Below are 70,334 nucleotides of genomic sequence, written 5' to 3' on the forward strand. Positions count from 1 at the left end.
AAATCCGATTCGAATCGTCCATCTCTCGCGGATATTGAGACTACTTGATCCCTTTGCCACACAAAGTAATAAGAGTAATGTTACTATGATCAATCTTGATGTTTGATTAAAGTTCTACTATGGTTGATTAGAATTAGATGCTTACATAGAATGGTTAATCAACTAGAATATTGAAAGCTAAAATGTGAAATTAAGGACCTACTCTTTGTTGCTTTTCAGCAAAAAGGAAACCCAGAGCCTTACAGAACCCTGCATAGTCTAGTTAAGTGGACTAAGTATATCCGTTGACGGTTAAGTCTTGCTGAGTATTAGTATACTCAGCCTTGATGTTGAATCCTGTTTCAGGTTTGAGTTTTAAGGAACAGATCGCCAGTTTGACTTGGCCCTGCTCTTTGCCCTCTGGCTGGTCCGTAGAGTGGGATTCGTCTCCGGCCGGCAATGACCCCGACGAGTGATACCTTGCTTGGGCTAGCTTGGTATCCTTTTGCGACGTGTTGTAGCCGTCGTGTTTTCTTTCCGCTGCTTTAACTCTAAACTTTAAACTTATGTCTTTCATAACATTTTACTAAGTTTGGACCTGTAATAATACTTTGAACTTGTTGTAATAACTACTATGCCTGAGTTGTAAAATATATGGTTGTAATATCTCTAGACTCGCCTTCGTGTGGGGTATGCTTGTTCAATCCGAGATCCGATGGTTGTATCGGGACGTTACCCGACAGACCAAGAATTGTTCCGTTTGAAGTGCGTTTGAGTCGGTGTTGCCTTTATGGTGATGGTCAGCGCACTTAAGCCGGGATAATTCAGGTGGTTCTGCCACAATGCCGTACTATCAAGAGGGATGCAACATTAATTATTTGACTCGGTCAAAAGTGCTCATAGACAACCCATGAGAGGATCCTGAGAGAAAATCTCTGAGAACTAACATAGAAATACTTGAATGATCAAGTTTTGACTTGATGGATCAAGTAGGGTCTTCTAAACAGGGATTTGGGGTTCTCTAGCCTTGACCGGTCTGACCGGTCTAAGGGATCGGTCTGACTGGTCCAGGGTGTAACGGCTAGTTTTTTAACAGACCGGTCTGACCGGTCTGTACTGACAGAGCAACGGCTAGTTTTTGGAAGTGGGGTATTTATACCCCTCAGCCCTTTCCTTTGAGGGCTGCTGGTTCCTTGCGTTCTTCTGAGCTTATTGAAGCATTTTCTTGACCAGCTACCTCTCCCCAACACTCTTTGTGAGTTGTGCAAACTAGATTACATCCTTTGTTTGGGTTGAGAGATTGAGTGTGCGTGAGCAAAGTGACCATTGTGAGAGCTGCATTTCGAGCAGCTGAGAGCATCCATAGCTTAAGCACTCTTGATTCCGTCAAAGATTCATCTTTGCATTTGTTACTCTTGGAGGTGAGCCTCCTAGACGGCTAGGTGTCGCCGACTAGCTCTCGACGGTGTGGTGAGCAGCGGCAAGTTTGTGCAGGCGTGATCTTGCCCCCTTGGTGGAAAGGATCGAGATAGTGGAAAGGAAGAGTGGTTGAAAAAGACCCATCTCAAGGGATCGAGTTGCAAGAGACTCAAGCCCAACGAGTTCCTCAATGGAGACGTAGGTTTCACATTGGTGAATCTGAACTTTGGGAAACAAATCCTTGTATCTCCTTTGTGGTTTGCCTCACCACTCATTTTTCTAGCTAGTACTTTGTGCTTCCGCTTCGATCTACTTGGTTGTGTTGTTTTTGTGTGTGTGCAGGGACTAGAAATATATTTGATATCAGCTGCAGAAACACTACACCAAGTTACATTTGTGCTAGTGTGAAAGAGGGGAGAAACTCTGATTTTAGGGCAGGTTCTGCATAGGACCGATCTGACCAGTCTACCCAACCGGTCTGACCGGTTGCCTGTTTTCGTTCTGCAACTAAGTCTTTGACCGGTCTGACCGGTCTTCCTGACCGGTCTGTGTACTAATCTCTGTTTTAAGTGCTGAAATTTGCAGAAATTTTATGAACGCCTATTCACCCCCCCCCCCCTCTAGGCGACATCCAAAGATCCTTTCACTCTCGCAGTCGATGATGACATGACAACGTCGCTCCTTCGCAACAAAGTAAGTCTGGAATAAATTGTTGCACTCATTTTTCTCTACCTTCTCCATTTGTAAACTGAACACTTGATGAGCTACATTACTCATGTTGTCATGCATAAGGTTAGTAATATGAGAAATGACAACAAAGGATTATCCCTATCAACTACTATGAAAGTGGTTAGTGGAAACTCTCAAATAAGCAAATAACAAATTATTCACAAGCTCTTACAAGGTTCTTACTAGCAAAGCAAAGGATGGATAACTAGTGGCTGGTTCTTACTTTGAGAGAGTGGTACAACAATTGCAAAGCTTGAATTCTTGCATAAATCAGAGGCATATCTGGAGCTTGAGAACACGCTGCGACTTTCATTTTTGTTGGTTTTGCTCACTGGCTGTCGCACGCGTTGCCGTCGCTCGTACACATGTGCGACGAGCACATGCAACTCAGGCGCGAAGACCTCCGGCTCCTGCGACTCCGGCGGCAAAGAGTCTGGCACAAAGTCCGGCAACGAGTCCGGCGCGAGCTCCGACTCTGGTGTGAGATCCGACTCCGGCGCGACGGACTCCGGCGTGAGTTCCGACTCCGGCGCGTGCTGCAACTCCTCCTCCGCCTCCATGTAGTCCGGTGTGAGCTCCATCGGTGAGTCCATGACGGCGAGGCAGCAAAGGGCGACCGACGCCGGTTGGCGAGGTGCGGGCTGTGTGGCAAGCGAGGGGAGGTGTGCGGCGCGGGGGGATGAATAAGCAGGCGAGGTGAGAGCGGAGAGCGAAGCGGTGATTTACTTCACGCTATTATGGTGACGCACGCGAGACAAACCACACAGGGGCACGGTCGTCCGAAATCGGCCCACCCGCGTTGGACCAGAACCAATGACCCAACCCACACTAAGCAGAAGCGGCAGCGGCCGGCGGGGGCGCAGGGCGACACCCCCCCCGGGAGATGGGAATTCCTAGGAGCGGCGCGGCCGGCCACCGCGGCAGCGACTCTTCGATTCTCTCGACTGTGAGAGAGAGAGTCTCTGACGCCCGCGACCGCCGGTCGGTTGCCTTGGCCGACGGACCGGGGCAAGGGCGCAGTGAATGTGATCGGCTAGCCGGCTGGCACCGGGTGTTGTCGCCAGCTTCTCCGTCCTATGTGTCCTGTGGATCGTCCGGTCAACACACGGCGACTGCCCCGGCGGCACGTTGCCTTTAAGTGGCGTTAAAGTTCGCCGAAGGAGGGATACAGAGCACGATGCACTGCGTCTGCCTCTAGATTCCCACTTCTCCTCTACCCTTCGTGCGAATATATGGAGTGCGGCTCCTGCGAGTCCGGCGCGACGAGCAACTCCGAGTCCGACGACGAGTCCATGGCGCGAGCAGGCGAGCGACGCGCGAGGCGATGCGAGCGGCGTGCGGCAAGCGGTGCACGCGGTGAGATGCGAGCGTGTGGTATTACTACTCGCCTCGCGGTATTACTGACTCTGTGTACGGCGCGAGGCAATTACTACTTCGCAGCATGCAAGCGAGCGTCCGTGTCCATGCGAGCGTGCAGCAATAAAATTACTCACGCACGGGAGTCGAAGCACACACAGGGGCAACGTCGTCCAAAATCACCCGCCCTCAGCTGAAACGACTTCCTTTGCGCTCTGGCCGTCGGCAGCCAGAACGACTTCCTTTGACATTACGGAGGGAGTATGTATGTATGTATGTATGTATGTATGTATGTATGTATGTATGTATGTATGTATGTATGTATGTATGTATGTATGTATGTATGTATGTATGTATGTATGTATGTATGTATGTATGTATGTATGTATGTATGTATGTATGTATGTATGTATGTATGTATGTATGTATGTATGTATGTATGTATGTCTTATGTATGTATGTATGTCTGTATGTATGTATGTATGTATGTATGTATGTATGTATGTATGTAGTATGTATGTATGTAGTATGTATGTATGATGTATGTATGTATGTATGTATGTATGTATGTATGTATGTATGTATGTATGTATGTATGTGGCACACAATTCAGAAACACATAGCAATGCTGAATAAATGTCCGAAGCACTTGCCTAGTTGCTGGCCTAACCTTATTACTTAGATGAACTCAGCTCATTGCAAAGGAAGTGAACAAAAGAAGGCAACATAGACAATGGCCACAGAATAGAACAATTCAACTTGCTATGTGTCCTCTTTTATGTGCTCCTGCTCTTTCTTTCTTTTTTCTTCACACTTTTTTCTTTTTTAATTTCACTTCAATATTTTTGTTTCAACAGGAGCATAAGAGAATGGACCAAAAAAAAGTTTCACAGCAATTAGATGTAAGCTATGGTCTATAGAAAACCAAGAAGACGATTTGAAAAAACAAATTGGAACTTGTTTGCTCAAAAACTGAATCTTTCTGGCCGAAATTCAAAGTTCAAATTTTCTATGAATAGAAAAAGAAAGTCACAAATGGATGGAAAATTTTCTGTAGATGTATGTGAATAAAAGTTATCCTAATTTCGAGTCCAGATGCAAAAGTTATGTCTGTTTTATGCAAGGACCTCAAAATCAGGATTTCGAGAGAGGTTATGGTTAGGGTTTGATGGATTGGATAGCAGCGGATGTATGGATAAACAAATCTTAACTAGCAACCAAACTCGACTCAGGACACAAATTCAACATAACGTATTGTCAAACTAAATTATGCAAAAGGCTAAAGACAATGGTTATAGGATAGGGGAAAACAAACGACGACAAAACTAGAGCTGATTGTGGACTATGGGATGAAGGCAAAAATAAGGATGGTGGAAGTGCAAACCTGACGATACACCTGAGTCTCTAATTACCACCTGATGGGGACGTGAGGGTGCCTGATCTTCCATCAGGAGGATAACTATTGATTTGTCAACAACCCGACACAAGCAATCCAGCTTCCAATTAAAAAGACCCGAGCCCGCAATCAAAGCACCACGTCGTCTCTTGGTTATCAACCCTACACTACCCGGTTGACCTCGCCACGAAGACTAATCCTTGCCTGTGAATCGAAGAACACAAGCAAGAACGAGAAAGAACGCAACCAAATTGCAGAAGTATGATTAAACTCACTTAGTTGGGGTCTCACAAACTGATAACGACGAAACTGTTCTTGACAGAATAATCTAAGCAAACTCAAACCACAACTAGGGCAATGGCTACTGAATATAAACGGTTAGGGTCTTGCAAGTCCCCTAGGCGCAACCATAATGGGCTCCAAAATGATACAAGTCCCAACGGCCCCAAATATGGCACCACAACACGATGATTCCTGATGACTCTGATGAGATAATAAGGTCAGACCGGTGCCATTGGAATGCTTATCTCCTTAGCTTTCCATACATATGTATAAATTTGAACTCTGTTGTGCAACCTGGGCATCGTTTTTGGTGCGTGCTGCTCCTGAACTCCGAGGTGGACTCGAACTTGACATGAATTGCGCCTCCAACTTGACTTGGACACCCTTGATGGCCTCCTAAGGAGTTGACCAAGAGGGAGGATGTCCAAGGGATTTCTTGGTGTGTTCTCCATCTCCTTGGGGCATGCTCCAACTTGGGCTAGGATCCCAAGGATGAACAACAATCCCATGATGATGACGTAGCTCTGAATCGCACTCTGGATGGATGGCTCATGACCTTCCCAATGAAGCAATGTTGGCCTACCAACGAATTGATAGTTCAAATTTGATGGACTTGCATTTTGCGGCACATTTATACCTGCAAGCAAATAATGACATGTACATGTATACCTACAAGTGAATTGTTCCAAAAGTCACTATACAAAAGTGGGAATGGGCTCACCTTATAATTAATGATCGGATCCGAAGGTGTCATGTCTACATCACCCATTGATTTGCTCCTAGATAATCAATAGTTTTTGTCAATGGTATCAGTTTGCCTCTCTAGCGAGCAGATCAAGTTTGGGGTAGAAAAGAAGAAGAAGAAACATGAAATTTTGATTCAAACCGGAAAAAGCAAACCCAAACCCTAACCATAGCAAACAAAAATGAGAAAAGAGCAAAGAGGCGATGGGAGCTCACCTGAACATCACCGCTAGCACCACCGCATCCATCGCAACGGATAGTTTCGCGAGGCGTTGGTGAGCCGGCACCTCACTGCCGCCACACGGGCAAATCCAAGCTGCCGCGCACGAGAGGGATCTTCGTCTCCCGTGCTCGCGCAGTCTCAGGGCACCGCTGGCTGGCCGCTCGACGATGGTGCGCTCCCACAACAGTTAGGGGCCCGGCGTCGGACCGCCACCTCCTCCAGCAGTTATGGCCGGTCTCGGCAGCTAGAGAGAAGAAGGGGGCGGGAAAAATGAACGAGTGTTTGGGAGGCCGGCTGCCAGTGGTGGGATTTGATCCACGAATAACGATGCATGGCTGCTGGCGGTCGGACCGTTGTTGACGGCTCTTAAGTACCAAATTTAGACCGTCAAATCCTGCATAAATACATAAAAAATCAACAGCATCCTAGTGGTAGGGGTTTATTACTAACCATTTCCACAAGTGTTGGTAAGCAATTGTATGCAGGTGAAATAAGGTAGAAAACACACCTCATGAGCAAGGAAACACACTTCTCAATCCAAGCCAAAGGGTGTCGACCAATCAGAGCGCGACACGTGGCATACATCGATCAAAGGGCCCACCAAAGCAAGTAAATCGACATACCAAAAGCTTAGGCATGCGGAAATGGGATTAGGCCCCACCTAGTAGTCTCCCAGCCGGTCTTCAGCGCTCTTCTCCAAATTGTACCTCTACGAGAGTAAGAGAGTAGTTCGGGAGATGTGCTGGGGTGTCGGCATTCTTCTCCCAATTGTACCTCTACGGATGCTGGTACATTCTTCTGGTTTTAGTAAGTATTCGTGGTTCCTATCTCCAGTATTTTACTTGGTACAGTAGATGCTAGTAGTACTTGTAGTCGAGTGAGATCAGTTCTCTTACTCATAGATTCGTCGTTCTGTATGCTTACAGAGTGTTGTAGTTTGCTACTAGGATTCATATACGTAGTCAGACTATAGTAGTAATCAATAGCGTAGACGTGGTGTCTAGTCTAGGGGTTATCCTTCGTTTGCCTTATATCCCACAGTTTGTTAGAGGTAGGTCATAGGTGGTGATAGCCCTATTGGTCCTTCGTAATCCTCCACGTTCGGATATAGCGTAGAGCTGTTGACCGGAGTCACCTGCAGACCAAGCGTAAGCTGGTGCCCAAAACGAGTATTGTGCCCGAAAGATCGACCTTTAACTCAGCTATAGTGATATCTTAGGATTTCTCTCTACCCTTACCACCTATGTTGGTGTGTCCTCGGACCGACTAGAATAGTTAGTACACACACATTCCCTATAGATTCGATAACCCTTGGAATACTTTAAGGTGAAAGCTACATCGGTATTCATGTGCTTGCGGATTTATTCGTGATGCTAAAATACCCAACAACTGTCTCTCGGCCCAGGAGGGGTCCAAGTGGGCGCTAGTTTCGCGGCCCTGGCCCAGGTTGCGGCCTGGGCACGGGTGCGCGTTGTGCAGTCCTGAGCCTTGGGCCACTTCCTTGATCAGGCATACTGCATAGTGAAAGAAAAAATGTTGTAGTTACATCATTTCACAAGCCTTTTTGTTAAATTTTGACAAGTTTTGATGTTTCATTCTCTATTCAATTTTGAACCAACGAGACGAATTAATTAGAGAGAAAGATAAATGATAGAGATGCTTCTGAATAATGCTACTTTTAGTGTTTTTACATGTTTTCGCTGCAAATGATTAATTTGTTGCTCTTTAAGTTAATTCGAAATAACAGGACAATTAAATTTTAAGAGCATGATTAAAGAGATCATCTGAATGTATTATGAATATATTATGGTATTGTTATTTTCTGACCAACGTTGTTAATAACAATATCATATTTTATATGGTTATTTGCATTTATTTATATTTAATCCCAATAGTGATGTAGATTTAATTGTATAAACAGTTGTATGTTTTAATTTTGACCAACATTGGAACTAAGGCATGCGATTGTTGTTATTGTGTTCTCACTTTTTCGTTGTGATTTCAGGAGGGATGTACTTGATGAGCTGCATCAAAGATATCCCGGTCCTCAAAGGTGACAACTACGGTGAATGGAGGAAAAAGGTTGACCTAGCCTTCATTTGTGCTGAGGTGGATTGGTTACACAACGAACCGTGTACCATAGAGCCACTTGCGCCAGTGAGAGCGACCGATGATACTGATGCTGCATGGCAGAAAAAGGAGAGGGATTATGCTCCCTTAAATATGTCTTTTGACATACAGCATAAAAAGTGGACCAATGTCAATAAGAAGTGTATGACATTCATAAAGAACACGATTGATCTTACAACAGTGGGACCAAATGCCACGGCTATATACTGCTACCCGTTAAGAAACAACAAAGGATAATGACAGTAGGCAAAGTTCATCAGAATCTCAAAGAATCACTGGATCGAAAATGTAAAGATGTTTTCTACTTAAATTGATCATGTAGGTTACAAAATGTAATCATTCCACTGCAACAAACTGCTACTAAGTAGTGAATAGGAACTTGTGACTTTTCATTTTTCCCTTAGCTATGGTCTGGACTCTGGATCCAAAATTTCCACCTGCAAAAGAGAATGCATAATGCGATTAATGAATCACATTTGTAGGTATAACTCACTCTCTTCTGTACATGAATTTGAGGAAGGTGCTTGTACATACAGTCTAATACAAAACAGATTTGGTATTACAGTTAACAGGAAAAAGCATTATATTTCATAACCACATTCTGTTGAAAACTGTAACACATTTGGAAAGAAATAGAGAAACGGAATAATGTGCAGCAGCATGAGTAGTCTTGCATATGCCAAAAGGTTAGGCAGACACTTTGCGGGGAAAAAAATAAGGCAGCCACCTTGATAACAAGGCTATCGCCACACATTTTTTTAACATCATCTGCACATAATGCGTATAGCAATTGTATCTAAACACTATAAAGCATCACACAGGTTCCTTACGACCTCAACTACATCGTCAATGATTCAATCCAGTAAACTACTTATAGCAAGCAAATGAAAACAAAGGTTTGTAGGCTTGCATATGCAAACTATTCCGTCCATCCTTGGCCCTTTTCATACCTTCCATCAAAATTCTTTGTATTTTGGTGTTCTAATCCAAATGAAATATAATACTTATTAACTACTCTAGATAGCATATCACACACCCTTACTACTCCTAAGAGGGCTATATAAAATAGTTGAATATGGAGTAAGCATTTCAGAAGCCTCAAACTGAAGATGCCAAATGCACTTGAAATTCACAGCCATCATGTATCAGCAACACATTGGATGGTATTTCCAAAATACACATAACCAAGGTAGTAAGCTATCTTTCATAAAATCAGAGAAGCCATTTTGTAATTAACTTCTACTAACTGAGTATAACGTCAGAGGTTTATGAAAAATCAATCAAATATAGGACTCCAGTCCTTGAGACTAAATAGCAGACTAATTTCTAGCTGGTTGGTGAGTCAAAAGCATCTATAGATGATATTATTCTTTAATTTGCCAAAAAGTCAACAGATTAATAATTGGTATTGATAGGCAGCCCATACAACTGATGCTCCATCTTTCAGGCGATAGAGTAGCACCACATTAGTAGAAGACTGAACCAAGCAAAGTAGGAAAGGTAAACCGACCCTTGCAATGTGTTGTATTTGCACACAAGAGAAGGCAGTGTTGGTGTATATGTGAGCCCATGTATAGAGGCCCATGTATAGGAAATATATATCCCACCCTTCTAGAGTTTGGAAGAATAGAGACAATTATTCTCTCCATCATGGTATCATTAGCCTAGGGTTTCCTCCTCCTCTCTCTCTCTCTCCCCCTCCCATCGAGCCCGCAGCTGCCGGCGCCGCCGGCCTCCTCCCCTCTCCTCCTTCCCTTCCCTCCCTTCCTCTTCCTCTGCTCCGAGCACCCCTTCCTCTGCTTTGGGTGCCGCCACCCCCTTCTCTGCTTCGGGGGCCGCTGCCGCCTGGGGCCACCGGGGGCCCCTGCCCGCTGCCGCCGCAGCAGCAGCCGTTGGCGCGAGCGCGGGGGGCGCAGCGCCAGGCGTGCTGGGCGGCGCCGCCGCCTGGCCCCAGATCCAGCCCGCCGCCGCCCTTGTCCTGCTGGAGCCCGCACCGACGGCGCCGCCGCGGGAGCAGGGGCTGCAGACGCGAAGGGCGCGGGGGGCGCGCCGCCGCCTGGGCCCCGCCTCAGGCGCCACCCGGGCCGCTGCCACAGCTGCCTGTGCTGTCCGCGCCACCCCAGCCGCCGCCTGGGCCGCTGCCGCCCGCCGCCGCCAGCGGCATGAGGGCCGCGGGCGCAGGGGACGCTGCCGCCGCCGCTGCCACCGCTGCATCCGCCGCAGCCGCCCATCGCGCCGCTGTCGCGGCGTTAAGCAGCCCGCCGCCAACGCCGCTCTTCCTGAAGCTTCTCCCGCGTGGCCTGGGCCCGGGATGCCGCCCGAGGATGCGCCGCTCGCCGCTGCCGCACTCCGTGGGCAGCAGGCCGATGCCGCTCTGGCCGCGGCCCTCCTCGTCGCCAAGTCAGAGGCCGCGGCCCTCCTTGTCGCCAAGTCGGAGGCCACGGCAGCCAAGGAGCGGGTCCGCGTGGCTGCCCTCGCTTGGGAGTTCGAGCGCGCCACGGCTGACGCTCTCACTCGCCGGGTCGCTAAGGCGAAGCACTACATCCTCCTCCCCAGCCCGCGGCCCGTCGTCCCCTTCGTCAAGCATGCCGCCTCGTCCCACCAGGCCCCGCCCCCTCCAGGCCGCCGGCGTCCAGAACATCCGGGCCCTGGTCACCGTCCTCCTCGACCCCACGTCCTCCTACTACGGATGCTGGCGGGACCAGGTCCTCCTCGCCCTCCGCCGCTACGCCCTCGACGACCATGTTCTCCTCAACACGCCGATCGAGGTGCGGGACGTGGTGTGGCTGCGCCTCGACAATGTCGACATGTCCTGGATCTTTGGGACCATCTCCCTAGATCTTCAGGACCTCGTCAGGACCCAAGGCGGCACCGCGCGACAGGCCTGGGTGGCGCTCGAGGGGCAGTTCCTCGACAACACCGAGTTCCGCGCTCTCCAGCTCGACGCCAGCTTCCACACCTTCGAGCAGGGGGACCTCTCCGTCGGTGAGTTCTGCCGGCGGATGAAGGGCATGGCTGATGCTCTTTACGACCTCGGGTGCCCGGTGTCTGATCGGGTTTTGGTGCTCAATGTCGTGCGCGGCCTGAGCAGCACCTATGACCACCTGAAGACGTGCATCACCCGCCAGCGGCCCTTCTCCTCCTTCCTGCAGGTCCAGGACGACCTCGCCCTCGAGGAGATCACCAGGGGTCTCGCGCCCGGATCATCCTCGTCCACCCCCACCGCGCTCGTGGCCGCTCCACTGGCTTCCTCCGGCGCTCTTGCCACCTCCCTCCTTGGTGCTGCTCCCGCCGGGCAGACCCGGAGGTGGAGGGGGCCGTGGACGTCGTCGGCGGGGGGGACGGGGTGGTGGTGGTACTGGTGGTCCTGCTTCTGGGGATACCGGTACCGGTGGAGGCCGTCGGGGTGCGCCGACTCCAGCTCCCGTTCCTGCCCCTGGAGGTATGCCCTGGCCATCCTTCAGCAACTCGTGGTCAGGGCGCATCTCGATGTGGCCGTTCCAGGGTCCGGGGGGGCCTCGTCCTCAGGTCTAGCCGGCGGCCATGTTCACCGGTGCTGCTCCCCTCTTCGCGCCACCCTGGACCCCGCCCGCTCAGCCCAGCCAGCAGCCGACCTGGCCTGGGGGGTAGGACCAGGCCGCTCTGGCGCAGTCCTTCAGCACCATGGGACTGACGCCGCTGGTCAGCACCGAGTGGATCGCCGACTCGGGTGCCTCCTTCCACACCACCCCAGATGTCGGTATCCTCTCCTCTGTCCGACCCCCACACCCCTCTTATCCTTCTTCCATCATGGTTGGTGATAGGTCTTGTCTTCCTGTCACCGCCATGGGTTCTGCTCCTGGCTCTTTTCGTCTTCCCAATGTCCTTGTTGCTCCTCAGATGGTTCACAACCTTCTTTCCATTTGCCAGTTTACTGCTGACAATTCTTATTCCATTGAATTTGACTCTTCTGGTCTTACTGTGAAGGATTCGGCTTCCCGGCGTCCGCTCCTCCGATGTGACAGCTCGGGGCCCTTTACACTCTTCGTCTTCCTGCTTCCGCTGCTTCCGCTGCTCCGTCTTCGACTACTTCTTCGTCTGCTGCTTTTGCCGTGACGCCGTCTTCCACCACCTGGCACCGCCGGCTTGGTCACCCCGGCCGCGACATTTTGGCTCAGCTAGGTCGTAGTACCGATGTTCCATGTACTAGGACTCCTGCTGAGCACCTTTGTCATGCGTGCCAGTTAGGTCGTCATGTCAGACATCCTTTTTCTTCGTCTTCTGCGCATGCTGCGCATGCCTTCGATCTTGTTCACTGTGATCTGTGGACATCTCCTGTACTCAGCATGTCGGGTTATAAATATTATCTGGTGGTTGTTGATGATTTTTCTCATTACTCTTGGACTTTTTCTTTGCGCGCCAAGTCTGAGACCTTCCCCACCCTCCTCCACTTCTTTGGCTAGGTGTCCACTCAGTTCGGCATCACCATTAAGGCCGTCCAGTGTGACAACGGGCGTGAGTTCGATAACTCCACCTCCCGTTCCTTCTTCCTCTCTCAGAGTGTTCAGCTGCGTATGTCTTATCCGCATACCTCTCCTCAGAACGGCAAGGCTGAGCGGATGATTCGCACGACGAACGATGTCGTGCGCACTCTTCTGATCCAGACCTCTCTGCCCCCGCGCTTCTGGGCTGAGAGTCTCCACACCGCCACCTACTTGCTTAACCGCCTTCCGTCCACTGCTTCTCCTGCTCCCACTCCACACCATGCTCTTTTCGGTACCCCTCCTCGCTACGACCACCTTCGGGTCTTCGGGTGTGCGTGTTACCCTAACACCTCCGCCACTGCTTCTCACAAGCTGGTGCCCCGCTTGACTCATGTGTTCCTTGGGTACTCCCCTGATCAAAAGGGGTACCGATGCTTTGACCTCACCTCTCGCCGTGTCCTGATCTCCCGACACGTCGTGTTTGACGAGTCGGATTTCCCCTACTCCACCTCCTCCACACCTTCTCCTGAGCCCGAGCTGGAGTCACTGTTTTCGACTGACCCGGTGGTTCATTCACCGTTACATGTCTGTCCTTTTCCTGCAGGTTCTCCCGGTGCACCGGCACCGCTTTCAGTGATCCCTGCTGCGCCGAGCGCGGCCCCGGTGCCCGCGGTCGCGCCACGAGCGGCCCCGAACCTCCGATCGTGCCGCGCGCGGACCCGGTGTCTCTTGCTGCGCCACGCGCGGCCCCAGTGCCTCCCCCTGCACCTGCGCGGTACGCTCAGCTGGTGCAGGTGTACCAGCGTCGTTCGGCGCCGGCACCGTTGCCGCCGCGGTACGCTCAGCCGGTGCAGGTGTACTGGTGTCGTTCGACACCGACACCGGCGCCGCCTCCGGCTCCGGAGGCTTCTGCGATGCCTACACCGGAGCCTTTGCCGCCGCCTCCGCCGCCTTACTCTCGAGTCGAGCCGGCGGTGTACCACCCGCCGGTCGTCCATCGGGATCCTCGACATATCCATCCCATGGTGACTCGGGGGATGGTATCTCAGGCTGCGACTCTCTTCGCCACCGAGGGAGAGCCGCAGGTCTCTCCGGTACCCTCCTCTGTCCGCGATGCCTTGGCGGATCCTCACTAGCGTCGCGCGATGGAAGAGGAGTACGCGGCTCTTCTTGCTAACCAGACGTAGGACCTCGTGCCGCGTCCGTCTGGTGGCAATATGGTCACAAGCAAGTGCATCTGAACGCATAAGCGTTGGGCTGACGGCTCACTGGAGCGCTACAAGGCTCGCTGGGTTCTCCGAAGTTTCACCCAACGGCCTGGTGTGGACTATGATGAGACCTTCAGTCTAGTGGTGAAGCCTGCTACTGTACGCACGGTCCTCTCGCTTGCGCTCTCTCGCTCTTGGCCTGTGCACCAGCTCGATGTGAAGAATGTGTTTCTTCATGGCACTCTGTCAGAGACAGTCTACTGCTCTCAGCCAGTGGCATTTGTGGACTCCAATCGTCCGGACATGGTTTGTCGGCTCAACAAGTCTCTCTATGGTCTGAAGCAGGCTCCTCGGGCTTGGTATTCTCGGTTCGCCACGTTCTTGCTCACTTTGGGATTCACCGAGGCCAAGGATGACACTTCTCTGTTCATCTACCGCCGTGGGGATGAGACTGCCTACCTGCTGCTCTATGTTGATGATATTGTGCTCACAGCCTCCAGTCAGCAATTGCTTGAGCGCGTCATCTACTCTCTGCAGCAGGAATTTGCTATGAAGGATCTTGGTTAGCTCCACCACTTCTTGGGCGTCACTGTTGAGCCTCGCCCGTCTGGCCTTCTCCTTCACCAGCGGCAGTACGCGCTCGATATTCTGGAGCGGGCTACGATGACTGATTGCAAGCCCTGCTCTACTCCTGTTGACACTCAGGCGAAGCTGTCTGCTGATCTGGGTGCTCCTGTGGCTGATCCTACTGCCTACCGGAGTCTGGCCGGTGCTTTGCAGTACCTTACCTTCACCAGGCCAGACCTCACCTACGCTGTTCAACAGGTCTGTCTCCATATGCATGATCCCCGGGAGTCACACCTTGCTGCCCTGAAGCGTCTCCTCCGCTACGTCCGTGGCACTGTGGACCTCGGCCAGGTGCTTCACCGCTCGTCCTCTGCTGAGCTGGTGGTCTACACCAACGCTAACTGGGCTGGCTGCCCGGACACTCACCGCTCCACTTCCGGTTACGCCGTCTTCCTGAGCGGCAACCTGGTCTCCTAGTCGTCCAAGCGACAGCCGGTTGTCTCCCGCTCCAGTGCCGAGGCGGAGTACCGGGCTGTCGCTAACGGCGTGGCGGAGGCGTCCTGGCTCCGACAGCTCTTGGCGAAGCTCCACAGCCCGCTCACCAAGAGCACGGTCATCTACTGCGACAACGTCAGCGCCGTGTATCTCTCCACCAACCCCGTTCAGCATCAGCGGACGAAGCATGTGGAGATCGACTTGCACTTCGTGCGCGACAGAGTCGCCATCGGCGATGTTCGGGTACTCCATGTCCCGACCACCTTCCAGTTTGCCGACATTTTCACCAAGGGACTACCCTCCTCGACCTTCTCGGAGTTTCGCTCCAGCCTCAACGTAGCAGGTGGCTAGTTATGGCTGCGGGGGGGGGTGTTTGCCCTTTGTACTTTCTTCTTGTCTAGTCTTGAACACCGCTACGATGGTAGTTCAGACTGCGGGGGGTGTTGGCTTTCTTGTTGTCCAGTCTTGAACACTGCTGCGCCGGTAGTTCAGACTGCGGGGAGTGTTGGTGTATATGTGAGCATATGTATAGAGGCCCATCTAGAGGATCATGTATAGGAAATATATATTCCACCCTTCTAGGGTTTGGAGGAATAGAGACAATTATTCTCTCCATCAGGCAGCAACAGCTCCAAGCTCTAATCAGCAGCACCAAACAATTTGAAACCTCAGTTCTTCCTATAGGAGAAACAATACCCGTAACTCCGTAAGCCAGAAACAACTATAGACAACACTATTGTTCAATTTGCAAAGAAACTAACATGTATTTTCTACTGTCTATTTATCAGGAAAACAACATGTAACTTTAGTTCTCCCTATGTCAGTAAGTAATATCACATAGGTAAATAGCAAAGCCCATTTCTTCCTAAAAGATTAGCTACAGCCATTGAAACCATTTGTTTGCTAATAGGAAATGTGAACTTGGTGGTCATACGGAAGAACTTTGTCCTGCAGGGGAAAATTCTCTGAATCCTGAAATAATAAATTTCAACAAAGCACAATTACATGAAGTTCTAGCATGTACCTGAGATACCTTAGCGCAGACACAGGTAGCCTCCTACCCAAGCCCTCAAACATTGACTCAGTTCTTAAATCTGCAAGATATCCACCTGATCACCAACCTGCATCAAACATTAATCCGATCTAGAATTAACGATATAAAGGGCATGACGAATTAGAAACCTAGTAGGCGATCTTGGAAAAGGTAATATTGGCAATAAGGGAAAGAAATATCTAATAAAATATTAAGGTTGTAGGTTTGGGATTAAACTACACATTAGCTAAAGAAGTTTGAGATCTGTAGGTGCTTCTGAAATGGCAAAGTAGACCATGATACACATCAATCTTATTGTCGTGGGGATTTTGATAGCAGTTGAATAAATATGCATTAACGATCCTAAGCATTGAGCTCTCTACCTGCGTATTTGAAAGCTTGAGCTAGGCAAAAAGGGAAACCTAAATATAAGGTCAGGTATAACAGAAATTTATTAATCCAAATGATACTTCACTATGTTGGTATTTCTAAGAATTAACTGAAATCATAGAACCAAAGAGGTTAGGCAAATAAACATTCCTGAAATATTCAGGAAATATTATTGACCCACCTAATGTCCTAAAGTTTGGACTATTAGTAGAATGGTATTATATTGCAATGATAACTAATGTCCTATTATAGTGTGGGATACTAATGTGATAAATTAGATTTAGTAGCTAGGAGAACATGACTAAGAGGAGCATTTTCATGTACCATGATGCCTCTTGTAAAATAAATCCATATAGCAATGGACCAAAGAAAAAATGGAAATCAGTTTACTTGGCAGGGCTGGCTACCCCTTGCCTGCATCTGAGTACTGCTGCCTGCCTACCTCTGATGCATGCGGCAGAAGCAAGGTACAAAATAGCCCGCTAATAGCTCGCTATTGTCCGCTATTAGTTTTTTAAGAGATCTCCCGCTACGCTATACATTATTTGTCCGCTATGTCCGCTATAGGGGTTTTTATAGGATTTAGTGATAATAAATGTCCGCTACTTCCGCTAAAGATGTAGCCAAAAGAAATAAAAAATCAATATAACTAGGGTGGACCATAGACAAAGCATTACGGGCACAGTTAGGCAGTCAAGAGATGTGTTGAGTCTATTTTAGAATGTTAGACCAATGAAAAATTTGCTGAAATTGGTTGCATTACTGATGTTATTGGCCACATTATGCATTTTTTTTACAAACCGCTAAATGGATAGCTCCGCTATAGCTTTCGCTATAGCTCTTTTAGCTTTTTGGAAGGACTTCCGCTAAACGTCTTAGCCCGCGAGTTTATACCTTGGGCAGAAGACATTGCTCGACCAGCCAATTAAGGAGCAGACGAGAAAGAGCGCCCCCAGTTCACTGCTGCTCTCGCTTGTGCTTGTCATGCTGGACGACGATGTTGACAGTAAGGTGGGAGCCCCACTGGTTGCTCATAGGAGTTCCCTTTCACAGAAAAATAAACTAACTGCAATGCAAGTTCACAAATAAGTGACGACAGTTGGAACAAATAGTACACAGAAAAGGGGAAATTGTCTATATCACATTACCATCATCCACAGCTAATCCAATCTTTAGGAACACTGTTTCGGTTTTATTCTCCCCCTGTTAGGAACAACCCCAACAGAGAGCATACTGACGAATGCGGACACCACTGAATCAGGTCCTAAGAGATGAACACGACAAGCTGAACGATGGAATAAAGCTAGCTCCACACCACATCGAAATCGAAATGATTAGACGAAGACCCTATCCCATCCTTGGTAGGAAACAACCACAGGCTGGAGCAAGGAGCCGCTGGCGGAGGAGGGATGGGGAGGTAGAAGGAGCGGACGGAGGGAGGCGGCTGCTCCTCGACGCTGAGGCTGCCATGGATGGTGGATCTGAGGCGGTACATAGCCTAGCCCGTGCCGCGGATCCAGTTGCCGACCGTGAAAATCAAGCGCTCGAGGGTCCCCATGGCTGCCCCTGGTGCTGCAGCACGCCCGCTCGCTCCTCCGCGTGCCTGGTTGGGTGGGGCTTGCCGCCGGCCGCCGCGCTCCGGGCTGCCATGCCGCCGCCGCATTCCTTGATGGATCCAAGCGCGTGCGAGAGAGGAGAGGGAGTAGTGCCAGGGCCGCTCGATGCTCGACGGGAGATGAGATGGAGGGGTGAAGAACGACATGAGATGGGGGCGGATCTACAGGGGGTTAAGGGCCCCATACCTCCCTAAGACCCATGGGCCATGGATACCATCCTAAGCCCCCCTTATTTTTAGTATGTAACAATGAAGAAGAAGGGGAGGAAGAAGAAGAGAAGGAGAGGAAAAAAAAAGAGAGTGGATATGAGCCCCCTCTACATTTTTGAGCTAGATTCGCCACTGGATGGAAGGGTGAAGAACGACGGCGGCGCTAGCTCCGGAGAGGAGGAGCGCACAGCGAGCATGTAGGGCGGCGGCGGCGGTAGGGAGAGGAAAGAGAAGGTCAGTGCGGAGGGAAAGGTAGGGTTTGGTCTAGCTAGGGGGGTTTTCCGAACAAATGGATTGCGGGGAGGAGCGCCCGCAGGAGTGCAGCGCGCAACGTGGCAAGCCGGGAATTCACTGCCGTACACGTGCCCTAGCGTGAATTGCTCTCATGTGTTCGGGAGCCACCTCTCTTTAAGAAACCCTAGTATTATAATCCAGTCAGCTGGCTAAATGGTTGTCCACGTCATAAAAAATTTATGTGGAAAAGAGAGAAGGGAGGAGAGAGAATGAAGCGGGCGTGTGATGAGTCGTCCGGCTGAAGCAGCATAACCGAGACAGCGCCCGCTCCTCGAGATGGCAATTTTCCCCGTGGGGGCGGATCCCCGCGGGGACCCGACCCGAACAGGACGGGAATGGGGGCTAAATCTTCTCCGTTGGGGAAGCGGGGCAGGCCCCGAATAGGAACAGGGCGGGAACGGGGCGGAGTTTTCCCCCGCGTACCACGGGGACCCGAAATGCAAGCGGCCCATAGAAAAATTCACGGCCCAATAGCCCACAATAGAGTATATAAGCATCATATTTCAAACCCTAATGTCCTGTTTCCATTTCCCATCCCGCAGCCACAGGGGGCCCGGCGTGCGGTGGCCACCCACACAAGCGCGAGGCGCATCGAGCGCGGCGCGACCAGAGTTGATGGCCGGACGCCGGAGGTGCCGCACTGCCGCTCATCCGCTGCCCAGTGAAGAAAGCAAGCCACCGACGCCACTTGCTGCTCAGTCCAAGCCGTTCAGGAGTAGATCTGCTAGCTTGTAGTCTTGTGTTGAATCTGCTAGCTTGTGGCTTGCTTTGCTTGTAACTGTTTGCTCGATGTGTGACTATGTACGTTGCTCGTGCTTGGATTTGTGTTCCTTTAATTGTTATACGAGCATCTGATTTCATTTTGCGATTTATTTGCTTGGTGGTTCTCTGATCGCACGGGGACCCGACGAGGACGGGGACGGGGACGGGGCATTTCTCCTCCGATTGGTGTTTCGGGGCCGGGGCGGGGATTAGAATTTGGGGATAGGGGCGGGGACGGTGTGCGCTCCCCCGGTTTTTATGGATGGGAATGGGTCGGGTCGACTTATTGGGTAGTTGACCCGACCCATAAAAATAGGGCCAATGGGTTCTAGGGGCTGACTCTAAATTTCAAAATGGATCAATAGGTTCTGGGTTCTAGGGGCTGACTCTAAATTTCAAAATGGATCAATAGGGCCGGAACCTATTGATCCAATAGATATTATGGGTCGACCCACTTGTCATATTAATGATTTCTTATTTAATTTATTGGTTTTCTTCATTCTTTTGAATAAATACAATGGGTCATAAGTTGTTATATTTTATATACTTCAAAATATATTGAGGAATATCATACGTTAGAAGTGAAAATAGATAAAATTAAAATCATGGATCGCTAGTAAATATATTTAATTTGATGCATTGCTAACAATTTTAATATATTATTATGATATGTTTTAATCTTGAATCTTATCTTTTCTAAAAGTGTTGATAGTATTCATAGTTTAGGATTATAAAAAAATATTTGGGTTGACCCATAATACCCAATGGGCCATTAAGACCGTAACATCTAGAAAAAATAGGTCGACCCATTACCTCTAGAATTAGCCTCAAGGCCATGGGGCCGGGTCCAAGCCAGGGCCGGGTCGCCCCATTCCCATCTTGACCGGTTATCCCCGCTCCATTGCCATCCTGACCCGCTCCGAGCCTGCTGCGGGCGAAAGCAATGGGCGTCGTCTTCCTCGGCGGATGTAATGCTCCGTCCCGCCTCCATCGTGCCCATCCCTTTTCTCCTTCTGCCGAATCGCTCTGGTGCACACCAAATCAATCTTCCGCTCGTCAAATCAAAGGATAATGCCAACTCCTTGCCTGATTCCATCCCCAATCCTCAATCTCCATTCACTTGCTCGATTCCCTGGTCAATCAATTGCAAAGCATGTGTTGTGGAGTGAGATCTGACAGCCGGATGACGCTGCGGTAGGTGTCGTGTCGGAAGGGCCGCCCTGTCCCCGTGAACCCGTCGATGAGGTGCGCAGGTACGCCTCCAGGTCGTGCCAGCAGGTGGGTCTTGCGTCCGGGCGGAGGCACGGCGAGTTCTTGCTGTTGATCCGGAGCTCCGCGCCGATGTGCTGGTACTGCTCCTTCTTGTGCGGCTGCCGCGGCGCCACTCTGGGCACCTTGGTGACCGCATAGCCCGCGTTCACGATGCGCAGGAGGTTGACCTTGCCGCATCTGTTGAGCCTGTCCATGAACGCGGAGTTGCCCACCTTGGGCCCGCCGAGGGAGAGCATGGCGACGGGCGGCACAGAGGCCGATGACCGTGGTACTGAGCTCCTTGCCCTTGTACTGAGCCCGTCGCAATTTTTCAGATTTTTTATTCTTGATTTGAATGATCTTATTGAAGCATGTGAGATGGATTGTATTTTTGTGTTGGTTGAGATACAAAATTTGTACTCGGCATCGTTGCAAAGGCTAGGCAAGAGTAGTGATGAGGGAGTTTGGAGGAGCATAACTGGTTGTGTTGTTACCACAGAGATATACCTCACAACAAATCATGTGCACATGGAAGCATTAAATACATTGTCCCACCATATAGTCAATCATATAGCCAGCTCATTATACTAGTGTTTGTTTGTGAAGGCTTTATGTGACATGGCACTACCATACTATATAACCCCGATACTTCAACATGACCCCGTATCACATATCCGATACGTATCCGCGTATCCGTATCCGATACTCCGATACACCTTTGTGCCTTTAACTTTTGTAGAAATTTGACGTATCCATGTATCCGTATCCTTCCGATATCGATACGTGTATCCGTATCCGTGCTGCATAGCTACCATACAGCCAGCAGTTGGCTGGGTTATTACTCTTGCTCTAAGTTGTAGCTATCTGTTGGCTAAACCACTTTTAAGTAGATCAAGGAATTTGTTTGGTTAACATTTCAAGATATCAGGTTAGTTTGGTCTGATCCTTGATATAGAATCATGTATATTTGTCACTCCAAACTACATTTAATAATAACAATGCCATCCATGTATGCCAGTTTTACATTTTATATACAAATTTCAAGGGCTAATAAAACATCATCAAGGTCAACTGAAGAATTATTTCATGCATCTGGCATGTTATTATTTTTGTTAAAATACCATGAACCTGCTACTGTAAGGAGCCCACTGACCTGTACATCAACTACAATATATATATATATATATATATATATATATATATATATATATATATATATATATATATATATATATATATATATATAAAACAATTTTGCACCATTGCTCCATATTCAAAAATAAATTAGGTCAATTTATTTTCTACTTACCTTGTCACAAGAACTGCATTGATGATTTATGAGCTGAATAATTTTCTGACCACCTGAACCTTGTAACTAGAATTTTCTTGTAGTAGCTTCTTGGTTGTAGATGATTGGATACTATGGGATGGAAGTAGGAGGAGTACCGTAAACTTGATATATTCCATTGTTCCTCAGCAGGGAAGCAGAATTCGGAAAGATTGAACCCATACTTATTCCATTGTTCAAAATACAGTATGGTTCAATTGGATGGTTCAATACATTGATGATGCAAAGCTTCCAGGTAACTTCATTGCCTGATTAAATATCTTTTGCGCTTTGTACAGTTTGATGGATGATGGCTTGATTATGATGTGATCCTGGTAATTGATGCATGATGGCTTGATTCTAATGTGACACCTGATTAGATTCTAATAATCGGTGAAAACTCTATAATGGTTATACAGATATGATGATTTGTGGTTTGATGCTTTCCCACATCTTTCAGGTTTTAGTACAGTAGCCCAGGAGGACTGGTGGAGCTGTATAGTGTTTCTTGTCATGTTGGATGACTAAGAAGTTGAGAAATTTCATTTGTAATTTTTGGGCACCATTAATCTATTGTGGCCATGGTTTTTTTTCAGCAAGCAAATAACAGAGGATCAAATTTTTTGGGGCTAGATATATTAAGAAATAAATTTAACTAGGATTTCTTTTAGGGTTTTTCTTGAGTAGATAAAATTAAGGACTTGTGATTTTTTATATAGAAACATGGATCATGTGACTAACATATATGGCGTGTTCAAAAAAGCAAATATACACTTAGGTGCTTTGTGTTCGAGCTCATTTTGTCTGTTAAATTATCACCATATCGCTCATGTTCTATGTATTGCGTTGAATTTTTTCTGCCCATAGCAACGCACGGGTATGAACCTAGTACCAAGAAAAGTTCGGTTCCTCTGATCATGGAACCAAACAAGAACCGAACTTCTTCGGTTCCGGTTCTTTTGGTTCCTGTTCTCGGTAAATTCGGTTCGGTCCTCAGTTCTTGGTTTATTTTGCCCAACCCGAAGCCCGGTCACCGGTGGTGGATAGGTGCGCCGCGGTGGCTGATCCATCATTCTCCGGCCGCGCGCACGGTGCTGCGCTGGCTCCTCATCACCACATCATATTGTATCGCCTTTGTCGTGCACTCGTGTTAGGTGTCTCAGCCTGACTCGCGAAAGGGTTGTTGTCACATGATCGGCAGTGTAATACTCTTTGTATATGCAAGTCGTGCGCAACGTGGATTGCCTTTTTGTTACGCGCACTGTGATTTTCTTTATCCGTCTTTGGAGGTTTGTAAAAAAATTTTTTTGTCATTTCTCTCTTCTCTGTCTCTATCTCTACTATAAAAAAAATAGACTAAGGATGATGTTTTTTCGTCTACATCGTTGCTCCCTTCCCTTGGTTAACTTAAGCCTGCGACGGTTGTGATTGCCCCATCCTCTTCCCGTGCGATCTGAGCCCTCCAAACCCTCCCCCGACCCGCCTCCCACTCCCACAGTCCCACCCCGCATGCCTCCCTCTCCCTCGCTGTTGGCCGCCACCTTCCCCTTGGTCCGCCCCGACGCCCTCGCCCTTTCCACGCCCCCGCCGTCGTCGGGAAATCCAATACGACGCGCGAGCGTCAGCAAGCCTGCTGGCGCTCGATTACCAACCGTCCAACTCGTTTCACATGCTTCTCGTGCACACATATAGGAGATATAAGAGCCTAGTGGTCTAGTCTAATTTAGAGTCTATATTTCTACGTAATAGGCCCGAGCCACGCATACTTTAACATACGTTATGTATTCGAACTACCTAGTGTTCTCTTTCTCTTTTCTATTTTCAATCTTTTTTTGTTTACTTTCCTTATATTCAATTTTGAAGATGTTCTTTTTAACAAATTTTTTGTACAAAGTATGCTAAAGTTATCTCGATAAGTTGTATTTTTCCAAATTGTATCACAAACTTATGCATCAAAGTTGTTTGAGAAGTTTCGGTGGAAGTTATATTCAAAGTTATCATCTAGTAAGGAGGTAGGAAAAAGTTTATGCGCAAAATTTGTATGTGTCATGTTAAAAAATTGTCCTACAAAAAATTGGTTGGAAAATGTTATACGTAAAAGTTACAAGTATCATAAAAGTTGTGCTAAAAAATTATCATCTAATAGTTATGCTGAAAAATTATCATCCAATAGTTGTCTAAAAAAGTTATACATACACATATTAGAAGTAACTTTCTAAAAGTAGAAAATCATGGAGAAGAAACACTTTCCTAGAAAGCAAAACCCGTCGCTGTCCGAGATCGAGCGCTATCACGGCTCCTAGCACGCACGCGCTAGTTAGCATGCGCCGCCGACGTCGCGGCGCCCAGCGCCTTCACCCCCGCTCTCCACCGCCGTCGCCCCTCTCCCCCGATCGCTGCCGCCATCGCCCCTGTCTCTCCCTCCGTGCTCGCCGCCGCCGTGACCTTCGCTCGCACCCCCTCCAACTCGCACTCGCCGCCGCCGTGACCCTCGCTCGCACCCCACTCCAACTCGCGGTGCCGTCGCCACCCCCCTGCCTGTCCTCATCGCCGCCGGTCTCTCCCCCGCGAGTCGCGGGCATCCGGCTGGATCTGGCATGGGCGGCGACCCCCGGCGCGCGGCGCTGACTCCAGCCAGCGATGCGCGGGTCTGCGGCCACCCGGCAGTGCGTGGGGTCCGGCACGACCGGGCACGTCCAGGCGTCCTCCTCCGCGGCTGGCGGCGGCGGGACCCCTGACCCGCAGCACACCGTTTCCAGCCTCGATGGGACGCTGAAGCTGGACAAGGACATTCTGGAGCACGATTGGAAGCCGCAGGTGGAGCTGTGGCTGCTCATGCTGAGGGACGTGCTCGAGGAGCAGGGGTATTCAGAGGCTGAGATCGATGTGCGCGTCAAGGAAGAGCCCAAGGCCGCCGAGACCGAGGCGGCGGCGGATGAAGGCCGGCCTCGTGCCCAGGGCGAAGGGTATGATGCTCGTTGTAATGCTTTTCAAGCTGCCAGGACAAGAAGAAGGCCGCATGATGATTATCTTTGTGTTTATTATCGTATTATTCCATATTGAAGGAAAAAATTGCAATATTAGGACTGCAAACATTGACCACTCATGAATCTGCCACTCCCAGTGAATGACACTGTGGGACCATTTGTGCCTATGAATTGTGGGTCCAATGGCAAAACTGCAAAGGTCAATGTTTCAAGTATTGCCTTTTGTTGTTTTGTTGTTCATTCTCCAACTGCGTTATGTTGCTTCGTCCTAACATTTGCCAAATTCTTTTTTAGGCATCAGAGGCAATTAGGCGTGCGGCCAGCTCAAGCTCTTGCTCACAACAGCGTTGGGCGGACCGAGCAGAATGCTAACACTTGCATCTCGCTATTCCTGAGATTCCTCCGCAAGCAGCCAAGCACCTTCTCTGTGACTTTGCCGGCACATAGGTAACCACGACGACAATCTGCCTTGCATGCTTCAGTTGCCTGTTGGTGGGTGGTACAATGTGTTCGAAAGGAAAAGGGATGGGCACAATTTGATGTTCAATGCACCTGAATTTGCTGAAAGATTATATTTTTTTAATAAATATGCAACAATTAGAAATATTACCTAAACTGCTTATTTATTACAGAATGAAGAAATATTATGTTAACAAAGAGGTTTTGTCACACTCCTTGCATTCACAGCATAATTACTACATTGACTTCAATTCAACAATCATTATCACAAATGAAATCTTCAGTTCGATGCAATGCTCTCACCATTGAAATTGTTACTTGTTCAAAACAGTGATACACAGCTGCTCTTATTTATCATATTGGTTTGGTCTCTCAGGAGCAAGAACATTTTCAATGCTCTCTTGAATTAAGTATGCAAATCTGCAGAAGGAAGCCACAACATTACATTATGATGTTCAAGCAGGCGCCCTACAAACCGTGAAGTTACTGATCAAGTACAGGGTTGATGTCAATGTTTCTGATAATGCAGATCGGTACCATTTCAGATCATCCCAATACTTTCCAGGGACATATTAATTTCTCTTAAAAATATTTTCTCTCATGCAGGATGGATGGACATCATAGTATTTTGCCATACCGAATAGAAATAGAGATAAAGCAAAGGTATTGCTTGTCAACGGTGTGGATAGAACAAGAACAAAGGTTTTCCCCTATGGTTTCATATATCTTTGCTGATGAGCAATATATACCAATAAATTATGTTGTCTATGAGGCATCATGCAGGCATTTTAGATACACTCTCTGTGGTTTCACAAAATAAATTGAGTGGCTTCAGAAGTGATGATGTAAATGATTTAGTTCTTCATCTACATGGTTGCTCAGGTAGGTACTGCACATCACAACAAAAATAACCTTTTTACTTGCATTATTAATTTATCATGGTTCATTGTTAGGCCTTTTGATTTTACAGCAAATAGCCTTGTACAAGTCTGCCTGTACTCCCAAATAAATTGGGAAATGTACATGTAGATGAAGTATTCCTCTTGGTCCAGTAATCTGTTAGCGTGAACCTTTTTTTTTTTGTGGTGGTGAGGGCCATATGAGGTGCGACCAGTGATATCATTAGCGTTTTTTATCTAAAATTCTGAATAATGGTCATTTAATTTCTGTTTGCAGGTTTATGTTTTCCATAAATGTGATTCACAATGACCTAAAATTAACAACCTGTATATTGCTCGTGAGGGCCATATGAGCCGTGACAAGTGATCGTTCGTGAATTTTTCAGATTGCCCTGCTAGCTGCCTAGCTCTGATGATATTTGAAGTTTTGGACTTTGAAGCAGATGACCAGTTTCTTCTGATCTCTGTTGGGTTTGGATGTGAGCAGTGTCCTAGGACTCAGACCAGCGTGCTCTGAAGTTAATGTTATGTACTCGTCGTTTTCTTTTCACTACACCTTTGTTCTCGACTGCAACTTGTGTTGAAGTAACAAAATTCACAGAACGCAGATAGCATTTTGAAACCATGGCCATGTGATCAACAATAAATAACTTGAAAGAGTTAAATTATTATTCTGATGTCTGTTGTTATATTTTGATATGAATATCAGCTTGTTTGTTTGATTTGCCTCACGATTTGTCCCTATATATCCTTTCATTTGGGTTGAAATATTTTCTCCCCGTAGCAACGCACGGGTATAGATCTAGTCTTTTAAAAAAGAATAAAAAGAAATATAGCTTCAGCCCTAAAAGAAGAAACATAGCTTCACGTCAAAGTCACTTTACCAGCACTGTTTCTGAAGATTAATTATAAAGATGATTTTTTTATAACAAAAAAGATGATTGACAGGGGGAACATCTCGCGCGGGATGCCTTTACATGGCACATGGTGCCAACACCTGCCAACTCTTTACCCGCTGATGCTTAGGGTAACAGGCCCGCGCCACCAAGCCCGGCGACGTTGGGGCTAAGGCCCTGTTATTTTAGCAGGCTTAGGACACTAAAATATTTCCGTGTGGGACAGAAATTCGCGGTTTTTTCTTTTTTATATTTAAAAAAATTAAAATTTCAAAAATATATGTCCGTTTTGAAATATTTCAAAAATATACCCCGATCGCCCTCTCATAGGGCGACAGGCCCAAAGTGTAATTTTTTTTCTTCAAATTTGCAACGAAGTCCCTGGAGAAAAAAAATGGGGGGACCTGTCGCCCCCCCCCCCCAACGGGCGACAGGGGCGTTGGGGGGGGCGACAGGCCCCTGGGCCTTTATTTTTTTTCCAGGGACCTATTTTGAGCTATTCGAGCGTGTATTCGTTATCATCGTCGGCAGGATCTCGGCCGCTGACTCCTACCGCACCTAACTTGTCCTTCATTAAATCACGGAAAAAAATCGCAAGAACTTCTCTTATTTCACGAGTATTATGGAACCCACAAACATAATAAGTTCACATCAATAGTATCTATAGAAACAAATGACAAGTAACCTACCACAATCATAAACATCGGATACAAATAAGCGGTCCACAGCTATCTCATTACAAATAAACATCAGAGATACAAACATCAGATACATCTAACCACCCCTAGGGCGTCGGACCCTCTTAGCCCTCTGTTGGGCATGGACATGGCCCTCGAAGTAGGTGAGAACATCCGGAGACCTCACCTGTCGCTCAGGACGCGCAAGGGGCTGCGGTGTCTGCTGCTGAGAGATCCCAAGTAGTGCTCCTCCTAGCTGTGAATACCCCAAGACATCGGGGTCACCTTGCGCGGCAGGCTCTTCTGGACTCAAGCTGTCGAAGTCGTCTAAGGTGAAGGTCTCGTTATCTGGTCGAAAGGAGGAAGAAGAAGGTCCGGCGCTCGCATGGGGGTAGAATCCTACGCAAAAAATGTGGATGTTAGCGTACGCTCGTATATTTTGTCATGCCATGTAGAAACCGAAATACGAAACATAAACTAACCTGTGTAGGCCGGTATCTGTGGCCCCGGTACCATCCCTGGATACGGTCCGCCAACTGGTGCTGTCCCTCTAAACATTCCAGTATGGCCGAACGCAGTAGCTGGATCGTATCATGTATGTGATATTAGTAAATATGTAGGAACACTTGATGTAATTTTAAAGAGATATGTACGTTACCTGCACTTGGGAAGAACTGCGACGTCGGCCCGTGCATGGTCGACGGACACGGGAACGACGACGAGGCCTGAGACGACCCGTGGCTGTCTTCGTACTGCACACGGCTTCCGAAGTTGTGCACTACCTGACGCAACTGATCACGCTGCCTCGACCATGCCTCTGTCTGCTCAAACTGGGTCATTGGGGATCCGGCATGTACCCTCGTCAAGTAAGTCGAGCAGTCCGTCTCCATCATGTTGCAAAGGCGAAGCTGCATCAATTCAGTAAAGGTACAGTTACAAACACATGAATTATCTTATGAATATGATTATATATATATATATATACAAATATGATTAAGAGACTCACCGCGCCAGCTAGTGCCTCCACGTGGTGCCGGCCATAGCCATCCTGAGGCCTCGCCTGGTGTGGCTGCGGGTGAGTATCAACAAAAACCAGACGAGCCCGAGTCCGGGGTAAGTACCAAGTGAGGTAAGCCCTAAAGGAGCTGTCAGTGTGTGGTCCTGTTGGATGGACCAAGAGCTCATCTGCCTGTTCCCATTGGTCCACCCACGGCTGGATCTTGGTGAGCCAATCATCAGAGCACGGCAAGCCACTCCTTGACAACCTACAAAGTGGACCACGAAGAATCGTTAGATTCGACACGAATGTATGAGCCAAGTTCATTCATAATTACCTGTGGTCCTGGCGACTGACACGCTCCAACGCGGTGGGCACCGGAAACTCATGGCGCTGCCCAAACTGTCTCTTGACTCTCCAGGGGCAATATGCCTCAACCGCGATGTCATAAACCAGGACGGCGGAAGTAAGCCACAGGCTCGCATTCGCGGAGCAGTGCGAAGACAGGCCTGCTAGTGCACGGGTAGCCACAGCCTCTGGGCTGTAAGGCTCCCAGACAACGTCCTCGGGCGTCAGCATGTCGAGCTCCGAAACAAACTCAGGATATGCGCGTCTAACCCGCGCATGTGCCCAGGACCTCTGCATTCCGAATAAGTAAAATTAAAAGTGCGCTAATACATCATGTAACAATGAATAACAAAATTAGATTTGTTGCGAACGTACCTGACGCCAGATCCAGATAGTTCCCATAGTGGGCCTCTCGTCCTCCTCGTCGCCGTACATGCCCCCGTGGTAAGGCTCGTGGCTGACAAAGGGCCGACCAACGGCTAGCCTCTCGTACGACCAAAGCAGTAGCAGTAGTGGGCACCCTGACAGAATAGCGTTCCCTTGTGTCTTCATGCAGCCGTCACAGAGTCCACGGTAAGTGGCTGCAAGTACCGCCTCACCCCAGCTGTAGGTGGAACATGTGTGTCTCCGGCCTCCATCTGTCAACGAGCGCCGTCAGGAGGGATCGGTCGAGCTGAATAGGCCCAACCTCGACAAGACGGCTCAGAGTCAGTAGGCCGGCCTCACGTAACCTGCAAAAAATCAAAAAATGTCGAAACAAAGGAATACCGGCGAATACATAAGTGATAAACAATAATATTTCATTTCATACCGGTCACAACAATCGTGGTGTATAGAGATCGCCTCGCCGGGTGGACGAGGACGTAGCACCTCTAGGGCTCGGTGCTCAACAGCTGCAAAGTAAGACCTGTGGCTCGAGTCGATCACTGGGTCTAGCAAGGAGTCCATCTCCATACCTGCATTCAAAAATATATGAGAACACATAGGTAAATATATATTTCATACAAACTGGACACATAAATACAATAATACTTCATTACATATCTGCCATATTTCATTACTACATATTACAAATAATGAAATACAATTGTGGATCATGACACCGAATGCCTTCCACGAGCAATTCTCGCCGATGCTCGTCTGAACGTAGGAGGTGCTCCATCTCTGGGATTTCCGGAAGGACCGACGTCAGCAGCATCGTGAAGTGCATTCTGAGGACACTTCTTGTAGTTGTGACTCAATGCTCCACATTGGCTGCAACGCTTTTGTGCCTTGCTTGCTTCCGACTCGTCCATACCATTCCGAATACGACGTGTCTGACGGCGGCCTTTGCCTTTCTTAGTGGCTGGATCAGGAATAAACATCTTATTCTCATTATCCTGAGTGAAAGGCCCCACAATTCCAATCCCGTATACCTCATGTCCCCATGTGGATACAACTGCTTCCTTGCTGAAGTACGGTGAAACAAATAGTCCTGGCTGTAACGCAGACTCTGCACATGCCGCAATGAGATGGGAGCAAGGCATATGCAATAACTTAGGCTTCATGCAGGAACAGAAGGCTTTTCCATCAACTGTAATCAAACTCTCCTGTACCACCCTATCTCTATGGATACCACGACCACTTCTATCCTTGCATAGAACCTCAAATCTATGCTCCATTGTACCTGTGGATATGACGCGGTGCAGTTTGGCCTTTTCAATCCTCTATTGCATATATTGTGTCACTCTTTTGCAAAACTGAATTTGGGGGTTGCTGATGTTTATGCTTGCAGCCGTGTAACGCTCTCTGAAATACTTCATGCACCCATACATGATGAACTCAACAATCCCCACAAGTGGAAAGGCACGACAAGAACGCATAACCATATTGAAACACTCTGCATGGTTCGTTGTCTGAATACCATACCGTATTCCGTTGGTATCATAAAGGAATGACCATTTCTCCTTAGGTGCACCTCGAATCCAGTGTGAAAATGGCTTCTCAATTGAATCCCTAGCCTCTGCAGCCTGACTCGTGCCTGCTCCTGATGCCCTTACCTTCACTAGCTCTGCAGTCAACTGATCAAGCATCTGCCATAATGCATTGAATTTTCTCTATTGATTTTGGGTGCACAACCTCTTAAACAGGTTCTTAAGATCCTTGTTCTTGAAGTGTTCATAGAAGTTTGCACCTATATGCCTAATGCACCACCTGTTTTGGACATCAGGCCATAATGGAGGCGTTGTCGCAGTTCCACGTTGCAATTTCAGTATTGATTGCAGGATACCTGCATGCCTATCACTAATAAGGCACACATCTGGACGTGCAGCAACAACATGAATCTTCACTCGTTCAAGGAACCAATACCAACTGTCTATGTTCTCATTCTCAACAAATGCAAATGCGAGCGGAACAATTTGGTTGTTACAATCTACACCGATTGCGGTGAGTATCTGACCTTTATACCTTCCAGTCAGAAATGTGCCATCAATGCAGATCACCGGAAGACAAAACTGAAATGCTCTAACACAAGCACCTATGCAAAAGATGGCTCGTTGCATAATTCTTTGTCCCCTAGTCACGGCTGGTACAAGGTATGTGTCATAAAAGCTTCCAGGATTTCTATCAGTAACCTGGGATAACATACGAGGTAGGTTATCATATGATGCCTCGTATGTGCCGAACCGCATCTCGAACACCCTTTGTTTAGCCCGCCATGCCTTCAAATAACTGATGGTGTACTGGTAAGTCTGCTCAATGTGTCGAACAATCATTTTTGGCTCATAATTTAGGTTGTCCATAATAAACCCATACATTTGCTTTGCAACAAAGTCGCATGATATATTGCGATGCGAGGGAAGAACTTCTGACAGCAAACAAGTGTGCTCTGTGACAATGGAACATTTCCAGTTTGACTTCCATTTTCCCTTGAATGCATGTACTCGCCATGGACATCCAGCATTCACACACTTCATCTCATATTCTTTACTGCCAGACTTTACGACTCTGAATTCTCGTTTCAATGAGATTGCCCATAGTCTCACAGCATCTTTTACGGCTTCAATGTTTGGATATGTTGCACCTTGCACTACCTCATTCCCTCTGTACTCCCACTCCTGATTTCGTACATCTTCTGCGACATGACTGCCAAAACCATGTTCTTTCCACTCTTTTGGTAATGAGTACTGCTCGTCATCAGATGAGTCCTCATATTCTTCCATCTCTATTGCGGTTTGGTCTTCTGCCTCCATCTCGTCCACAATGCTATGTATCCTTTCTCCCTCATCAGCAAGGCCCTGTGGTCCCATGTTTTGGTTCTCTGTCTCTTCTGACTCATCTTGCTCAACATAATTGGTCTCTCTTCGAATACTAGGAGTTATTTGATCAACACAATGTTGGATTTAATTTTGTGTCTTCTCCTGAATTTGAACAAGAATGGCCAGAGGCCACCCACGCTCTAGAGCTGCTTGCATGTACTTCTGCCAGTCATCAGTGCTATGTATCATCATTAATTCCCATAATTCACTTTCTACCTCCCAATTAACAAGAGACTGGACAGTGATCACATGTGTCAACGGATCAACATGGAACCCACGCTGCAGTCACTTACATATGGAACCAAAACTTCTTTCCAGAGGTTTATCTATGCCGCTAGATGTGCGCTTAAAGGCAGAAAGATCTACTCCATTTGGCCCATACATAACATTGTATTCACCATAAAATACTTGAAACTGCATCTTACTCGACATATCTGTATATCACATAATACTTATCGAGTTATACTCTTTACTTCACTACCTTATTCAATTATCCGTAAAAACTAAGTATGAAATTCAACTACAACGTATAAGTATTCATAACTACGTGATGACACTCAAATTCTATACTGCATATGCCAAATTCTATTCTAAATCATAATTAATTTATAAACACGTCTCTAATAGTACTGCAATTGTAATAATAAATGCGTAGCACTAATTTTTTAAACTAATTTACTACTACGTAACTACAAACTAAAGTATCATTGAACTCCTACTTAAATGGTTCTACTATAGCACTAATTAAATTAAATTACTTACCCGTACTTAAATTACTCATATTTAAATACGTAGTACTTAAATCTAACAATATATAAACTAAATGTACTAACCTGCAGATCACAAGTGCGGAATCCGGTAGGGCTTCGCCGCTTTCCTTCTCCTCACTCCTCTCTTTTTTTCTGGATTTTTGGTGGAATTTTCGGGCTCAAATGAGGAGGGAAGGGGAGGGCTGGAGCTTTTATAGGAGGGGATACCCCGGTCGCCCTCCGGGGGGCCACAGGCCCCCCCTCCCTATCGCCCGCGGAGGGGGGGGGGGGGCGACAGGCCCCCCTGCCGCACAGCCGCGCCCGTGGGCTGGGCCCAGCGGCGGTCGCCCGTGGGCTGGGCGACAGGCCCCTGTCGCCCGGGGGGGCGACAGGGCTTTTTTTTTCTTTTTTTTCCAGGGACCTCATTGTGAATTTGAAAAAAAAAATTTACACTTAAGGCCTGTCGCCCTATGGGGGCGACCGGGGGTATTTTTAAAATATTTCAAAACAAACATATATTTTTGAAATTTTAATTTTTTTTAAATATAAAAAAAAACCGCCGGAAATTCCGCGAGCCGCGTGACGTGCGTCCGCGATCAGGGGCTGCGATAGGTCAGCCCATTACGTTTGCAAAGCTTCGATAGTGCACGAGCTTGGCCCAATAGCGAACGTCGTATTGTCCATCTCGGCAGCCAGCTGGAGCCTGGGGACCGCCGCCATGGGCCCACGGAGTCGGCCGGCGACCTCGCCCATGCCGGCGCCTCCACTCCCCGCGCCGCGCCGCTCCCCTCCCATCCTCGCCGGCATCACGGTTCTCGATCTCTGCGGTCCGCCGAGCCGAGCGGTGGTGCCGCGGGCCGCGACACCACCGGGGATGACCCGAGCAAGCTCCATCTTGACCTCTTCACCGACCGCACTGCCGCTGAGTAGGCTCGGTCAGCGCCGCCGCTTGCGGTTGCAGAGTCTGGCACTTGATGGCTGCGTTCGTGGCGGCCGGCTTCTCTGTCTGGCACACCGTGACCCTGTGCCGTCACCTTGAAGGCTGGAAGTGTTTCAGTTTCACTATTGAAACAAAATGAAAAAATAGATATTTTGATCCCTCAATTTTATCCTGAGGTTCAAATTTGTCTCTCAATTTTCAAGTTGCCCAATATAGTCTCATAAATTTTGGTTTAAAGTCAAACTCATTCTTATTCTGATATTATGCTTCTAAAATTATTATGGAGTATAATATTTTAGGAGCATAATATGAGCATAAGGATGAGTTTGACCTAAAAAATGAAAATTGAGGGATTATATTGGACTATTTGAAAGTTGAGGGATAAACTTGATCCTCCAATCAAAGCTGAGGGACTAAAATGTCTATTTTGCCAAAACAAATCCTACCAAGCTCTTCGAACTAAGTGTGAGGCTGTTGCAACTCTTCTACTTCCCTGGGGCAAAATGTGGAGGAAAAAAAACAGGTTTGCTAGCGTCCGACGTCCAATAGAAATTTTCTCCTTGCAACATCAAAACAAGACATTAAGTCATTTGACTCTTGGATACAAAATTCTCGCCGCAACATGAACACTATATTTCATGCAACATTCATCATGAAATATGCGGAAATAATAGTTGCAACATCGAAAATCAACTATTGAAATATGTCACAACATCCGATTTTTCTTCCTGTTCGAACGTGTGTGTCTTAGCATTTCTGAAAAAAAAAGACACAGAGAGGTCCTTCCAAGCAGGAGCATAAACTGAATTTAGACTTCTGACTTCTGGCTAAGTAGTACAGCTACCCGACAATACACCTCAAGCGATTTATAAAGCCTGGGACACCATCATGGGAAGATAAAGACACAAACATCCATTTTATTACCATATAAAAAACAGATTTACTAGACGTCAGTCTATTGAAATTTTGCTGTTGCGTCAATCGACATTCTAATCGAGTCCGTTTCCGTGAGTTTGCATGCATGTTTACCTGTTACCACACGCTGTTGTGTCATTGAGGGAGCCTGCTGCGCTGCGGCGGGTGTGTCCTTGCAACGGTGGTCGTCTACGAGGAGCGGTTGGAACCCGCTCGAGCAGCGACCAGGGTTAAACTAACCGACCGCTAACCGGTAACCGCCGGCCTCCGGTTCTGGTATACTGGTCCGGTTTGATCGGTTACCGGTCGGAACCGGTGGAATTCAAATTTGAATTCAAACTTCGCCGTTCAACCGGTTCCGACCGGTATACCGGCCGGTTTGTCCGGTATACCGGCCGGTTTGGTTGGTAACCGGTCGGTTTGACTGGTAACCGGTCAAATTCAATTTTTTTTCTTTTTTGGTTTAAATTCAAATGCCCGCAAAGTATACTAAATAAATATTTGTATAACATATTTTAGTCTAAATGAACCCTCCAACCCTCCTTTGTACTACTTTTACATTGTATTTGTATACTTTTGTATACACGCTTTTTTGTTTAACTTCAAATCCCCGCAAACTATATTAAATGAACGAATTTTTGAGAAAATTTGACACCATTAGATTCGTCGCACCTTGAAGTATTTTTAGGATTTTTTTGAAATTTTTTTATTTTTTTGAATTTAAATTTTGAATTTGGACCGGTTTCATACCGGACCAAACCGGAACCGGTCCGATTACCGACGGTTTGGTGAACCCTAGCAGCGACACCATCGCAACTTCGGCCTTGTTTGGATGCGCGCTAGAATCCTAGCGCTAGAAGAGAATCTTTTCCGCATGAAGGATTGAATGAAGTCTATTTGTAAAACCTTTTCAGAGATGGGTGTAACTTTTCGCGACGAATTTAATGATGGTAATTAATCGATGATTTGCTACAGTGATGCTACAGTACCATCCTCTAATCGCACGGTCAAAGGCCTCATTAGATTCTTCAGGGTTACTAGCGCGGGGTTCTGGAGTTGGTTTTGTAAACTGGCTTTATTTGACACCGTAATTAACGGTCAAAGTGTCACTATTCACTAGCGCGCTACAAAACCAAAAGAGGCGTTCATGTCGGTGCTGGCGGCGTGTCACTTAGCGGGTGATGAGCGCGGCATCCTGAAGCCGTTGGCTCCCTTCCTGATGGAGCGCGGCCGCTCCTCCTGGCCGTGATCCATTTCTTAGCTTCTCTGCACCTGCAGTCATGAAGAAGGGAGAACTGTGCTCCCAATTTTAGCAATTCCAACGAAGACGAAAGCAGTTTATAGGTTTTGTTTTCTTCTTTGCATTCCTATAATTTCTGATTTGAGTCTGAATATAAATGTTGTATTTAGAATTACACCCTGTATAGCAGTTTATTCTTTTTGTTTTACTGTACTTTTTTTTGGGGCAGCAGTTTTTCTGTTGTTGGCAAAAAAAAACTTGTCAATTTTTTGTTTGTCCAAAAATTTTACCTTCTGTAGTTGGAAAAAAAAGACTTATCAATTTTTTTTCTTCAAAAATTTTACTTGAACTGTAGTTAGCAAAGAGGACTTGTCAATTTTTTGTTTGTCCAAAAATTTTACCAGTAAATTTTTTATTTGTTGATGTTTTTTTTGTACTACAGTTGGTAAAAGAATTTGTTGTTTTTTTGTTTGTCCAAAAATTTATATGTAACTTACTTGTTCGTTGTTATTTTTGTTCGTACTGTAGTTGAAGAAAAAACTGTTTGTAAAATATGTTGTATTTGTAAACTGGTGCGTGTAAAAATTGGATAATAAGCAGGGGTTGTTATTTTTAAAAATTTAAAAATATGTACTAGTTAACACACATTTAGGATTGTTGAGCCCATTATTGGCCAGAAAAGAAAAGATAGCAATTAACTGCTCCGCAACACCCTATACTCTTAATGGGTCTTTGAATATACAGTAGATCCGTTATTGCTGCTGTTCAACTACTCGATATGTAACAGGTGAAAAGTGGGCCCATTATGGGTGGGAAACTCAACAACAAGCCGAGCTGATAACATGTTACAAGCAGCAAACTCAATAGACTGCGGATCCGTCATTGGACGGTGATCCAATGGTTGAAATAGATGATTGATGGATAATAAAATTTCAATCGATTGATGAGGAGACAAATCTATAAACAAACACAATGAATAGATATAACTTACCCTCTCTACCTTAAAATCAGGTTTGCATCTTGACTGCAAACCTATTATGTGGGAGTCACCTCAAACAAAAAAAAAACCTATTGGGAGTTAAATATGACTTACCTCTCCTGTGCACTACTGTAGGGGGACTTGTGCCACTGATATATGTGGTCCGGTGTAGTGGAGCCCGCTGGTCTGTGGCAGTGAGTCCCTCTGCAATATTGCAGATGAACCAATTCTGTTAAAATAGAGGAAGCCCCCTTAACAGTTTCTGAAATCATGATCACTTGACAGCACAAACTTAGAAAACTATAATCCCTATCATTCAACCCCACTGTTGTTATCGCTTCAGATCAGTCTGCAATAGATCAATCAATCAACGACTAATACGGTGCTCTCAAAAGATACTGTACCAGTCGGTATCTAGAGTTGCTCAATCCTGAGAGTTCAAAACTCATCCAATTCCATTTGGCAAACGAAACAAAAGAGTGAGCCACCACATTTCTCAAACCAAATACATAGCTATGTCAATTGCAATTAATCCTGACACAAAGAAAATAATAAAGATACATGTCTCATATTTCTAGATGGGATTATCTGGGTATTTTGCTCATCTCAATATAAATTTTATTCTTTCTCAATTAATTTTTCCTCCAATAAAAGTTTTGAAAGTGAAGAAGAGAGAAACACAAGTATGTTGCTATGTGTGAGCTCGTTTTCAAATTGTGGAATATATGAGATCAAGAAGTAGTGGGTTGCCGTTTAAATATGATCTGGTGTAGATTACACTATGAGAGAGCAATGGACGGATTATGATTGGTAAATAAGTGAAACATCTTGTTCAACTTTGAAACATATACGAACATAATGAGATATATCTAAATTTGCCCCACCGGTCACCAATTTGTCATACTAAATATCGATTCTATCTCTTCTTAGACCGGTGACTACAATCTACATAATTATCGGGAGATAGCACATGCGACTAAAGTTTTCCATAAAAAAGTAGTTTCCTAGTCACCAATAATTTCACAATCACAAAAGCATATGTAAATTTAAATACGAAAATTATAAAAAAAACTGGTACTGTGAAATTTATCCTAGTTTTTCGGAGTCCAGCTCAGCCGTCCAACGGTCCAACCCAAGAGGCGTCCCACCGTCCCCGCACATCCTCCTCCAGCTCAAAAAAATAAAAAACAAAAAACCCTCCCGCATCTGACCCATCCCATTCCCCGTTCCAAACCCTAGCGGCGAGCCATGGCTCCCCGCAAGCGCCGCGCGCCGTCGCCTCCGCCGCCGCCGGATGAGGAGGAGTCCTCCGAGGAATCAGGCTCCGAGGAGTTGGAGCCTCCGAGCCCTCCCGCGCGGCGGATTCCCTCTCCCGCTGGCCCGGCCGCGGACTTGTCCGAGGGCTCCGATTCCGACTCCGACACCGACGCGCAGGCCTTCCAGCTGCTCCAGGTGCACCGCTCCCCCACCAAGCTGCCGCCGCACCGGGTTCCCAAGCCCGAATCCGACGCTGACGGCGACGACGAGGAGGTCGAGGCGTCGGAGTCGGAGCCTGAGAATCCGGAGCCAGTGGTTCAGAAGGCGGCGGTGGCGGCGGCCGGGAAGTCCAAGGCGGAGCAGGAGAGGAAGAGGCCCGAGGCGGATCCTGCTCCGTCCGGCAAGGCGAAGAAGGCCAAGGCCGGGACTGAGAAGGCTGCTGCTGCTGCAGCAGCTGAGGCCACCGCGCCTGGCAAGGCGAAGAAGAAGGCCAAGGCCCAGCCGGATAAGGCCGCGCCTGAGGCCACTCCAGCCGGCAAGGCGAAGAAGGGCAAGGCCGAGCCGGAGAAGGCCGCGCCTGAGGCCATTCCAGCGGGCAAGGGGAAGAAAGGCAAGGCTGAGCCAGAGAAGGCGGCACCAGAGGCCACTCCAGCCGGCAAGGGGAAGAAGGGCGGAGTGAAGCCGGAGAAGCCAGTGGCTCTCGATACCTCACCGTCCAGCAGCAAGTCTGAGAAGCCTGCACGCAACCAGCGGCATTGGGGGAGAAATGATGAGATGAAGATCTTGGAGTTCGTTGCAGCGCATGTCAAGAGTGAGGGCACACTGCCAAAGACTGATTTCATCATTACTACTGTTGGTGACCGCCTGGATAGGAAGAACTGCACCTACACAGATATGTATGAGAAGGTACGACAGCTCAAGGGTCGGTATGAGAAAGCAGTGAGCACAGGCATTGTGCCAAGTAAAGAAGATGAGCTCCAGATGTATAAACTCTCGGAAGCAGTCTGGGGAGAGAAGGCGAAGGAGGCAATTGCTGCTGCTACGTCTCAAAATGATGGCGCTGTGACAAAGAGTAAGAAGGGTCAGGCTAAGAAACAGAAAATGGATGGAAATTCAATGGGTGGCGCTCCAAAGGAGGCTGCCACTGGTACTGCCAGTCAAGATGGTGATTCTCAGAAAGGAAGTAAGAAGGGGCAGGACAACAAAGTGAAAGCAGAAAGAGATTTAAAGAGCAGGTTGTCAAAGGAGGCCAGCACCACTGGTCAGCCAAGTAAGAGTAAGAAACAGGAAAATAATAATGAGGAATTGGACAAAGAAGCGAAGAGTGGCGCGTTGAAGGATGCTACAACTAATGGCACTCAAAATGGCATTGATTTGGCCAAGGGCAAGAGGGAGAAGACTGACAAAGGGAAGATGGACACTGATAGGGATAGTCTTATGCCAAAGGAAGCCACAGCTCCAAATCAGAATGGTGGCACTCCGACTAAGAATAAGGAAAAGAAAACTCATGATGAAGAAATAGAAAGAGATGCTAATGTGCAACTTATGCGCAGGGGTTTTGATGAGTTGCAGACATTGTATTCCAGCCTATCTGCCTATGTGTTGGAGATTGAGGCCCAGCATCCATGTGGAGAGACTCTGAAGAGAGCATTTGAGTTCATTGGTGATGAGAGGGCACAATCTTTGGAATCCAAGGTCAAGAAGCAAAGAGTAGATGAGGCAAAGGCGCAGATCCGTCGAGCGGACGTAAAGAAGGAAGTTCTTAATGTGTTGATGAATTTGGTGGATTAAACTTATATGGTGTTATCAAGTCTTTTGTTGGTATGCCATTCTTCTTACTGGATTTATTATGTTTCCTTTCGATGTCTGAAGAATTGTTATAATTCAATCGCAGGTCCTAGAATTGAAATTCAATTCTGAACAGTTTCTGAAATGTCCCGAATCCTCTGTACGAAATTAATATGACAGCAACTAAAAATTTGATCCAAGTTCAGAACGTCAGTATAAATTGTATATGAACACTGGGACCTGCAAATTATGTGGGTGTTTGATTGAGCTTGTATCAAGCTACACTTTTCTGGGGACACTGGGACCTGCAGTTCTACTATGTTCAATTACCCATGAATTATCACTTTAGAGTCATTCATTCTTTACAATAATTATTTTTTATGCTCCCCTTAAAACGATGCAGCAATAGATAAAATTTGTAAACTGTGATTCTTGTAATTTAGATTTTCATTTAGTTGGACCAACATTACTGGCATAAACATTCATGCATATGTATTGCCTTGAAAGTAGCTTGTATGGCCGTGATTGGTTCAATGAGTGTACTATCTCTCATATATTTGGATGGTTCCAGTAAGGTTACTGAGATGTATATCAGTTAGTTTTCTTAGAAGCTGGTCATTGGTTCTAACAAGATAGTTGATTTTGTTGAAAATAGCTGATTTCCTAAAGGCACTACACTTGTTTTTTCGGTATGAGCATGGTGGTCGAAGGATGAGAAGTCTTAGCTCAGAGTAGTCGTAACTAAAATTGACATGAACCAAATTTTGAGGTTCAGCCCAGATATATGTTCTGAGCTGCTTAAACCAAGTTGTTGGTGGCAACTTGGGGTTTTAACATGATTTACAAACTTAATATGTCCTTTTGATATCTGTGCAACTGTGCACCTTGTTAGTTGAGGATGATAAACAGCTTAAGCTCTGCCTGTTTGGTGAATCGGGACCAACTTTAGGTCTACTAAAAAAGTAATCCATTAGGGATGTATGTTATTCAACCAACAGAGCTGTTTTAGAGGTGTCAACAAATCTGACCATGCACACTTGGATAGACTTGGATATTTTATTTGTGTGCAACAGTGCATGTCTGTTCTGTAGTCAAATTGTATTTTCATCTACATTGTGATACTTTCATTAAATTGTGCTATTCGATTGTTGATGGTTGATGCACTTACGTGAGCCCTGTTCATTGTTCATAATCAGATGGCTGGATAGAAGATTCAGGCGGCAAGAGGTGATTTAGAATTAGTTTAAGGGATGAGATTCGAGGTATTTAACAGGTGGCTGTATTTCTGTAGTCAGCTATTATGATGTTAGTGAGTGCTAGTGATGAGATGATTGTAATTATTCCAACCTGTTGCTTAAGCTGTTGGTTCTGCTAGACTTTAATACATTACATCATAGCATCTGGCTTTGGCAGGTGTACTCAATGGATGGTAAATTTTTGTCAATGCTTTATAGGTTTGACTTAATTGTCTTGTTAGGCTGTAAAGTCCCCATGATTCCTAGTAGTAGCTCTGTTCTTGTTGCAGTCTCACCAGTATGATTTTCCATTTTCAGTGCAAGATAATCTGTGATCCAAGGTTGTTTCTCCAGTAGTTTCAACCTTATTTGCAGACCATTTTGTTTTAACAGATCTGTGCGATTGTCTTTGATCTGTCTTGTATGGCATTGCCATGCGAATCCTTCCTTTTTTTTCTTTTTCTTTTCTGCGAAGCTATTGCCATGTGAATGAGCTTGATTTGTAGCCATACCTTAACTCTGAAGGCTCTCACATATCATATCCTTACATTATCGTCGTTCCATTGCAGACATGCATGCCCTGTTATTCTGTGTGGTAGGTTTGCTTGGTTCTGGACATCCTAATTCATAGCAATATGCAATGCATGTTCGTTGATGTGGGGAGCTGAATCTTCCACACCTTGTTCAAATGCAATGGAAAAGGGATCAGATCAAATATCTAGGACCCAGATAACCTGAAATCGTCAGGTATGAAGACATGTCTGAACAGCTGAATTACCAATGCATCAATGAACATCCACACCCTACAGCTGAAGTTACAAGAAAGCTTGTGCTGTTTGGCCGATGACTGATGTCTTTTGCTGTGTTGGAATATCTCGTGGGTTTATGGAGTGAGGTGTTGCTCAAATAATTTAGTTTGGGCTCCGTAGGGTTAACTTTCAGGTAGATGGTTGAGCTAACTTTTGTGCGGCAGGTATGAACTGTTAGATGTTTATACATCCTAGTGTATTTTCTCACTAGCGTAAGGTGCTATATATCAGCTGGTCCATGTGGGCATGGTAATACATTTGAGTTGCCATTGGCATTCATAACATGAACATTGTTGCAGCTATTACTGTTAGTTCATGCTTTGTGTGAAAGCAAAATAAAGTATTGGCAATTTGAATTCTGTTCTTTTTCTGGTAGCCTTCGTCAGCACAAAGGTCTCTATGTAGAGTTAGGCAGGGTCAACTTGTGAACTCAAGCTATGACTAGAGAAATGTCGATCTGCTTGTGCTTAGGCATACCATGCTGATACTGAACTGAAGAAGGGGTAACCCCCCCCCTCTGAATTCAACCAGGTATCACAGTATTCTAGTTTGGTGTAAGAACAGATCTCTTGCGTGCCTCAATGTTTTATTGAACAGCGTGGGCATTAACATAAGGCCAATTGGCTCGATGCCACTTGAGCGTTATTCCCATCAAAACCGCCCCCATCCCCTCCCCCTCTTTTGTCTGTTCTACACTAGACCACCTCATCCTGTTGCCATGTCCACAGGAAGAGCAGAACTGAAAACTCTGTCCTTCGCCTTCGAGGCCTGAAGAAGTTTACCCATCAACAAAATTATTGCAGAAACTGAGACGAATAACAAGAAAACCACGTGCATTGAAGATAGAACAGTGTGATGGAGAGCGAGAAAACTTCTGCTTACCTCCTTGTTCCAATTGGTGAACAATGTGATAGAGAGCAGCAGGAGCATCTGCACTACAAGCCCGCACATGATCCCGAACCAGAGTCCCTGTTCAGAGTTCAAATTAAAAAACCAGCTTTCAGAACCTATATCCAATTCAAAATATATATAAAAAAACAGTTGCAAAATGAAAGGAAAATAGTGTAATCCTAAAATGAAATGTTGAAGAGGACAACAGGGGAGAACACTTGCCATTCCTCCTAGATGCCAAACAAAGGCGAACACGAACGCCGAGGGGATGCCGGCGAGGTAGTATGCGGCAAGGTTGATGAACGCGCCGGCCTTCTGGCGGCCGCAGCCCCTGACAACACCTGAAGATCAGTAGCTAACTGAATATCAGAGGATGCGCATCAACATCAAGTTAAAATGTTTTTACTACTCAGAGTTAACAAGTTTCACCTGAGAGCACGCACTGCAGGCCGTCGAAGACGATGGAGACGGCGAGGATGGGCATCATCCGGGCGGTGTGCCGGACCACCTCCTCCTCGCTGCTGTAGGCGTAGCCCCAGAGGTTGCGCACCAGCACCATGGCGAGCCCTTCCGACGCGCCCACCGCCAGCGCCAGCAGCACCACCACCCGGGTTGCCAGCCGGGCCGCCTCCGGCCGGCCCGCGCCGAGCTCGTTCGACACGCGCGTGCTGCAGTGAGTGACCCAAGTCAGATCTTTTCTCTTGAGTTCCTGATGATGGAGTCATGGAGATGAAAGAGATATGTCTGTTCTAGTGGTGGACTGATTGGGGCTACTCACCTTATGGCACCACCAAGTCCGAGCGGCACCATGAACGCGAAGCCGTTAGTGTTCAGGCTACAAGCAGAATCATCGACGCAGGAATGAGAGACGGATCGGATCGGGGACAAATTTCAGAAAGCTAGCTACGGAAGAACAGAGATCAAGTCTGACCAGATGGACAGCACGGCCGTCTCGAGCTTGGGGTTGGGGAGAAGGCCGGAGAGCAGCACCAGGACCTCGAAGGACCACCACTCCATGCTGCGGATGATCAGTGACGCCATGTGTTACACAGAATCGCGGCAACACACTCGAGTGAGTGCGCTAGAATGCGCAGGAGATCGTCAAGACGATCTGAACCAGTGATGCCCTGGGCGGACCGGTCTGACCGGTTTCGCCGACCGGTCTGACCGGTGCAGGCAGGGGACTCGCGAAGACCTAGAAACGCGAGCTCGTGAGGGACCCCGTCGGAGCTTGCGTTGCTAGGGTTGCTCTGAGGTCGGCAGGCCACTCAGAACGTCTTCAAATGCCGTAGAGACGAAGGAAGAAAGCAATCTAGGGTTGGAAAAGACTATGGTTTGAGAGATAAAAAATAATGCGATTTTTGTATTGAATCGATTGGGAATAACCTCAATCGGTCTTAACCTTTATATTTATAGGCCGGGGAAGACGTACCCCTTCACGAGTAGAATTACATAAGGACTCTTTACAAAAAAACCTAATTCTACTCGAACTCTATAGACCAGACCGGTCGGCCTCAGCAGGTGCCAAATTTTGCTGTCAACATATGCCCCCCTGCTTTTTGGTGAGTTTCACAAACCAAAAAGTAAGAACTATTCTGATGTACATGTTTTACACAAAGCATACAAGTCTAAAAACAAAACTAAGGGCGATATCTAATACCGGCCGTCTTTGTCTTCATGCACTTTGTCATATGCTAGGATAAAATTTCTTCAAGTATCTCCCATTGATAGCTCTAGGTAGACGCTCACCTTGCACCGTCTCCACCATATACGAATTACCGGAGATAACTTTGATAACCTTGTATGGACCCTCCCAACTTGGCGACCATTTGCCAAACTTGTTTCTTTTCATCCCAAGAGGCAAAATTGTCTTCCAAATTAGATCTCCAACCTGAAAAGATTTAAGTCTTACCTTTTTATTGTAAGCTCTAGCCACCCGAAGCTTATCCTTCTCAATCTTCTTCAAAGCCTTCAAACGCTTATCGGTTACCTCATCAATATTATCCATCATCATATCATAGTAATCAACAGCGGAGAAGTCATTTTGTTTTGCTAATCTATATGCGTCTAGATTTACCTCAATGGGTAAAACGGTCTCTTGACCATACACAAACTCAAAAGAAGTAACCTTAGTAGCACCATGTCTAGATATACGATGAGCCCATAATGCTTCGGATAACACTTCATGCCACCTCCTAGGATTTTCTTCTATCTTTTTCTTGACAAGTTTGATCAAAATCTTATTACTTGACTCGGCCTGCCTATCGGCCTGAGCATAGTATGGAGATGAATTGAGCAACTTAATCTTATAAGATTCGGCAAAAACACGCACATCTTTGGATATAAATGAAGAACCTTGATCCGTTGTCAAAGTTTGTGAAATACCGAATCTATGAATAATATGCTCAGTAATAAACTCAGTTACCTCCTTATGTGTCATATTCTTCAAAGGAACCGCTTCGGTCCATTTAGTGAAATAATCCGTAGCAACCAACACGAAGCGATGCCCCTTTGAAGATGGAGGATTAATTTATCCAATGAAGTTCAACCCCCAACCTCGGAACAGCCATGGTTTAATAATAGGATGCATCAACGCAGCAGGCACCAATTGCAAATCACCAAACCGTTGACATTCTTCACATCCTTTATAATATTTGAAACAATCGGATAGCATTGTGGGCCAATAAAAACCGACTTTTCTAAGTAACCACTTCATCTTGGGAGCTGATTGATGAGTACCACAAATACCTTCATGAACCTCACCCATAACAACCCAGGCTTGATCCGAGTCTAAACACTTGAGAAGGAAATTTTCGGCAGTTCGACGATAAAGTTCATCGTTAATTAAAACGTACTTGAAAGCCAAACGCCGAATATTTCTCTCCGCACCACGACCAGAATCTCTCAAATATGATATAAGAGGAACCCTCCAATCCTGGGCTTCGACCGATATAATTGAATCATCTTTTTTGGACGAATCAGAACCAGCAGCGGCATCACCGGTTAGACTGGTCTCTGGACCGGTCAGACCGGTCTGGGTGGTCAGACCGGTCTGGGCGGTCAGACCGGTCTTGCTGACCGGTCAGACCGGTGCGTCCAGAACCAGAAACTCGGCTTTCGTTTGCATCGGCTTGCGAATGTTGAAATATTTTTTCGTAACATTATAGCCAGATGCTTGCTGAGCCAGAGTATTTATCTTTTCATTCTCTTTCCTCAGTATATGTTTAATAATAAATTCATCGAAGGAGGAAATAATATCAAGGCATTTATCAAGATATGCATTTAGAGAATCGTTATAGCATTTGCATACCTTGGAAACTTGTTGCACCACCAGAAGAGAATCTCCAGAGGCTTCAACATGCTTCACGCCCATGGATTGCAAGAATTCCAAGCCAAATAGAAGCGCCTCATATTCAACTTGGTTATTTGTGCATTCTTTTTCTAATCGGTTAGAAAATTCAAAAACGGCACCGTTTGAAGAAATAAGAACAGCACCAATTCCTTGACCATCATCACAAACCGATCCATCAAAGTACAACTTCCATGGTGTGCAAGTAACATAGCCGACTTCCAAATCATGCTTGTCATTAATTCGATGTTCAACAATAAAATCCGCTACAATTTGGCCTCTCATAGATTTTAAAGGTTCATAAGCCAAATCATATTCAACCAAAGCATAAGCCCACTTGCCGATTCGACCACTCAAAATCGGCTTTTGTAATATGTGTTTGATCACATCAGTTTGACATACTACTTTGCAAGTACTAGATAGTAGATAATGCCTCAATTTGGTACAAGCATAATAAAAAGACAAACATAACTTCTCAATGAACGTATACCTTGTCTCCGCATCAATAAGTCGCCGGCTTAAGTATGTAATAATGTACTCCTTCCCTTCGGTTTCTTGAGTCAAAACAGCTCCAATAACTTTATCTTCAGCAGCCACATAAAGTTTGAAAGGTACCCCTCTCTTAGGCGCTTTAAGCATGGGTGGTGAAGACAAATAAACCTTGATCCTCTCAAACGCTTCTTGCTGCTTTGCCCCCCAAGTGAATTCGGTTTCATCTCTTAACCGAAGAATAGGAGTAAAAGCATTGATCTTCCCGGACAAGTTAGATATAAATCTTCTCAAGAAATTTACCTTGCCCAAGAACTTCTGTAAATTCTTCTTGCATGTAGGAGCTTCAACCTTCTTCATGGCTTCAACTCTTCTAGGATCAATCTCTATTCCCTTCTCATCAATAATGAAGCCAAGAAATTTTCCAGCCGATACATCAAAAGCACATTTGAGTGGATTCATCTTTAAACCATACCAGCGCATACTCTCAAGAGCAAGTCTCAAATCGGCTAAATGATGATCCAAACCGGCCGATTTAATGACAATATCATCAATGTACACTTCCAAAATGACACCAATTAAATCATGGAAGATTAAATTCATAGCTCTTTGATAAGTAGCACTCTCATTTTTCAAACCAAAAGTCATAACCACCCACTCAAACAAGCCGACAAATCCCGGACATCTAAAGACTGTTTTAGATATATCTTCTTCGGCCATAAATATTTGATTGTAACCGGCGTTACCATCAAGAAAACTAATGACACGATGTCCGGAAGCCTCATTGATCAACATATCGGCTATATGCATAGGGTATTCATCCTTGGGAGTAGCTTTATTAAGATCTCTAAAATCAATGCACACTCTAATTTTCCCCGAATCCTTTTTCTCAACGGGCACAATATTAGAGATCCAATCAGCATAACAACGAGACCGAATAAATCCAGCATCAAGTAAACGATTAATTTCAGTTTTAATTTGGTCATAAATAATGGGATTGAAACGCCTAACCGGTTGTTTATAAGGTCTAAAACCGGCTTTAATTGGTAAACGATGCTCAACAAGATCACGACTCAAACCAGACATTTCATGATACTCCCAAGCAAAGCAATCAACATATTCCTTCAATAGATTAACCAAATCGGCTTTATATTCAGCCGATAAATTTTTGTTTACAAAGGTCGGCCTAGGAATAGTTCCATCACCAATATCTATCTATTCTAAAGGATCGGCCGATGTAAATCCTTGGCCCATCTTATCTAGATCATCAGAATCTTCAATGGCTTCACACATATCGTTCGTACACGCCCGATATTGATCTAGCCTCTACCGCAGCCACTCTGCGTTCGACCGGTCTGATCGGTCGGGGTGTCCGGTCTGACCGGTCGGCCCTGTGCGCCGAACGGGACAGGACCGGTCTGACCGGTCGGCACGGGCGGTCGGACCGGTCGCCTCTGGAGTTTCTGTTGTACTCATCTGATTTACATTAAACGATTTAGCCGATTATCCATCGGCTTTAGTACAGCAGAAACAAAACCATCCTTAGTGCAACTGATCAAATCATAATCGGACAGATCCATGCCCGACAAACACTTGACGTTGTCGTGTGCACTAATAGAATCCGAATCGGCTAAAGCAACAAAGGATGAAGTGTCCCCATGGACAATCTCAACCTCATCGCCAATCCACTGAATAAGAAACTGAAGCAAAGTAGAAGGAACACACTGATTTGCATGAATCCAATCCCTCCCAAGAATCAAATTGTAATTACCTTGCACTTCCGAGATGAAGAAAGCTGTAGCAAGCGTCTTACTTCCAATGGTGAGCTCCATGGAAGCGACTCCTTTGGTCCTAAGGGGCTCGCTCCCTCCAACACCGCTGACCGTCATGTACGTCTTGATCAAATCTTCATCTTGGCCACCAAGCTTCTTGTACAATGAATAGGGCATAAGATTTACAATGGCCCCACCATCCACTAGCATGCGAGTCACCGGCTTCCCGTTGATGTGTCCCCTCATGTAAAGAGCCTTCAGATGGTTGTCCTTCTCGCTTGGCTTCTGGAACACAGCTTCACGGGGGCCCTAACTGAAGATGAGCCATGTCCTCCTCCGGAACCACAAAGTAATCCAAAGACAAGTGCACCACATTGATCTCCAAATTGGTGCGCTCCGGAGACGCTTCATAATCTACCAATTCCTCGTCTTCTGCTGTCGGAGGAACTGCTGGGGCTTCATGAATAGAAGAAACCGAAACGGGCGGCGCCGATTCGGCTGCTGGCTCTGCAGAATGCTCGACCGGTCTGACCGGTCGGCTGCAGCTGTAAGGATCACCGGGGTGTCCGACCCTAGAGGGGGAGGGGGTGAATAGGGTCGCTAATTGCTTTCTATCCTAGGGCTCAATCTATTTGCATGAGATAAATCTAACACGTCCTACACATGCTAGTTATGACTAAGGTTTATCTATGCTACTCTCTACTAACCCCTAAAAGACTTGCAACCTATAGCCAATCCTAATCAAACTAACTAGGAAAGTAAAGGCATTCAAGATAGAGTAAAAGCGGAAACGTAATACGGTAAGTAAAGAGGTAAAGGAGAGAATATGCAAACTCTCGTGAAGACACCAAGACACACGGTTTAACGTGGTTCGGTTAGGACACCAAGTCCCTCCCTACGTCCACGGCCACTTGTCCAACACGAACAAGTGTGATGCCGAGTCTCTCCGCTTGATCACCGTCTTACATTCGCCACTAAGGCTCCCGGCAAGCAAAGGCTAAGTGACCCCAAGTCACCAAGACAAGGCCACTGCCACCGTCTCTCTCGAACCATCACCCATGGCACCGTCTTCACTATTGGAGCTTCTCACCAAGAGGGGTCTCCTTCCCCGCACAAAGTGTCGTTGCCTCTCCACACCAAGTCGGAGGGTCACACGACGAGTACATAAGATGTTTGCCGCAGCAAGGCTTTCACTCAAGCTAGTTCTCTCAAGAACTAAGCCTAATCAAGCACTAAGCACTCTCACAAGTGTGCTTAAACCTATATGATATACAAGGAAGCTCTAAGGTGGTTGGAGGTGTTCTTCAAGTGTAGCAGGCTTCAGCAACTCCAGCACACACAAATGACTCGGCCTTGGGGGTATATATAGGCAGCACAAGCAAATATAGCCATTGGAGAAAAGCTGCCAGAAAAATACTTAACGCCGATTAATCCGACGCACCTCTAATAGCCATCGTCGGTTCAACCGGTGATACTAAACTGCCCACCTCAAAAACTAGCCGTTACGTGTACGGGCAATCAACTGATGCTGCGTCGGTTTAACCGGCGAGTGTAGTTGTCCTGTGAACTCTGAAAACCAACTCTTTGGACAACTGCACCGACGTTCACCAAGACCCAATCGTCGGTTCATCCGGTGTATAGACCTTGCCTCAGCTTCTGGGTCCATTGCACCGACGTATTCAACTTCCCTAACGTCGGTTCAACCGGTGAAACCAAAATTCCTGGTGTGCTCCAAGTCAATGCACTGACGTATGTGATTTTCTCAGCGTCGGTTCAACCGGTGATACTAAAATATCTCTGTCTTGATTTCTTTGACTAGGTTTCTTCACGGTCTCTTCAATTCTTTGTCCTTTGGACCGAAGGGGCGGCCCTAGGGTCTAGCTGCGTCTATCTTCTTTTTGTCATCACTTGAACCTAAAAGCCTGAGGATGATCATCTTAACAATCATATTAGTCCAAGTGTTGTGTGTGTCATCAATCGCCAAAACATTATATTGAAATATGGCATGACAGGCCATTTTCACTACAGCAGCGGTCCGACCGGTCTGGCTAGCTGATCAGCTGTCTTAGCCTTCCAAACCTTGCTCTGAGGGAACATGGGCCTGTATCTGTTGAAGTCCTCATCCCTCATCTTCTCTTTCTCCTGCTTCTTCTTTTCTTTGTTGCGAAGGCACTGCAATTTTCTCTTCTGTGTATGAGTTAAACCCGAAGGGAACCACCTAGGCAGATGGTACTTGTCCGCTGCGCTCTTGCTGCTACCGGCCTCATGATCATTGGCCATGACCGGCTTTTGCGAAGGAACGTCAACCGATGTATCTATATCCATCGGTTTCTTACCCGTATCCCTTATGGGCACCTCGATTTCACCGATTTGAACCACAACATCGGCTTTAAGCTTCTCCGAGTCAGCCACATGCTTCTGCTCCTCCTTTTCCTTGACGCGATACTCGAACCTTGGAACGGGAGCTTGGCCCGGCCTCCGATGAGACCGGTCTGACTGGTCGGAGTGGACCGGTCTGACCGGTGCAGCCTGCTGCACTAGACCAGATTGGCGTGGTCCCAATCGGTCATGTACTGGCACCCTGGAGCTTTCCCCCTGATAATGTGGAGAATAAGGCATCAGAAAACATTGCATCCATATCCCTTCATGCTCCTACGCCGGATTTGTTGCATTTGACGCCAGTGGCACCCATGGCATGGTAGCATACATCTTCTGAGGAGGATACAATGTGATAACATCACCTCTGCGCCTGCTGGATTCCCTCCTTGGGGACGCTGGACGATCTTGGCGCGGTGGTGAATGCGGTCTCTTTTTTAGCGGCTGATCGTTTTGAACGGCCTTTGTGTACTTGTTCAACAACTGGTTGAAGGTTGGCTTCTGATTAGCAGCTCTTCCCTGCACCTTTACCTCGTTGGTCTTCCAAGTACCTACTTCCGAACGTTTTGGCTTGAAAGTCCGGGGACGGTCACCAGGGCGGTCTGACCGGCTGGAGGAATCGGTTTGACCGGTCGGACCGGTGTGAGACACCGGTCCGACCGGTCGTGCCTGATCAGCAGACTGATTTTCTGGTGGAGAGCTTCCTTGCCCCCCGAGTCTGGGATTTCTGACAATGATCTTCAGAGTATCCTTGCCATCATCAGTCTTCTCTTTGATAACTTCCCGGGCAAGGATCTTATCGCTTGCACTCATGAGTCTTGGATCACCGATGACAACATGCTTCCCCTTAGCTCCTTCGGCTTGTTCCGGCCGAATGAGCACCTTTGGATTGTTCAATTCCACCGTATGAACAGGGAAATGAGCTTTGCCAATTTGTATCTCAGAAAGTACCAATCGTCCTTCATTAATGGTCGATTGTACCTGTCGATAGAAAACATTACAATCATTAGTAGCATGAGACGTAGAGTTATGCCACTTACAATATGCATGTTGTTTGAGCTCATCGGGAGATGGAATAGCATGTGACAATCGGATGTTACCGTTTTTAAGTAATTCATCAAAAATCTGATCGCATTTAGAAATATCAAAAGTAAATTTCAGCTCCTCTTGCCAATTCTTTTGAATCGGCTTGAGAGACGTAACTGAACCGGGTTTGGCCTTTGATGGCCAAACAAATTCAGCAGCATATACTTGTTATCATCATCCGAGCTATCCGAATCACAACCAAGGACATGTGTGTTGGATCGATGAGGCTTAAAAGTATCTTTAGAATTTTTGTACTTAAATTCGGTGCTAATAGCTCGCATTTGCAAATGATTAACAGTAATGAAATCAAAACCTTCAAGTTTATCTTTCAAATAAGAATGCAAGCCATTAAACGCCAAATCCGCCAAATCCTTTTCCAAAAGAGATGAATTAAAACACCGATTTTTTAAAGCTTTAAATCTTTGGAAGTAATCCAAAACCGATTCATCTCGGTTTTGTTTAATCGATGTCAAATCTAGCAATCGAACTTCGGCTTCCCCACTATAGAAGTGATCATGAAATTTGCGCTCTAATTGATTCCAATTTAAAATAGATCCTGGTGCAAACGAGGAATACCAAGAGAAAGCGGTTCCAGTCAAAGACAAAGAAAACAAGCGAACCCGCAAAGCATCATTAAGACCCGCTTCTCCCAATTGCAAGACATATTGGCTAACATGCTCCCAAGTCGTACGAGAATCTTCACAATTGAATTTAACAAACTCGGGAACGCGCCAACCAACAGGATATGAAATAAAATCAAACTCAAGAGGATATGGCTTTTGATATAAACGCGACCCACCCATATCAATCCCAAGTTTAGATTTAAGTACACCGGCCAAATCTTCTTTAAATCTATTAAAATCGGCCTGATAAGCTCCACTGGCAGAAGTATATGAAGAGGATGAGACACGTTGCGTGGTAGGACCGGAGTAAGCCATGTTAGTGTTAGGAATCGGTCCTCGATGAGGTCCAGATCCCTGCTGTGATGTAGCATAGGGCCCTATATGCATCACTATCTCATTAGTTCGGCTAGGGACGGTCGAACTAGGGTTGGACGTGTGCGGTACAGAGGGCACTGGTTGCTGTCCCGTCAGACCGGTCTGACCGGTCGAGGAGACCGGTGGGATCGGTGGCGCATGGACAGTAGATGGCAATGGAGTTTGCCCTGGGAACGAGTTCGGCGGCATCCCATAGAATTGATCTTGGGTAAAAGACGTGCCAGCCGAATCTGATTCTGTGAATTGAGCGCCACCCTCGATAGTTTTACCTTTTTTAAGCGCTGCAATTTCATCATTAAGCCCAGCAAAAGTCTCTCCTGCAGCTACTTGCGCAGCAGATATTTTCGAATCTACCATGAGAGAGAATTGCTTAACTAATTCAAAGGGATCATTAGGAAGTACCTTGACCTTGTCTTGGTTTAACTTGAATGATGGCATCACGAACTCCCCGACCCTCTTGAATAGGCCTCCTCGCTCCTTCTTGAATCCCTGAAGAAACTGCTCCTTCAGGTGCTCTTCAGCGATGAGGTAGGCTTTGCGCTCCTCTTCAGTGAGCTCCTCCATGGTCGCCTTGATGACGTTGTCGTTGTGGATTTCACCATGAGTACCCATCTTCTCAGAGAATCTAGATTAGATCGGTTTTAAAACCAGATTAATCTGTTCCCCAGCGGAGTCGCCAAAAAATGTGTTGACACAGAATCGCGCCAACACACTCGAGTGCGCTAGAACGCGTAGGAGATCGTGAAAACGATCTGAACCAGCGATGCCCTGGGAGGACCGGTCTGACCGGTTTCGCTGACCGGTCTAACCGGTGCAGGCAGGGAACTCGCGAAGACCTAGAAACACGAGCTCGGGAGTGACCCCGTTGGAGCTTGCATTGCTAGGGTTGCTCTGAGGTCGGCATGCCACTCAGAACGTCTTCAAATGTCGTAGAGACGAAGGAAGAAACCAATTTAGAGTTGGAAAAAGCTAGGGTTTGAGAGATAAAAAGTAATGCGATTTTTGTATTGATTCGATTGGGAATAACCTCAATCGGCCTTAGCCTTTATATTTATAGGCCGGGGAAGACGTACCCCTTCACGAGTAGGATTACATAAGGACTTTTTAAAAAAACCTTATTCTACTCAGACTGTACAGACCAGACCGGTCGGCCCGACCGATCAGACCGGTCGGCCTCAGCAGGTCCCAAGCTTCTCCGTTTGGGAATGGAAGAATTGAAGAATCTCAGTACCAGACCATGACAGGCGGACGGCACGGCGAGTTTGGGGAAGTCGGGGACGCCGCGGAACGCCTCGGCGGAGAAGCCCGTCCAGGTGGTCCTGCAGGACGGCGCGAGCCGGACGTAGAGCGCCAGGAGGGAGAGGTTGGCGAGGTAGGAGATGGCGTTAGCCAGCGCGGCGCCGTTGCGGCCGAGGCCGAGCCCGCGCACCAGCACCCAGCAGACGGCCGGGTGGCACAGCGCGGTGGCGCCGGAGCCGAGCATCACCGGCACGACGAGGTTCTGCGTCTGCAGGAATCGGACGTGGCACTGCAGCGCCCCGTACACGAACAGCGCAGGGATCATCCACCGGATGTAGCTGCCGGCCCCGGCGGCGATCTCCGGGTCCTGGCCGCACCACGCGAGGATCTCGCCGGTGTAGGCCCAGACCGCCGCCACCGGGACGCTCACTAGCGCGAGCACCAGCATGGCGCGCTGCTTGTAGACGCTGAGCATGCGGTGCTGCCGCGCGCCGAAGGCCTGCCCGCACAGCGTGTCCAGGCTGCACGCCATGCCTGCCTGACGAGGACACCGCCGGTCGGTGAACCGGATCCGGCTGGACAGAAACGAGAGGATAAAGAGAGAGGGGCAGCGGGAGATGCTCACCAGCAAGCTGAAGCCCGTGACGCTGGCGAAGGAGGTGGCGATGGAGGCGCTGGCCAGCGCGAGCTCGCCGAGGTGGCCGACAAACATGACGGAGACCATCTGAATTAGGTTCTGCAGGAGGAACCCGGCGACGAGCGGTCCGGCGAGGTACATCTGCTTCTTGACCTCGCGCACGGCCAGGCTCCCCTCCTCACCAGCTCCGATCTTCTTTCCCGTCCCCGTCGCTGCGGCGAGGAGCGGCGCTTCCATGCTTGCCTTCTCGCTTTCACCGCCCGCCCGGGTGACAAGCCGAGACGATGGCAGCAATGGAGGTCGAGCCGGGCGCCACTGACGCGTCACCTTCTAGACTTAGTTTTGGAGCGCTATGTGTACATGTGGCGGTGTGAGCAGGAAATTAAGAAAAGTAGAAGGTGCTCTATTTGGCCGCCGCGCTCAGCGCCGAACGGAAGTCACGAGGGCAAAGGACAAATTAAGATAGTAGATAGATCACATCTTTGTCTAATGTGATCAGGGTGTGCAAGTACTATCTTAGTAAAAAAATGGAGAAACCTTATTTACATCTTCTACGTCATTTTGAGTTTTAGACCCCTATCTTATAGGACATTTGTTACTGTAAAGATGTACTTCTTCATGTTTTATTAAAGTTTGGCACTTTCTGCACTTCATAAGATAGGGTGTCCGGGTCTAATATGCAGAGACGTTGGATTCGAGATACATGGCTAAAAAAAAATCAGGTGTCGAAACGTTAATAAGATCAAACTCTTACTGAATCCGTTTGGATCCTGAGGTTAACTCTAAACTTTAATCCTCTTATTAGGATGCCGAATAGGAAAGACTACTGTGCTAATGGAACATATAAGGGTTAATTGGCGGTTAAAGTTCATTAGAATTAACCTCTAATTAATCCATGTGTCCATTAATATAACTAGAGCTAAGCTTTAGTCTGGGACTAACACAGAAGGGGGCGTACGCTGCTTCGATGGTAACATGGAGATGCATCCTGAAACCCTAAACTAGAATATCTTTTTGGCGTGTGTTTCGATTGATTAGATCGGTCTAACTGCAAGCACCATACAGACTTGTCATTTTGCCTGCTATGACAAGATTCTCAACCAACACTGGCTGTGTTTAGATCCGTAAAACGGTGGTAAAAAGAGTCACATCGGACACTGTAGCACACTGTAGCACTTTTTGTTTGTTTGTGATAATTGTTGTCCTACCATGACCTAACTAGGCTCAAAAGATTCGTCTCATCGTGTACATCAAAACTATGCAATTAGTTTTTTATTTACCTACATTTAATGTTTCATGCATGAGGCAAAAGATTTAATGTGATAGGTGAATAGTGAAATTTGGAGAGAGAAATTTTAAAACTAAACACTGCCACTACCAAAAAATAGTTTTTAGGGGCAGTTGAAACTGTATGTATTTGTAGGGACGTTTGCAGTACCTCTCCTACTTTCCGCAACTACAAATAACTGGTAATGTGCCCAGGACGGATCACGCCGTCTGCTCCTGAAAATCAATTTATAGGTGGAGGTGTTGCCATGACATCATAGTGGCATGGAGAAAAATACGACCATGTGTATATATCATGACATCACCATAAATCGTTGTGTTTATATCATGCCATCACCATACATCGTAGTAAGGAAGTTTAAGGGTTTTAATACTAATACATCTTACCGTTTAAGTGACTAAAGGCCGTTTGTATTTTTAACAAGGATTCATTGAAATATATTATTTTGACATATAAAGTTGTGATCCTGGGGGACAGCATCATCCGCTGCCACCCCCCAAGTTTTAAGTTTGGCATGTAAGGTACTTAATCCATCAGCTGGTACACTTTCAAAAACTATGCTTTTTCAAAGGGTTCAAAAGACTAATGATTGGATGCTTTAGCAAAGTGGGATACGGCTATCCTGACAGATTAAATACCCTGTACATGGGTTAACCCGCATGACCAGCTAGCTTAGCTTAGGTAGCCAGCACCTACTTAGCCAGCTTTCCCTAATTCCACTCATGCGAACGGGTCTTGATTTCTTGAATTTGTTAGGTGTGGCTCCAGTAGCACTTTTCATGTTTTGGATTCAACTTCCTGTGGGAGTAAATTTCAAGTTGGGGTTAAAATTCCGCCTCACTAACGTGGTCAGGATCGGATCAGAGGTTTTTCCTGACTGGGAAGCCAATTGTTCCTTCTAATGAAATACGGCTCCACCATCAAGGGAACATATCTGGTGCAAACCACAATTTTCATGAAAACTCGTGCAAATCGCGGCAAAAAAATCGTCTAAATTCATAAAAAAATCACACATGTAGATGATATGATGATACACAATCTCGTAAAATATCTTGTCCAAATTTGACTTTATCTGTGAGATATAAAAATAACAAATTTCTAACAAATCATCTGGACAGCTTTCTGGCTTGAAATTTGTTATTTTTATATCTCACAAGCAAAGTCGAGTTTGAATAAGATATTTTACAAGATTGTGTATCATCATATCATCTACATGTGTGATTTTTTGGTGAATTTAAACGACTTTTTTTACCGTGGTTTACATGAGTTTTCATGAAATTGTGGTTTTCACCAAATATGTTCCCTTATAACTATGGAGCGTCAGAGCGCCGCACATGCATACTACTAACGGGAGATGCATTGAGATGAGGAGCAAACGGTATGGATCTAACCTAATTGGGTTCTTCCGACTGCACGCCAACTAAGATCCTGTTTAGCATGACTCTAACTCCAAACTCCAGTTTAGAGATGGGTGGAACCAATTAAATATCTGACTCCAAAAGTTGATAGAGCTGCCAAACTGCTTGGAGTTCGTCTCGCGGCTTCTGTCCCCCGCTGCCTGTCCTTCAAGATCATAACTATGTGTCTACTATCCCAGAAAGGTACAACAAACAAGTATGTTATGTTTCTCCGTTGTACCTTCAATATGTTTGTACTTTAACATATTTCTGGGATAACTGACATTCATATATGCTACTACTGATAAAGTTGGTATAAATATTAGATACGTAATGGTACCCATGCATTAGTTATCCTCTCCATCATGTTCTTGTGCGCACATTTGTCTCGGACGAGTTTGGAGCAGGCAGCCCGATCGACTCGCAACCCGGATAGTCGTGCTATTGGTGCTAATGGGGGTGTAGTATCAGAAGGGCTGGTGATAGTGCTGCTACGCAATAATCCGTGGTGGTATGTGTTGAATAATTAAGCAATTGTATGATTAAATTTCAAAATAAATAAATTATAAACATGACTAAATCTAGTATGAATAACTCTTTCATACTAGCAATAAGACACAACATCATCATGATCTCAAAAAATATATTTAAGAGTTGGATTAAATAACAGTATATGTACTGATTCTTTACCTTCGGCGAATGACGCTGACCGGATGAAGGCGGTCCTGCAGATGGAGTGCAGTAGATGATGTCGCAGATGACGATTTACCGCAGCGCCTGACTTGGACGGAGGATGAGCCGTGATGAAGATCTTTGAACAGTGGCGCTCGACACTTCCAAAATTTCTCTCTCGGTGCAGGATCACAAGAGCGAAAGACGGTTCTGGAGACCTACTTTCCTATTCACCAATGCATGTCGGCACTCGGGATGGGGCAGACGATGAAGATGGCGCAACAACGGGAAGAGGTGAAAACCCTAACTTAGATTAGATTGTCTTTTGGTGAAGGCGAAAACCTTGCATCGTGATTGAATCTGAATCTGATTAGACTTTCCATATCTCGTAAACTTAATGGCCAAGTAACAAAAGAATAAAACAGCAAAAGTAAGCCACGCCCCATAAAGGTGAGAGTGTGTGGAGCTTTCCTTCTCTCTCCAAACACATAGCTTGAAGAGGTGAAGAGAACTTATATATTTATGTTGGTCATTCTTCACTTCAACTAGTAAGGTGGGACTAAAAGATTACACTACTAGCTCACTTCCTCAATCCTCATGTACATATATGGGCCTTTGAGATCTGTTTGGAATTTTGAAATATTTATTGGGCCAAACCCAAATTCCAACAGTATGCATACAACAACGAGGAGGAAATTACCTGCATGTACGTTGTGCGGATGATGCCGGTCCTCAATGATAGCCCTGCAATGGGTTGGGTTGAAATGAGTTTTAGTGTGTTGAGTTTTGATATGGGGTGTGTTTGGATGGGTTAAAATGGTTTATATTAGATTATAGTGTGGGGCGGAGCGGGTTCTATGTAAATACGGATTGGAGTGGGTTGAGATGGTTTGAAATGAATACTTTATGCAAAATAGTATGAATATATATCGGTCCCGTGTTGAGAGCCGGACCTTAAAATTAAAAATCATTTGTTCGAACCATAAAATTTTATTGAAATTGACTAAAATTTGATGAAGATGACACAATATGATTGTCAACTACTCTGTGCAAAGCAGTGTGGTTAGATTTACACGTGGGTTTCACGTCAAGAGTCTGACCTTGGAAATAAAATCTTGCTTTCACACTATAAAATTTTATCGAAATTGACTGATTTTTTGGCAAATGATTCGATATGACTAGCAGCTACTTGTGCAAAGCAGTAATGCTCACGTGGACCCCATGTCAAGAGCCGGACACTGGAAATAAAACATCGCGTTCACACTATATCAAAATTGATGAAAAATTGTCGGATATGACTCAGTATGACTGGTAGCTACCCTGTATAAAGCAGTGAGGCTAGAATTACACGTGGACCCCACGTTAAGAGCTGGACCCCGGAAATAAAACATCGCATTCACACTATAAAAAATCGACCGAAATTTGTTGGAGATGGTGGTTGATTGTCTCCTCTTCTTGTTCACAAAGAGGACAATGATCTGGATGTGATAGGCCCCGACGAGCAAGTCTGTCTGCTGTCCAACAGCGGTTATGGGCGACTAGCCACATGAAAAACTTGCATTTCCTTGGTGCCCAAGTGCCCCAGATCAGTTTGCCCGCTGCAAAATAAACGGATCCATTGAAAAGGGCCTCATAGGCTGATTTGGTAGAGAACTGACCCGAAGCTTCAAAACGCCACTTGTGGACATCCTCAACATCATGTTGTAGAACAACCTCTTGTATCAGGTCCCAAACATTCAGGTACTCAGAAAGTACAGCGACCAAGTAGTGACCTTGGATGTCCCCAAGCCACACATTGTTACTCAAAGCTTCCTTGACAGTTCGTCTGTTAGCCCTCCTTTTTGGAACACAAGCGAAAAGATGAGGGGCAAGTACCTCAATGGAACACCCATTTAGCCATCTGTCGGTCCATAATTTAGTATTTTCTCCAGCATGTGTGTTTGCCCGGTAGTTTTGGCATCGGTTTTTGGGTTGTTTTGGATTTCAGGCTGTCACGCCTCTTCCTAATGTTTTGGATTTCTTTATGTGGTGGCAGCAGGCTGGTGACAGGATTAGTGTTGGTGTGTTGCAGGGGTTCAATACCCTGGTCGTTCTGGGAGCATGGTCTATTTGGAGGACTAGAAATGATACTGTGTTTGATAGGATCGCTCCCAGTGTTGATAGAGCCCTCTTGCTTGCACGGGATGAAGCTGAACTTTGGATGCTCGCAGGTGCAAAGGGGATGAGTGCGGTGGTCGCGGTCGCGTTTCCTGATTAGGAGTCCTATATAGCGATAGACTAGTGGTCACGGTGGTTGTTTTATTGTTTTTGTTTATCGGCGCGTCTGTAACTTTCAAACAGTAAACCCCAGGGGCTGGGGTGGTGGTGTGTGTCTTGGGTGCGTAGTGGTGTGTGTACTTTGGCTATTTTGGCATTTTTTCCTCTTCTTAATGCAATGATATGCAGCTCTCCTGCATATTCAAGTTTTTTTTTAAATTTGTTGGAGATGACTCAGTATGACTGACAGTTATTCTGTGTAAAGCAGCGTGGGTAGATCTATACATGGGCCCCATGTAAAGAGCCGAAGCCTGAAAATAAAATCTCGCATTCACACAATAAAATTTTATCAAAATTGATTAAAATATTGTGGAGTTGACTCAGTATGACTGACTGGTGTTCTGTACAAAATAGTGCGGCAAGACCTACACTATAAATTTTCTTGGGGAAACGAATTCTTACTGGGTTATAATCATAGTTTGGCTAATAGTTTATTATAGAGGCAAAAGCATTTCTACCCCTATTTTGCAATGTAATGGTGATTCTGCCCTTACTTTTTTAACTTTGTGATTTTACCCATGCGATTTCAAAACGAAGGCTGAGTTTACCCCTAATCTGTTAAGTCCTGGTAACGGTGTTCACTTTTGGACAGATTGACAACTTTGCCCATGCATTTTTACCCCTGTTTCATATGATACTTGTGTTTGTACCTTATATTAGATCAACAAGTTGACATTTTGAGTACATGAATTGCAGAAAATTTCAACCGTAACAACCATCAGAATAAATTTATCAGACCAATTAGCAAGCTCCCTGCACCACCGCGACAAGCCGACAAACAACCAGGGTTGAAAACAGGACGGGAAAATTCTGTCCTGACTGGCTCCGTTTACCGTCTAAACCGACCGTAAACCATTTCTTCGGGAAAAACAGAAAAATGGGAAATAAAAACGGGAAAACGGGCAGGAACGGGAACGGGATCGGTTGGGGTGTTTTTCCGACCGTATTCACGATTCCCGTTTTCATGCGGAAAAATTCCCGCAGGAATTCTCGGATTTGTGGGCCTCAACCTCAATTTTAGCCCAGTCTCCAATGGCAACCTCAAGCCTCCGCAGGCGCCTCCAAGGCCCAAATGGCCCAACCATCCAACCCTAAGTCGCTCTCTCCCTCAGACCCTCACGATGCTCCCTAATCCGATGCCAGCGGCCGCGCCTCTCTCCTCCCGCCGCCGCCTGTCGCGCCCTTCTCGTCCAGCCACCGGCCGCCGCACCCAACCAGGCCTCACCTCCCCCCGCCGGCCACTGCACTCCCCGGTCCCCTCACCCTCCAAAATTGCATGCCCGGCCGCCCCCAAACCCTAAGAGCATCTCCAGCAGGGACCCTATTTGGGTCTCTGCTCAACAAGTAGGGACTGAAATTGAAAAAACATGCTCCAACAGAGACTCTAATTGAATCCTTACTCTAGCGACCCCCTACTTTCCCCTCGCGAGCCCCTTCTCCCAGGGACCCGTAGGGAGGCCCCTACTCCTCCCGCGCAGCTCCTCCCCGCACAATTCAGCACGGCGGCCTTCGCCGGCGAGCCGCGCCCACTCCTCTCAGTGGTCTCCGCCCACAAGCCGCCCTACCGTGGGGCGAAACTGGAGCTCTGCCGCCGCCGCTGCCATGTGTCGCTGGAGCTCACTCGCCCGCAAGCTGGCAGATCTTGCTTGCCCGTGTCTCATCCGACCGCCCGCCAGCTCGCGCACGGCGAAGCTCTGACCGCGCGGCCGACCAAGCTGCCACTCGTGCAGCTGCACACACGCGGCAAAGCTCCGCCAGCGCGGCCGGCCGAGATCCTGCTCGCCCAGCGTCCTCCGCCTGCTCACCCGCGGCGGCTGAGATCCTGCTCGCCCGGGCATCGGCCAAGAGAGGTTTGATTCGATCCCTTCCCCAAGAAAGGTGCATCGGGCCAAGAGAGGCGAGAGAGATGAGAGAGATGCCAGGAAGGGAGAGATGCATTGGGAGACGAGAGAGATGCGAGAAAGAGATGAGAGAGAGATGCTAGGAAGGGAGAGATGCAGAGAGAGATGTGTGAGGGAGAGAGGCAAGAGAGAGAGGATGTGCAGGGAAGCTGAAAAAGAAAAAAAAAGTAAAAATAGATGAGACACTGACGAATGGGTTCTACATGTCATAGGAGAGTAGTGGCTGGAATTTGAAGATCGTTGCTAGAGTTGAGGTTAAAAATTATAGCCCCTAAAAATAGGAGGAGTCCCTATTCAATAAATTAGGGACTCAGAATAGGAGGTATTGCTGGAGATGCTCTAACCCAAATCACGCGTAGCCAAATCGACCGCCGCTGCGGCGCCGCCCTCTGCTTCACGCGTCACGCCCTCACTGTCTCTCTCTCACTCGAACCTCGAGGTCTTGGCTCCGCCCTTCGATGAGCGAGGGCCCCAGCCCCCAGGCCAGTCGCCGGCCCTTCCCCGGGTCTGCAGACGTCGGCCACCGTCCGACCTCCCTTAGACCCGCCGCCGACACCGTGGATGTCACTTTCTGGAGGTCCTGCCGGCTGCTGCAACTAGTGTTGTCTCATCGGCATCGAAACGTCCTCTCATCCTAGAGCCATCACTGCCGTCGGTGTTGGTGCAGAGCACCACGCTTCCTCCTGGTGTCAATCTACTAGAGGCTTAATATGTTGGTGTTGTTTTGCCTGTGTTGGGCGTTGGGTACTAGTCTATGTCTGCTTTCCGTTGGAGCGTTGGATTATGGATATTTGAATTCTGTTGTTGTGTGCCTGTGCGTTGCTTCACATCACTTGCTTGAATGTTTGGTTATGTCTCTTATTTGTGTGTAACTTATGCATTGTTGGAACTATCTTCTCAAGCTTAATATTTCAAGTGCTTACATGTATATTCCTGTCTTGAGTTCCCGATTCTCGATCATAATCGTCATGTTCCCGATCGAACTCTTCCGTTCCCGATATTCTGTAATATAGATTTTGTTTTCCCGTTCGACATTCACGTTCCCGATCCCGTTCCCGGTCAAAAAATATGGTTGCGGGAATGGTTTAGGGGTTTTTCCAACCGTTCCCGACCGTTTTCATCCCTACAAACAACTATCTCAAGCATTTCGCTCAGAGGGGAGATGCCATTGGCCGATCGAATCACAATATAATTGCTTCTAGGTTGTCGCGTTCTCATAAAGATGGGAAACACCAATTGGGCACTCAATTCATTGGGAAACACCAATTCATAATGGAATTTTACACATAATAACAACAGGCCGCAACCTTTAATGTAAGCAGCTGCGGACATCAACACATACAAATCCCATATCGCCCAGAATCGCCGCCCAACCCAGTGGCGTCAGCATCGAACGGAGCACTAGGGAGGCAACCCCACTTGGATACAGCGAGGGGATCAGACGCAACTCACCCCGTCCTCCATGGTGGTCCGCCACCCCTGCATGGAGGAGAGGCCGAACCGTACGCGCTAGACGGGCCGTGCCCCTCCCTGCGGCGCGCCTGCTATCATGACTCAGCATTCCCAGTCATGTATAAGTGGCTGATGGGCTGTTATCGGGTAGTTAGCCCATTTAGGCAAGTGCGTAGAGCAACTTGAGAGCCTTCTCGTGCTCTGTGTACTCAAGGGCACCAGTAGATCTGTTCGCATTGACTTTGTTCACAATCGACTGAAAACGACTGAATATCAAGTCAATGCCCTCACCCGGCTCCTGTGTGAAGTTCTCGTACTCACGCCGGTGAGTCTCGAACAGTCTGACCTTCACCTGAGGTGTACCCTCGTGGTAGTTCTCAAGGCACGTCCAAATCTTGTGGGCTTCCTAAAAACCCTGGACGTGTGAGAACTCCGCACGAGAAACGCCGGCGAACAAGGCTTTGACGGCCTTGGCGTTAGCCTCGTGCTGGGTCACCTGGAGAGGTGTGGTCCGAACAGCAAGCACCTCGTAAAGCTGGTTCGTGGTAATTTCCCAGACATGGGCTCCCATGCTCTGCAGGAAGGCTCTCATGCGAACCTTCCAGTAGGCATAATCCTCGCCGGAAAACACCGGGATCTTACCAAGACTCGCCATGGTCGCCGAGTGGTTTTCGAACCGGTTAAGGTACTGAAAACCTCAACCGAGCTCTGATACCAATTGAGGGACCGAAGCCGGCGACCAGAGGGGGGGGGTGAATGGGAGCCGATCAAAAATTCTTCCGAAATTCAAACCGTCGGCCTATGTCCCAAAATCGCCCAAACCCTTAAGTGTTCTGACCAAAGATTGGAGTAGCTATTGAAAAGCTAAACCAACACAAAAGGCCTCGAACGAGCGAGCAAAACCACGAAGCAAATCGGAAGCGAATCTGAAAAACTGCAGAACTGATCTGCCTGGACCGGTCTGACCGGTGCACTGGACCGGTCTGACCGATCTTGGCTGATCAAGAACTAGCAGACCGGTCTGACCGGTCTTGCCTACCGGTCTGACCGGTGACACCCAGAAACCCCCCGAAAACTTGGATTCAAACGATGAATCTCAACCAAATAACCACGAAAATCGATGAAACTTGGGGGATTGCCTTGCCCCTACCCCGTCAACATATCCCCAAGAGATCTCGTCCTAAAGATCAAAGAATCTCGAGAATTCGAGGGGAGATCAAGAAGGATTGGGGTTTTCTCAAAAACTCAAGAAATCCAATTCAAAAGAGCTCATGATTCCAGCAGAGGGTTTAGGACAGGGCTAGAAGCACGCGAATCACAGCAAAGAACTCGTAGCCTCCTCGCAATCATGTGCGCCAAAAACGAAGTCGAAAATCCATCGTACAAGGCACAAAAACGATGAGATGAATCGATTCAAAAGCCCAGAGGGCACGATGAGGATAGGGCCTCCTTTCCCAATCAAATCCCACACAAGGTCTCAACAATCCATCAACTAAATCTACCCTAAAGGGAAGAACGGGGGGAGAGAAACACAGGGGCGGCGGCCTGGGAGATAGAACAATTCACGGACACAATACAAAAGCCACTGTTAACCTAACACAAGTGAAGGGGTATTTATACCCGTGGGACCGGTCAGACCGGTACGCTGGACCGGTCAGACTGGTTGGTCAGACCGGTGCCAGGGACCGGTCAAACCGGTTGGCCTGCAGCACCCCCTGTACACGATCTCATCCGACGGCCGAGGTTCTTTCTTCGAAATGAAATCTTCTCCGCGATGCCGCCGTCTTGATGAAGATCCAGTCCGCAGTTTTGGAGGATCCGCGAAACCCGGGTAGTGGCCGATTTTGAGAAAACCGCCAAAACCTCACGCGCGGGAAGATTCCCGCCTCCACGCCGTGGCCCTAGACGCCGTTCCCGCCTCGGCCTTCTGACGGCCCTAGACGCCGCCCGACGCCCGTCACCTCCTCGCCCGCAGCGAGGCCCTAGACGCCGTCGATGCCCGTTGCCTCCGTCAGTCCCGAGACCGACGCCCGTGCCTCCACGACTTGACGTCTTCAACCGCCGTCTGCCTCCTTGGTTTTGTGGCGCAAACCAAGAAACCTGCCTTCCGTCGCCGCTTGCGCCCTCGATCCAGGAGTGGACGCCACAGCTGCCACCCGGTCCGAGCTCCGGTCCCGGCTGCCCTTCACCGCACGGTCCATTGGCCACAGCACCTCTACGGCAGCTCCTCGTCGACACTCGACGCCCATGTACCTGCAATCCAAAGACCAAGCGCACGATTACACCGCACGATTGACAATTCACTCATCACAAGCAGGATAGAGTACTCACATTCCTCAATCTCCCCCTTGATGAGTGCATTGTCAACACACCACAAACGAACCAAGAGAAGTGATAAAAAAAGAAGCAAGAAAGTGAAGAACTCAAGCAAGTGACACAAAGCTCAGAAAAGCAGAAACAATCACTTACTCAAGCTCAGATCGATCCCCTAAGACAAGGGCAACGGCTTGATGCAATCGATCAAAAGCCAAAACATGACTCCTCAAAGACAGAGGTAACGCTCGACGCAGTCATGCAAGATGCAGAGGGAAAACGAGGAAAACCAGGAGCCAAAAACAAAGCAGAAACTCCACAAGCAAAGCTTTTCCCTCTCACAAGTGCAACTCTCCCAAAATGATGCACTCTCAAAGCCCTGTGCACAACAAGTTTTTTAAAAATCAAACAAGTCTCCCCCTTGTTCGATCACTTCTCCCAAAATTCTCCTCCTTGTTGGCACATGCACACATCAAGGCTAAAAAGACCTAAAGCTCCCCGTGAAGCTGAGACTCCTCCTGAATAGATGCTATGCAATGAATGCAATGCAGGAGGTGTAAGTGAAAGCATTCAGGGATACAAAAATATGAGCAACATCTAGTCTCAAGCACGTGTGCATCCATAAACAAGACCTGCATATAGCTCAACATGGTATATCAAATCAGTCTAGAGCTAGGCAAGTTCAGTTTAGGAGAAATAAAAGCATCACCCATGATCTAGCACCAACAAGTAGGGAATGGAAAGCAGTGCTAATCAAACTCATACAGGTGAGCCAAACCAGCCAAAGCATGTTGCACACATTCATTTTTCAACCAAATTTATATCATGCAATTCTTAATGCCAGGGGTTGAAAGCTTGTCATGCTTTACTTAGCAACGAGGCCAAGCCTATGCCAAAAGACAATCAGAAGCTTAAGGCACTCGTTTCAGTCATGCACAGCCTTGCCCGGGTTCTCACAAGTGCAAAGTGAGCCGTCCCGAAAGCTCGATCAGTGCGACAAGCAATCCCACCTGGATCTTTTCAAACCATTTCAAGAGCAGTTCAAGCAATTTTATCAGATTTAGATCATTTCAAGTATGAATTGCTGAACGAAAGGCTACACTAGCATGAATAAGATAGCAAAGCACATCAACACGCCCTAACATGCTAGTAGCCAAGACAGGGTGATCATGTTTTCAAATTTTCAAATCAAAATAGCTTAACTCAGATGATGTCATATACACAATGGAGCAAGCTATACATGATCAAGTTTATCAACTCACACTAGCAGGCACTAGAAGATCATAGCAATGTATACAAGAATGCTAGTGCAAGTGAGACAATGCAAAATGCAAACATGTACAATGCATATGCACAATGCAACTACCAAACCTAGAAAACAAATAGAAGCAAATAAAAACCTACAAAGCTAACCAAACAAAAGTCAGCGATCAAAAGGGGTAACAAATCCCAAGCTCCCCTCGCAAGCAAGGAAAGGTGTCCTGCTCTAGCGGTTTGATGAGGATATCTGCGGTTTGCCTCTCTGAAGGGACATGGAACAGGTCTATGTGTCCTCTCTCATGGTTGTCTCGCAGGAAATGGAATCGGATGTCTATGTGCTTGGTTCTGGAGTGTAGGACAGGGTTCTTTGCAATGCTAATGGTTGACATGTTGTCTACAAAGATGGGAACCCTACCGAAACTCAAGCCATAATCCTGCAAGGTTTGTTTCATCCAAAGTATCTGGGAGCAGCAGCTAGCAGCGGCAACATACTCAGCTTCTGTGGAAGAAAGCGCTACGGTAGCCTGCTTGCGAGAGGACCAAGACACCAAAGATGTACCGAGAAATTGACAAGTGCCGGATGTCGACTTGCGATCCAACCGACACCCACCGAAATCGGCATCAGAAAAACCCACCAAAACCAGAGAAGAATCAGCAGAATACCAAAGACCAAATTTTGGGGTGAATTTCAGATACCTGAAGATGCGTTTCACCACCTGCCTGTGGGAGGTGCGCGGCGAAGCCTGATACCGCGCGTAGAGGCAGACGCCGAACTGGATGTCCGGTCGTGTCGCCGTCAAGTACAGGAGAGAGCCGATCATGCTCCTGTACTCCTTCTGGTCCACCGCCTCGCCGTCCAAGTCCTCATCAAGCGCCGTAGATGTGCTGATCGGAGTTGGCTGAGGAGATAAGTCACTCATGTCGAACTTCCGCAGCAAGTCTCTAGTGTACTTGGCTTGATGGACAAAAGTGCCTTGAGGAGTTTGCTTGATCTGCAGCCCGAGGAAGTACTGCAACTCACCCATCATGCTCATCTCGAACTCCCTGGACATCTGCTCAGAAAACTTGGAGACAAGAGCGTGAGAAGAGCCACCAAAGATAATATCATCCACGTATATCTGAACTAAAAGAAAATCAGTGCCAGATCGCATGAGGAACAAAGTTTTATCCACACATCCCATTTTAAAGCCCTGAACCAGCAAAAAAGTTTTCAGTCTATCATACCAAGTTCTAGGCGCTTGTTTCAAACCGTAAAGAGCTTTCTGAAGTTTATAAATACGGTTTGGAAACTTGGGATTTTCGAAACCAGGGGGTTGTTTTACATAAACCTCTTCTTCGATAAAACCATTTAAGAAGGCAGATTTCATATCCATTTGGAAAACTTTAAAGCCCTTGGAAGCAGCAAATGCAAGAAAGATTCGAATAGCTTCCAAACGAGCAACAGGGGCAAAAGTCTCCTCAAAATCAATACCCTCTTTTTGGCAAAACCCCTGGGCAACAAGACGAGCCTTGTTTCGAACAACCAAACCATCCTCACCCTGCTTGTTTTTGAAAATCCACTTCGTTCCGATGGGATTACAAGCAGGTGGAGGCTCGACCAAAACCCAAACTTGGTTTCTTTCAAAGTTTTTAAGTTCCTCATGCATGGCATTGACCCGATTAGAATCAGAAAGAGTGTGTCCAATATCTTTGGGCTCAAAAGAGGCAACAAATGCTGAATGAGCAAAGCCAGCGACACTTGTTACCTTGGACCTGGTGACTCGCTCGTTGAGATCACCTAGCATCTATTGAGGTGGATGGCGACGCTGAATGTGTCGCGGTGCTTCCCGTGTCGAAGTCGCCTCCTCCTCAACCAAAGCTGGTGCCTCCTCAGGTGCAGCTAGTAAAGCCTGAGTCACCTCCTCGATCAGCCCCTGGGAAGTAGACGTAGTCAGATCGGGGCCGTCGTCATCGTCCGAGCTCATGGCAGAGATAGCTGGGTCCACAGCACGCGTGGTAGCCTCAGCGTTGCCCTCTGCAGTTTCTTCCTCCTCATCTTCAAAGATGGAGGTGCCGAGCTCATCATCTCCTGCAACTTCAAAGACAGAAGAATTGCACGGTGCAGTCTCGTCGAAAGTGACTTCACAAGTCTCTCTGACGATGTTAGTATCAATAATCAGCACACGATACGCTCTAGAGTGAGAAGCATAACCGAGAAAAATACCGTCAGACGAGCGAGACTCAAACTTATCAAGATTTCCATCTTTCAGCACAAAACACCGGCAACCAAAAATTCTGAGATGGTCAACACGGGGCTGGCGTCCAAACCGCAACTCATAAGAAGTTCTGTGCATGAAAGCACGCAAGAAAATGCGGTTGGACACGTAACAAGCGGTGTTAACCGCCTCAGCCTAGTATTTGCGAGGAGTCCTATGCTCATCGAGCATCGTCCTCACCATCTCAACCAGCGTCTGATTCTTCCGCTCTACAACTCCATTCTGCTGTGGAGTGTAAGGAGAAGAATACTGGTGTTCAAGCCCTTGATCACTGCAAAAGGCATCAAAACGAGTGT

At 47.0% G+C, this 70,334-nt stretch overlaps 4 protein-coding genes and 2 long non-coding RNA genes across 19 annotated transcripts; 3 read left to right on the top strand and 3 right to left on the bottom strand.

Moving 5' to 3' along the window:
• Positions 1-8,443: 8,443 nt before the first annotated feature.
• On the bottom strand, positions 8,444-18,183 carry LOC120655458. The gene is made up of 3 exons (XR_005667524.1): positions 17,309-18,183; positions 16,016-16,112; positions 8,444-8,695 (listed from the first exon to the last, which is right to left on the bottom strand). It is a non-coding gene; the product is annotated as an uncharacterized LOC120655458 (long non-coding RNA).
• Positions 18,184-20,167: 1,984 nt separating this feature from the next.
• Positions 20,168-22,663, top strand: LOC120654010. The gene is made up of 3 exons (XR_005666935.1): positions 20,168-20,835; positions 22,024-22,129; positions 22,334-22,663. It is a non-coding gene; the product is annotated as an uncharacterized LOC120654010 (long non-coding RNA).
• Positions 22,664-24,204: 1,541 nt separating this feature from the next.
• Positions 24,205-26,895, top strand: LOC120655459 (pre-mRNA-splicing factor cwc-21-like). Of its 14 annotated transcripts, XR_005667529.1 has the most exons (5): positions 24,205-24,839; positions 25,155-25,307; positions 25,746-26,201; positions 26,290-26,423; positions 26,496-26,895. XR_005667529.1 is itself a non-coding variant. In XM_039933292.1 (4 exons), exons 1-3 carry the CDS (start codon positions 24,514-24,516, stop codon positions 25,798-25,800), a joined length of 534 nt encoding a protein of 177 aa, XP_039789226.1. In that variant the 5' UTR covers positions 24,205-24,513; the 3' UTR covers positions 25,801-25,820; positions 25,926-26,895. The 14 variants fall into 14 exon arrangements, 4 of the variants coding, with proteins under 4 accessions (XP_039789226.1, XP_039789225.1, XP_039789227.1 ...); XR_005667531.1 differs by having other exon boundaries at positions 25,696-25,852; positions 25,926-26,895; XR_005667532.1 differs by having other exon boundaries at positions 25,696-25,820; positions 25,926-26,895.
• An 11,541-nt stretch (positions 26,896-38,436) lies between these two features.
• Positions 38,437-41,795, top strand: LOC120655461 (nucleolar and coiled-body phosphoprotein 1-like). Its single transcript, XM_039933294.1, has 2 exons — positions 38,437-40,336; positions 41,500-41,795. Exon 1 carries the CDS (start codon positions 38,507-38,509, stop codon positions 40,304-40,306), a length of 1,800 nt encoding a protein of 599 aa, XP_039789228.1. The 5' UTR covers positions 38,437-38,506; the 3' UTR covers positions 40,307-40,336; positions 41,500-41,795.
• A 1,121-nt stretch (positions 41,796-42,916) lies between these two features.
• Positions 42,917-44,294, bottom strand: LOC120655462 (protein DETOXIFICATION 16-like). The gene is made up of 6 exons (XM_039933296.1): positions 44,170-44,294; positions 44,017-44,073; positions 43,668-43,906; positions 43,461-43,579; positions 43,230-43,316; positions 42,917-43,115 (listed from the first exon to the last, which is right to left on the bottom strand). Exons 1-6 carry the CDS (start codon positions 44,277-44,279, stop codon positions 43,053-43,055), a joined length of 675 nt encoding a protein of 224 aa, XP_039789230.1. The 5' UTR covers positions 44,280-44,294; the 3' UTR covers positions 42,917-43,052.
• Positions 44,295-53,631: 9,337 nt separating this feature from the next.
• On the bottom strand, positions 53,632-55,461 carry LOC120653399 (protein DETOXIFICATION 16-like). Its single transcript, XM_039931152.1, has 3 exons — positions 54,475-55,461; positions 53,711-53,933; positions 53,632-53,658 (listed from the first exon to the last, which is right to left on the bottom strand). The coding sequence occupies exons 1-3, from the start codon at positions 55,419-55,421 to the stop codon at positions 53,632-53,634; spliced, it is 1,197 nt and encodes a 398-aa protein (XP_039787086.1). The 5' UTR covers positions 55,422-55,461.
• Between the last annotated feature and the right edge of the window lie 14,873 nt (positions 55,462-70,334).

The sequence above is a fragment of the Panicum virgatum genome, chromosome 1N, assembly GCF_016808335.1.
Source record: "Panicum virgatum strain AP13 chromosome 1N, P.virgatum_v5, whole genome shotgun sequence".
Classification (NCBI taxonomy): Eukaryota; Viridiplantae; Streptophyta; class Magnoliopsida; order Poales; family Poaceae; genus Panicum; species Panicum virgatum.

What these genes read in the sequence shown, in the direction of transcription:
- LOC120655459 (XM_039933290.1), top strand. Translation starts at nt 24,514, where the DNA reads ATGCGCGGGTCTGCGGCCACCCGGCAGTGCGTGGGGTCCGGCACGACC. An exon ending in CCTCGTGCCCAGGGCGAAGG is followed by an intron (nt 24,840 to 25,154) that starts GTATGATGCTCG and finishes ATTCTTTTTTAG; the next exon opens with GCATCAGAGGCAATTAGGCG. An exon ending in GTGACTTTGCCGGCACATAG is followed by an intron (nt 25,308 to 25,745) that starts GTAACCACGACG and finishes GCAAATCTGCAG; the next exon opens with AAGGAAGCCACAACATTACA.
- LOC120655461 (XM_039933294.1), top strand. Translation starts at nt 38,507, where the DNA reads ATGGCTCCCCGCAAGCGCCGCGCGCCGTCGCCTCCGCCGCCGCCGGAT.
- LOC120655462 (XM_039933296.1), bottom strand. Translation starts at nt 44,279, where the DNA reads ATGGCGTCACTGATCATCCGCAGCATGGAGTGGTGGTCCTTCGAGGTC. An exon ending in GGACTTGGTGGTGCCATAAG is followed by an intron (nt 43,907 to 44,016) that starts GTGAGTAGCCCC and finishes CACTCACTGCAG; the next exon opens with CACGCGCGTGTCGAACGAGC. An exon ending in CCTGCAGTGCGTGCTCTCAG is followed by an intron (nt 43,580 to 43,667) that starts GTGAAACTTGTT and finishes ACTGATCTTCAG; the next exon opens with GTGTTGTCAGGGGCTGCGGC.
- LOC120653399 (XM_039931152.1), bottom strand. Translation starts at nt 55,421, where the DNA reads ATGGAAGCGCCGCTCCTCGCCGCAGCGACGGGGACGGGAAAGAAGATC. An exon ending in GGACCTGCTGAGGCCGACCG is followed by an intron (nt 53,934 to 54,474) that starts GTCTGATCGGTC and finishes GATCTAATCTAG; the next exon opens with ATTCTCTGAGAAGATGGGTA. An exon ending in TAAACCAAGACAAGGTCAAG is followed by an intron (nt 53,659 to 53,710) that starts GTACTTCCTAAT and finishes CTCTCATGGTAG; the next exon opens with ATTCGAAAATATCTGCTGCG.